Source organism: Drosophila persimilis, unplaced genomic scaffold (assembly GCF_003286085.1).
Source record: "Drosophila persimilis strain 14011-0111.01,24,50 unplaced genomic scaffold, DperRS2 tig00000868-arrow-arrow-pilon, whole genome shotgun sequence".
NCBI classification, from domain to species: Eukaryota; Metazoa; Arthropoda; class Insecta; order Diptera; family Drosophilidae; genus Drosophila; species Drosophila persimilis.
This window is the reverse complement of record NW_020825365.1, coordinates 359699-431787: the sequence shown is the minus strand read 5'-3', so window position 1 is coordinate 431787 and position 72089 is coordinate 359699. Positions and strand designations below refer to the sequence as shown.

The following is a 72089-nucleotide window of genomic DNA, read 5'->3' as shown; positions in this document are numbered from 1 at the left end:
CTTCACGATTTTCGCAAAAAAACATGATGTAACCATCATTAAATTTGCCAAAAAGCGGCCTCATTTTCGTAGTCCAGATTTTGATGCTGCTCGACAGTCGGGATCCTCGCGATCCTGGGAGTGTTGGTCCTCCACCGACCTGGCCCCATTTGTCTGAGATATAGCCTTCCGAAGATTGGCATATCAATAAAAAACTGGTTTCTTCGGCACGCTATATCTCTGCTATACGGCAGCCGATGGGGCCGCGGCATGTCTTTTCGTGATCGGCAGAGTCCTGCCAAACAACTGCAATCGTAAAAAAGGACATCCACTCCTTCACGATTTTCGCAGAAAAACATGATGTAACCATCATTAAATTTGCCAAAAAGCGGCCTCATTTTCGTAGTCCAGATTTTGATGCCGCTCGACAGTCGGGATCCTCGTGATCCTGGGAGTGTTGGTCCTCCACCGACCTGGCCCCATTTGTCTGAGATATAGCCTTCCGAAGATTGGCATATCAATAAAAAACTGGTTTCTTCGGCACGCTATATCTCTGCTATACGGCAGCCGATGGGGCCGCGGCATGTCTTTTCGTGATCGGCAGAGTCCTGCCAAACGACTGCAATCGTAAAAAAGGACATCCACTCCTTCACGATTTTCGCAGAAAAACATGATGTAACCATCATTAAATTTGCCAAAAAGCGGCCTCATTTTCGTAGTCCAGATTTTGATGCCGCTCGACAGTCGGGATCCTCGTGATCCTGGGAGTGTTGGTCCTTCACCGACCTGGCCCTATTTTTCTGAGATATAGCCTTCCGAAGATTGGCATATCATTAAAATACTGGTTTCTTCGGCACGCTACATCTCTGCTATACGGCAGCCGATGGGGATGCGGCATGTCTTTTTGTGATCGGCAGAGTCCTGCCAATCGACTATAATCGGAAGAAAGGACATAAACTTCTTCACGATTTTCGCAAAAAAACATGATGTAACCATCATTAAATTTGCCAAAAGCGGCCTCATTTTCGTAGTCCAGATTTTGATGCCGCTCGACAGTCGGGATCCTCGCGATCCTGGGAGTGTTGGTCCTCCACCGACCTGGCCCCATTTGTCTGAGATATACCCTTCGGAAGATTGGCATATCATTAAACTACTGGTTTCTTCGGCACGCTATATCTCTGCTATACGGCAGCCGATTGGGGCCGCAGCATGTCTTTTCGTGATCGGCAGAGTCCTGCCAATCGACTGCAATCGTAAAAAAGAACATCCACTCCTTCACGAGTTTCGCAGAAAAACATGATGTAACCATCATTAAATTTGCCAAAAAGCGGCCTCATTTTCGTAGTCCAGATTTTGATGCCGCTCGACAGTCGGGATCCTCGCGATCCTGGGAGTGTTGGTCCTTCACCGACCTGGCCCCATTTTTCTGAGATATAGCCTTCGGAAGATTGGCATATCATTAAAATACTCGTTTCTTCGGCACGCTATATCTCTGCTATACGGCAGCCGATTGGGGCCGCAGCATGTCTTTTCGTGATCGGCAGAGTCCTGCCAATCGACTATAATCGGAAGAAAGGACATAAACTTCTTCACGATTTTCGCAAAAAAACATGATGTAACCATCATTAAATTTGCCAAAAAGCGGCCTCATTTTCGTAGTCCAGATTTTGATGCTGCTCGACAGTCGGGATCCTCGCGATCCTGGGAGTGTTGGTCCTCCACCGACCTGGCCCCATTTGTCTGAGATATAGCCTTCCGAAGATTGGCATATCAATAAAAATCTGGTTTCTTCGGCACGCTATATCTCTGCTATACGGCAGCCGATGGGGCCGCGGCATGTCTTTTCGTGATCGGCAGAGTCCTGCCAAACGACTGCAATCGTAAAAATGGACATCCACTCCTTCACGATTTTCGCAGAAAAACATGATGATGTAACCATCATTACATTTCCCAAAAACCGGCCTCATTTTCGTAGTCGAGATTTTGATGCCGCTCGACAGTCGGGATCCTCGTGATCCTGGGAGTGTTGGTCCTTCACCGATCTGGCCTTATTTTTCTGAGATATAGCCTTCCGAAGATTGGCATATCATTAAAATACTGGTTTCTTCGGCACGCTATATCTCTGCTATACGGCAGCCGATGGGGCCGCGGCATGTCTTTTTGTGATCGGCAGAGTCCTGCCAATCGACTATAATCGGAAGAAAGGACATAAACTTCTTCACGATTTTCGCAAAAAAACATGATGTAACCATCATTAAATTTGCCAAAAAGCGGCCTCATTTTCGTAGTCGAGATTTTGATGCCGCTCGACAGTCGCGATCCTCGTGATCCTGCGAGTGTTGGTCCTTCACCGACCTGGCCCTATTTTTCTGGGATATAGCCTTCCGAAGATTGGCATATCATTAAAATACTGGTTTCTTCGACACGCTATATCTCTGCTATACGGCAGCCGATGGGGCCGCAGCATGTCTTTTCGTGATCGGCAGTGTCCTGCCAATCGACTACAATCGGAAGAAAGGACATAAACTTCTTCACGATTTTCGCAGAAAAACATGATGTAAGCATCATTACATTTCCCACAAACCGGCCTCATTTTCTTAGTCGAGATTTTGATGCCGCTCGACAGTCGGGATCCTCGCGATCCTGGGAGTGTTGGTCCTTCACCGACCTGGCCCTATTTTTCAGAGATATAGCCTTCCGAAGATTGGCATATCATTAAAATACTGGTTTCTTCGGCACGCTATATCTCTGCTATACGGCAGCCGATGGGGCCGCAGCATGTCTTTTCGTGATCGGCAGTGTCCTGCCAATCGACTACAATCGGAAGAAAGGACATAAACTTCTTCACGATTTTCGCAAAAAAACATGATGTAACCATCATTAAATTTGCCAAAAAGCGGCCTCATTTTCGTAGTCCAGATTTTGATGCCGCTCGACAGTCGGGATCCTCGTGATCCTGGGAGTGTTGGTCCTTCACCGACCTGGCCCTATTTTTCTGAGATATAGCCTTCCGAAGATTGGCATATCATTAAAATACTGGTTCCTTCGGCGTGCTATATCTCTGCTATACGGCAGCCGATGGGGCCGCGGCATGTCTTTTCGTGATCGGCAGAGTCCTGCCAAACGACTGCAATCGTAAAAAAGAACATCCACTCCTTCACGATTTTCGCAGAAAAACATGATGTAACCATCATTAAATTTGCCAAAAAGCGGCCTAATTTTCGTAGTCGATATTTTGATGCCGCTCGACAGTCGGGATCGCCGCGATTCTGGGAGTGTTGGTCCTTCACCGACCTGGCCCTATTTTTCTGAGATATAGCCTTCCGAAAGTTGGCATATCATTAAAATACTGGTTTCTTCGGCACGCTATATCTCTGCTATACGGCAGCCGATGGGGCCGCGGCATGTCTTTTCGTGATCGGCAGAGTCCTGCCAAGCGACTACAATCGTAAAAAAGAACATCCACTCCTTCACGATTTTCGCAGAAAAACATGATGTAACCATCATTACATTTCCCACAAACCGGCCTCATTTTCGTAGTCGAGATTTTGATGCCGCTCGACAGTCGGGATCCTCGCGATCCTGGGAGTGTTGGTCCTTCCCCGACCTGGCCCTATTTTTCAGAGATATAGCCTTCCGAAGATTGGCATATCATTAAAATACTGGTTTCTTCGGCACGCTACATCTCTGCTATACGGCAGCCGATGGGGATGCGTCATGTCATTTTGTGATCGGCAGAGTCCTGCCAATCGACAGCAATCGTAAAAAATTACATCCACTCCTTCACGATTTTCGCAGAAAAACATGATGTAACCATCATTAAATTTGCCAAAAAGCGGCCTCATTTTCGTAGTCGAGATTTTGATGCCGCTCGACAGTCGGGATCCTCGTGATCCTGGGAGTGTTGGTCCTTCACCGACCTGGCCCTATTTTTCTGAGATATAGCCTTCCGAAGATTGGCATATCATTAAAATACTGGTTTCTTCGGCACGCTACATCTCTGCTATACGGCAGCCGATGGGGATGCGGCATGTCTTTTTGTGATCGGCAGAGTCCTGCCAATCGACAGCAATCGTAAAAAATTACATCCACTCCTTCACGATTTTCGCAGAAAAACATGATGTAACCATCATTAAATTTGCCAAAAAGCGGCCTCATTTTCGTAGTCGAGATTTTGATGCCGCTCGACAGTCGGGATCCTCGTGATCCTGGGAGTGTTGGTCCTTCACCGACCTGGCCCTATTTTTCTGAGATATAGCCTTCGGAAGATTGGCATATCATTAAACTACTGGTTTCTTCGGCACGCTATATCTCTTCTATACGGCAGCCGATGGGGCCGCAGCATGTCTTTTCGTGATCGGCAGAGTCCTGCCAATCGACTGCAATCGGAAAAAAGGACATCCACTTCTTCACGATTTTTGCAACAAAACATGATGTAACCATCATTAAATTTGCCAAAAAGCGGCCTCATTTTCGTAGTCGAGATTTTGATGCCGCTCGAAAGTCGGGATCCTCGTGATACTGGGAGTGTTGCTCCTTCACCGACCTGGCCCTATTTTTCTGAGATATAGCCTTCGGAAGATTGGCATATCATTAAAATACTGGTTTCTTCGGCACGCTATATCTCTGCTATACGGCAGCCGATGGGGCCCGGCATGTCTTTTCGTGATCGGCAGAGTCCTGCCAATCGACTGCAATCGGAAGAAAGGACATCCACTTCTTCACGATTTTCGCAGAAAAACATGATGTAACCATCATTAAATTTGCCAAAAAGCGGTCTCATTTTCGTAGTCGAGATTTTGATGCCGCTCGACAGTCGGGATCCTCGCGATCCTGGAAGTGTTGGTCCTTCACCGACCTGGCCCTATTTTTCTGAGATATAGCCTTCCGAAGATTGGCATATCATTAAAATACTGGTTTCTTCGGCACGCTATATCTCTGCTATACGGCAGCCGATGGGGCCGCGGCATGTCTTTTCCTGATCGGCAGAGTCCTGCCAAACGACTGCAATCGTAAAAAACAACATCCACTCCTTCACGAGTTTCGCAGAAAAACATGATGTAACCATCATTACATTTCCCAAAAATCGGTCTCATTTTCGTAGTCGAGATTTTGATGCCGCTCGACAGTCGGGATCCTCGCGATCCTGGGAGTGTTGGTCCTTCACCGACCTGGCCCTATTTTTCTGAGATATAGCCTTCTGAAGATTGGCATATCATTAAACTACTGGTTTCTTCGGCACGCTATATCTCTGCTATACGGCAGCCGATTGGGGCCGCAGCATGTCTTTTCGTGATCGGCAGAGTCCTGCCAATCGACTGCAATCGGAAGAAAGGACATCCCTTCTTCACGATTTTCGCAAAAAAACATGATGTAACCATCATTAAATTTGCCAAAAAGCGGTCTCATTTTCGTAGTCGAGATTTTGATGCCGCTCGACAGTCGGGATCCTCGCGATCCTGGAAGTGTTGGTCCTTCACCGACCTGGCCCTATTTTTCTGAGATATAGCCTTCTGAAGATTGGCATATCATTAAACTACTGGTTTCTTCGGCACGCTATATCTCTGCTATACGGCAGCCGATTGGGGCCGCAGCATGTCTTTTCGTGATCGGCAGAGTCCTGCCAATCGACTGCAATCGTAAAAAACAACATCCACTCCTTCACGAGTTTCGCAGAAAAACATGATGTAACCATCATTACATTTCCCAAAAATCGGTCTCATTTTCGTAGTCGAGATTTTGATGCCGCTCGACAGTCGGGATCCTCGCGATCCTGGGAGTGTTGCTCCTTCACCGACCTGGCCCTATTTTTCTGAGATATAGCCTTCTGAAGATTGGCATATCATTAAACTACTGGTTTCTTCGGCACGCTATATCTCTGCTATACGGCAGCCGATTGGGGCCGCAGCATGTCTTTTCGTGATCGGCAGAGTCCTGCCAATCGACTGCAATCGGAAGAAAGGACATCCCTTCTTCACGATTTTCGCAAAAAAACATGATGTAACCATCATTAAATTTGCCAAAAAGCGGTCTCATTTTCGTAGTCGAGATTTTGATGCCGCTCGACAGTCGGGATCCTCGCGATCCTGGAAGTGTTGGTCCTTCACCGACCTGGCCCTATTTTTCTGAGATATAGCCTTCCGAAGATTGGCATATCATTAAAATACTGGTTTCTTCGGCACGCTATATCTCTGCTATACGGCAGCCGATGGGGCCGCGGCATGTCTTTTCCTGATCGGCAGAGTCCTGCCAAACGACTGCAATCGTAAAAAACAACATCCACTCCTTCACGAGTTTCGCAGAAAAACATGATGTAACCATCATTACATTTCCCAAAAATCGGTCTCATTTTCGTAGTCGAGATTTTGATGCCGCTCGACAGTCGGGATCCTCGCGATCCTGGGAGTGTTGCTCCTTCACCGACCTGGCCCTATTTTTCTGAGATATAGCCTTCCGAAGATTGGCATATCAATAAAATACTGGTTTCTTCGGCACGCTACATCTCTGCTATACGGCAGCCGATGGGGATGCGGCATGTCTTTTCGTGATCGGCAGAGTCCTGCCAATCGACTGCAATCGTAAAAAAGGACATCCACTTCTTCACGATTTTCGCAGAAAAACATGATGTAACCATCATTACATTTCCCAAAAATCGGCCTCATTTTCGTAGTCGAGATTTTGATGCCGCTCGACAGTCGGGATCCTCGCGATCCTGGGAGTGTTGCTCCTTCACCGACCTGGCCCTATTTTTCTGAGATATAGCCTTCTGAAGATTGGCATATCATTAAACTACTGGTTTCTTCGGCACGCTATATCTCTGCTATACGGCAGCCGATTGGGGCCGCAGCATGTCTTTTCGTGATCGGCAGAGTCCTGCCAATCGATTGCAATCGGAAGAAAGGACATCCCTTCTTCACGATTTTCGCAAAAAAACATGATGTAACCATCATTAAATTTGCCAAAAAGCGGTCTCATTTTCGTAGTCGAGATTTTGATGCCGCTCGACAGTCGGGATCCTCGTGATCCTGGGAGTGTTGGTCCTTCACCGACCTGGCCCTATTTTTCTGAGATATAGCCTTCTGAATATTGGCATATCATTAAACTACTGGTTTCTTCGGCACGCTATATCTCTGCTATACGGCAGCCGATTGGGGCCGCAGCATGTCTTTTCGTGATCGGCAGAGTCCTGCCAATCGACTGCAATCGGAAGAAAGGACATCCCTTCTTCACGATTTTCGCAAAAAAACATGATGTAACCATCATTAAATTTGCCAAAAAGCGGTCTCATTTTCGTAGTCGAGATTTTGATGCCGCTCGACAGTCGGGATCCTCGCGATCCTGGAAGTGTTGGTCCTTCACCGACCTGGCCCTATTTTTCTGAGATATAGCCTTCCGAAGATTGGCATATCATTAAAATACTGGTTTCTTCGGCACGCTATATCTCTGCTATACGGCAGCCGATGGGGCCGCGGCATGTCTTTTCCTGATCGGCAGAGTCCTGCCAAACGACTGCAATCGTAAAAAACAACATCCACTCCTTCACGAGTTTCGCAGAAAATCATGATGTAACCATCATTACATTTCCCAAAAATCGGTCTCATTTTCGTAGTCGAGATTTTGATGCCGCTCGACAGTCGGGATCCTCGCGATCCTGGGAGTGTTGCTCCTTCACCGACCTGGCCCTATTTTTCTGAGATATAGCCTTCCGAAGATTGGCATATCAATAAAATACTGGTTTCTTCGGCACGCTACATCTCTGCTATACGGCAGCCGATGGGGATGCGGCATGTCTTTTCGTGATCGGCAGAGTCCTGCCAATCGACTGCAATCGTAAAAAAGGACATCCACTTCTTCACGATTTTCGCAGAAAAACATGATGTAACCATCATTACATTTCCCAAAAATCGGCCTCATTTTCGTAGTCGAGATTTTGATGCCGCTCGACAGTCGGGATCCTCGCGATCCTGGGAGTGTTGCTCCTTCACCGACCTGGCCCTATTTTTCTGAGATATAGCCTTCGGAAGATTGGCATATCATTAAAATACCGGTTTCTTCGGCACGCTATATCTCTGCTATACGGCAGCCGATGGGGCCCGGCATGTCTTTTCGTGATCGGCAGAGTCCTGCCAATCGACTGCAATCGGAAGAAAGGACATCCACTTCTTCACGATTTTCGCTAAAAAACATGATGTAACCATCATTAAATTAGCCAAAAAGCGGCCTCATTTTCGTAGTCGAGATTTTGATGCCGCTCGACAGTCGGGATCCTCGCCATCCTGGAAGTGTTGGTCCTTCACCGACCTGGCCCTATTTTTCTGAGATATAGCCTTCCGAAGATTGGCATATCATTAAAATACTGGTTTCTTCGGCACGCTATATCTCTGCTATACGGCAGCCGATGGGGCCCGGCATGTCTTTTCGTGATCGGCAGAGTCCTGCCAATCGACTGCAATCGGAAGAAAGGACATCCACTTCTTCACGATTTTCGCAAAAAAACATGATGTAACCATCATTAAATTAGCTAAAAAGTGGCCTCATTTTCGTAGTCGAGATTTTGATGCCGCTCGACAGTCGGGATTCTCGCGATCCTGGGAGTGTTGCTCCTTCACCGACCTGGCCCTATTTTTCTGAGATATAGCCTTCCGAAGATTGGCATATCATTAAAATACTGGTTTCTTCGGCACGCTATATCTCTGCTATACGGCAGCCGATGGGGCCCGGCATGTCTTTTCGTGATCGGCAGAGTCCTGCCAATCGACTGCAATCGTAAAAAAGGACATCCACTTCTTCACGATTTTCGCAGAAAAACATGATGTAACCATCATTACATTTCCCAAAAATCGGCCTCATTTTCGTAGTCGAGATTTTGATGCCGCTCGACAGTCGGGATCCTCGCGATCCTGGGAGTGTTGGTCCTTCACCGACCTGGCCCTATTTTTCAGAGATATAGCCTTCCGAGGATTGGCATATCAAAAAATACTGGTTTCTTCGGCACGCTATATCTCTGCTATACGGCAGCCGATTGGGGATGCAGCATGTCTTTTCGTGATCGGCAGAGTCCTGCTAATCGACTGCAATCGTAAAAAAGGACATCCACTCCTTCACGATTTTCGCAGAAAAACATGATGTAACCATCATTAAATTTGCCAAAAAGCGGCCTAATTTTCGTAGTCGAGATTTTGATGCCGCTCGACAGTCGGGATCCTCGCGATCCTGGAAGTGTTGGTCCTTCACCGACCTGGCAGTATTTTTCTGAGATATAGCCTTCGGAAGATTGGCATATCATTAAACTACTGGTTTCTTCGGCACGCTATATCTCTGCTATACGGCAGCCGATGGGGCCCGGCATGTCTTTTCGTGATCGGCAGAGTCCTGCCAATCGACTGCAATCGTAAAAAAGGACATCCACTTCTTCACGATTTTCGCAGAAAAACATGATGTAACCATCATTACATTTCCCAAAAATCGGCCTCATTTTCGTAGTCGAGATTTTGATGCCGCTCGACAGTCGGGATCCTCGCGATCCTGGGAGTGTTGGTCCTTCACCGACCTGGCCCTATTTTTCAGAGATATAGCCTTCCGAGGATTGGCATATCAAAAAATACTGGTTTCTTCGGCACGCTATATCTCTGCTATACGGCAGCCGATTGGGGATGCAGCATGTCTTTTCCTGATCGGCAGAGTCCTGCCAAACGACTGCAATCGTAAAAAACAACATCCACTCCTTCACGAGTTTCGCAGAAAAACATGATGTAACCATCATTACATTTCCCAAAAATCGGTCTCATTTTCGTAGTCGAGATTTTGATGCCGCTCGACAGTCGGGATCCTCGCGATCCTGGGAGTGTTGCTCCTTCACCGACCTGGCCCTATTTTTCTGAGATATAGCCTTCCGAAGATTGGCATATCAATAAAATACTGGTTTCTTCGGCACGCTACATCTCTGCTATACGGCAGCCGATGGGGATGCGGCATGTCTTTTCGTGATCGGCAGAGTCCTGCCAATCGACTGCAATCGTAAAAAAGGACATCCACTTCTTCACGATTTTCGCAGAAAAACATGATGTAACCATCATTACATTTCCCAAAAATCGGCCTCATTTTCGTAGTCGAGATTTTGATGCCGCTCGACAGTCGGGATCCTCGCGATCCTGGGAGTGTTGCTCCTTCACCGACCTGGCCCTATTTTTCTGAGATATAGCCTTCGGAAGATTGGCATATCATTAAAATACTGGTTTCTTCGGCACGCTATATCTCTGCTATACGGCAGCCGATGGGGCCCGGCATGTCTTTTCGTGATCGGCAGAGTCCTGCTAATCGACTGCAATCGTAAAAAAGGACATCCACTCCTTCACGATTTTCGCAGAAAAACATGATGTAACCATCACAAAATTTGCCAAAAAGCGGCCTCATTGTCGTAGTCGAGATTTTGATGCCGCTCGACAGTCGGGATCCTCGCGATCCTGGGAGTGTTGGTCCTTCACCGACCTGGCCCTATTTTTCTGAGATATAGCCTTCGGAAGATTGGCATATCAATAAAATACTGGTTTCTTCGGCACGCTACATCTCTGCTATACGGCAGCCGATGGGGATGCAGCATGTCTTTTCGTGATCGGCAGAGTCCTGCTAATCGACTGCAATCGTAAAAAAGGACATCCACTCCTTCACGATTTTCGCAGAAAAACATGATGTAACCATCATTAAATTTGCCAAAAAGCGGCCTAATTTTCGTAGTCGAGATTTTGATGCCGCTCGACAGTCGGGATCCTCGCGATCCTGGAAGTGTTGGTCCTTCACCGACCTGGCAGTATTTTTCTGAGATATAGCCTTCGGAAGATTGGCATATCATTAAACTACTGGTTTCTTCGGCACGCTATATCTCTGCTATACGGCAGCCGATTGGGGCCGCAGCATGTCTTTTCGTGATCGGCAGAGTCCTGCCAATCGACTGCAATCGGAAAAAAGGACATCCATTTCTTCATGATTTTCGCACAAAAACATGATGTAACCATCATTAAATTTGCCAAAAAGCGGCCTCATTTTCGTAGTCGAGATTTTGATGCCGCTCGACAGTCGGGATCCTCGCGATCCTGGGAGTGTTGGTCCTTCACCGACCTGGCCCCATTTTTCTGAGATATAGCCTTCGGAAGATTGGCATATCATTAAAATACTGGTTTCTTCGGCACGCTATAGCTCTGCTATACGGCAGCCGATGGGGCCGCGGCATGGGTTTTCGTGATAGGGAGAGTCCTGCCAATCGACTGCAGGTTGAGACTTGTTTTTGTACAACAATAAAAATTTGTTTTACAACAATTAACAGCATCAACTTTTGTTGTTTTCTCCGTTATTTGAGGTACGATCGGGACGTGCGACGTCTTCCTGGGCTTGGAATAGCTTCCTTGCGATAATGCATTCATTATCAAGGACCAAGGATAAAGGATATTTTCTCTGGACATATATATCTTGTTTTCTCCCTTATTTGTGGCCTAATCGGGAGGTGTCATGGCTCGGCATCGTCTGAAAAATTTCCTTGATCCTTCGGTGAGGACTAAAACAACCTAAACCATACATATTTAGTTTTCTCGGCTATTTGTATGCCGATATGGGCGTGCGATGACTTCCTGTGATCGACATGACGTCCCTGATTTAATGAAGTAATTACCAAGTATCAAGGACCTTTCCCCATTCAAAAATTGTGTTTTTTTTCCCTGCTATTTGTAATTGGAATAGTTTCCCCGATACAGAATACAACAAGGATGATTTTTCAATAGTTTTATTCATCAAAACTTAGCTAGGTACAAGTAAATAAACAAGTGGAAAACATTTATATTTACTATCTAAATGTATAGGCTTGTCTATCCCTAAACCTAGGTTAGGTTAGGTTAAGGCGGTAGCCGGGAGGGGGGGGATAAGAGCCTCCCGCCCCCAAGCTCACTTGGACCTATAAAAGGTCCGTTGTGTTGCCGCATGGGCATGTGCGAGAGAGCATACTACTGCAGGTTAAGGGCAGTCTCATCCGGTGGCTTGGATGTATTTGGACAAGGTCCCTGGTTTGATTACGGACAGGTCCGAAATGTCCGTGAGGAAAGCGGCCCCGAGAATACGAAGACGACGATTTCCAAGGGCTGGGCAGTGGCAGAAGAAGTGGGGGACTGATTCCTCCTCCTCCTCGTCGCGACAACTCCTGCAGAAGTGGTTATGAGGGATTGACAGTCTAGAGGCGTGAGTGCCGATCTGCCAGTGTCCCGTAATGGCTCTAGTAACTGCAGAGCACTGTGCTCTGCTGAGTTTATACAGCTCGGCTGAGCGCTTCTTCGATTCATTTGAGTCATTCCCCTCGATGTCCCTGTGGCCGGGGACCCATATAAGGAAGGGATCTAACTGCTCTGCGATCTCGTGCAGAGACCTGCGGCAGTCATTTACAGTCGCTGAGCTCGACGATATTGAGCCTAGAGCTTTGATAGCTGCTTGGCTGTCCGAGAAGACGCACACTAAGTGCGTATCTTTGGAGTTTGGAGTAGTTTGGAGACGATGGAAATGGCCTCCTTGATGGCTTCAACCTCCGCTTGGAACACACTACAGTGATCCGGGAGCCTGAAGCAATGACTGATGTTCAGCTCGCTGCAGTAGACTCCGCCTCCCACGCGGCCGTCTAGCTTTGAGCCATTAGTGTAGAAGTGGACCGTTTTTGCAGGTCCTGGTTCGCCCATCTCCCAGTCCTCCCTAGATGGGATTGATACCTGGAAGGGCGTCGAGAGGTGATCACTGGGGATACAGTAATCTGTCCTCCCTGGTAATTGCGGTAGTCTCATCAGGATTCCCGAGTGCCCAACCGCGGATGCTTTCCACAGTCTGGCTTCTCTCATTCTGAGGGCGGAAAGTGTTGCCACCTTCTTTCCCATGAGATCCACAGGGAGGAGGTCCAGCACAGTATCCAGGGCTTCCCCTGGAGTAGTGCGTAGCCCGCCAGTTATGCATTGCTCTGCCATGCGTTGAACTCTGCTGAGTTTATTGCGGCATGTCCTTCTGTCCAAGGCTGGCCACCTAAACCTAACAACAACGAGATCTATTTAGAGTTCTTGGTTGCCATAGTCAAAGTCCTTGTTGGCGAGCTTATTCCGCTCGGATCTTGCAAGGGGTGGGATGGGACTCGGTCTGTCGCGAATACGCCTCGCTGATGCTTGGCTAGGACTCAGTCCAAAGGTGAAAGAAGATACATTTTAAAATATGTCCACTAGTTTATAATAATTCACTTACGCGTTTTGTAGCTCATCCTGGCATCCAGAAAGCTCGCAGATTTCGCCTCGTGCAGCTATCCTCTAGGATGGATGGACAATTGCTGCTCGGATCTTTATCTATAAACTCTTAGTGGTTAGCATCGATTGCCCTGACCTGCTTAGTAGGATGGGCTTGAGTACGTCTGCAAGGAGCTCAAGTACCCATACACCCACTCATCTTCACCGGACCAACTATGGCAATAATGAGCCAATCTGTTGGGATCTTCGCCAGCACAATGCGTTGCCAGCAGGGTGCAATTTGACTTTTGCCAGGGGAAAGGAGCCTTCAGACGGTTGATTATAGATTTTTTCCTATTTTAAGTATGATTTAGTAATTCTTTGTTTTTTTTTATTATTTAAGATAGAAATAAGTTAGTTAAGGCTTATTTTGATTTCGTTGTCGAATAATAAAATAAATAAATAAATACTAAAATGTTTGATTGGGAAAAATACTCTGGATCCTTGATAAGGTACCATGTACCCGACACATCTCGATCACAGGAAGCCGTCACACTGATCGGGCATTGGCCGACTTTTTCATATTTTCTTTGGCTATAGCTCGACCGATCTGGGCGCGGACTGTCTTTTCGTGATCGGCAGAGTCCTGCCAATCGACTGCAATCGGATAAAAGGACATCCATTTCTTCATGATTTCGTAGTCGAGATTTTGATGCCGCTCGACAGTCGGGATCCTCGCGATCCTGGGATTGTTGGTCCTTCACCGACCTGGCGCTATTTTTCTGAGATATATCCGAAGATTGGCATATCATTACAATACTGGTTTCTTCGGCACGCTATATCTCTGCTATACGGCAGCCGATTGGGGCGCAGCATGTCTCTTCGTGATCGGCAGAGTCCTGCAAATCGACTGCAATCGGGGAAAAAGATATCCATTTCTTCGCGACTTCGCAAAAAATCATGATTTGCCATTAAATTTGCTAAAAATCGGCCTCATTTTCGTGGTCGAGATTTTGATGCCGCTCGACAGTCGGGATCCTCGTGATCCTAGGAGTGTTGGTCCTTCACCGACCTGGCGCTATTTTTCTGAGATATAGCCTTCCGAAGATTGGCATATCATTAAAATACTGGTTTCTTCGGCACGCTATATCTCTGCTATACGGCAGCCGATGGGGCCGCGGCAAGTCTTTTCGTGATCGGCAGAGTCCTGCCAATCGACTGCAATCGTCAAAAAGGATAACCATCATTAAATTTTGCCAAAAAGCGGCCTCATTTTCGTAGTCGAGATTTTGATGCCGCTCGACAGTCGGGATCCTCGCGATCCTGGGAGTGTTGGTCCTTCACCGATCTGGCCCTATTTTTCTGAGATATAGCCTTCGGAAGATTGGCATATCATTAAAATACTGGTTCCTCCTGCACGCTATATCTCTGCTATACGGCAGCCGATGGGGCCGCGGCATGTCTTTTCGTGATCGGCAGAGTCCTGCCAATCGACTGCAATCGGAAGAAAGGACATCCACTTCTTCACGATTTTCGCAAAATAACATGATGTAACCATCAATAAATTTGCCAAAAAGCGGCCTCATTTTCGTAGTCGAGATTTTGATGCCGCTCGACAGTCGGGATCCTCGTGATCCTAGGAGTGTTGGTCCTTCACCGACCTGGCCCTAATTTTCTGAGATATAGCCTTCGGAAGATTGGCATATCATTAAAATACTGGTTCCTTCTGCACGCTATATCTCTGCTATACGGCAGCCAATGGGGCCGCGGCAAGTCTTTTCGTGATCGGCAGAGTCCTGCCAATCGACTGCAATCGTCAAAAAGGATAACCATCATTAAATTTTGCCAAAAAGCGGCCTCATTTTCGTAGTCGAGATTTTGATGCCGCTCGACAGTCGGGATCCTCGCGATCCTGGGAGTGTTGGTCCTTCACCGAACTGGCCCTAATTTTCTGAGATATAGCCTTCGGAAGATTGGCATATCATTAAAATACTGGTTCCTTCTGCACGCTATATCTCTGCTATACGGCAGCCAATGGGGCCGCAGCATGTCTTTCCGTGATCGGTAGAGTCCTGCCGGTCCTTCACCGATCTGGCCCTATTATTCTGAGATATAGCCTTCCGAAGATTGGCATATCATTAAAATACTGGTTCCTTCTGCACGCTATATCTCTGCTATACGGCAGCCGATGGGGCCGCGGCATGGCTTTTCGTGATCGGCAGAATCCTACCAATCGACTGCAGGTTGGGGCTTGTTGTTGTACAACAACAAAAATTTGTTGTACAACTATTAACAGCAACAACTTTTGTTGTTTTCTCCGTTATTCGAGGCACGTTCAGGACGTGCGACGTCGTCCTGGGTTTGGAATAGTTTCCTTGAGATAATGCATTCCTTATCAAGGACCAAGGATCAAGGATATTTTCTCCAGAGCGACCGGCTTAAAAAGTGGGTGCACGGGCCATCTGATTTAAAGAGGGAAAATCACCAGAGCGGCGCAGAACACAGAAAAGTGAAGGTTGAATCCTTGTTCTGTTTTTACGGTATTTAATATAATACCATAAAATACACATACATATGTTCATAATAGTACATAATATGTAGTATTTATGTTTATTCCACTAAATTATATACATATATATATACATATAAATTTAATTTTCTTTCTACTTTCATACGTTTTCTTTCTATTTTCATACAAATTTGTATTTATTGTTTTTTTTTCTCTTGTGTTTCCGTCTCACTCGAAAATATGTTTTGCCGCTCTCTTTCTCTGTTCCGGTTGCGAGTGTGTGCCTGATCGGTATATATCTCCATCTCGCTCGAGATGTATGTATTGCCCTTTCGCTCGAATTCGTGTTTCCGGTTTAGCTTGGTTGCTGTAATGGTTCCGTTCCCTGATTTTCTGTAAGCATCTTGCAGATGTCAATAGGCAGCAGGCCTCGGATAGGCCGGCCTGGGGTTTGGTAAGATTACAACAATTATATTTATTACTTATTTATTATTTATTTTGACATGGTTCGTTTGTGGTGGAGAAAAGGAAATAATGGGATATTCAGTAAACGTCTTGGATTAATTTGAAATAAGATTTTTTACTGTTCGGCTTTTTTTTAGTATCTTTTCCCATTTGAAACCTGACTTCATGGCGTAAGTGGTCGACTATTTGCTTATATACATATTTATAGGGTATTGAATTAGAACTATCCGTGTCAAAGCCGTTTCCCTTGGCAGATTTGTCCTTTTTGACCATGGTTTGGCTTGCCGGCCGCATGGGTGGTTCATTGGCTAGTTTTTAGTCCTTGCTTTTGTTTTATTTGACTAAAACAAGGTTTAAACAAAATAGTTTAACAAAAAAAAACAGTCGCATGATGCGTGTATAGGCTTTTGTATACCCGAGTCTTTCCGCTCCTTCTTCATCCTGCTCGGTGCGCAAGAATATCCGAGGCAGGCAAATCGTCTGTACCATGGCACACTGAAAGTCTCCTGGCAGCTTGCAGCAGTCGGCCTCATCGTGAACATTCTCACAGTTGTCACAGGTGGTACCATCGCAGATCAGAGCCTTGTCGAAGCACCCGCCGGACTGGCAGCTGAACTGACAGTCATATGGGACATCCCACTTCATCCGACTTGTCCGGGCAGTCAGACTTGTACTTATTCATGTCACCATTCCCCGTCACTGGGGCCGTGCACGTGAAATGATCTGGCCCACAGTCCGGACAAACGCCGTAGTTCTCCTGGTCCTCTAGTAGCATCAGATGCATGGGGCACGAGCAGACGTCGCGCGTGCTGCGTGTCACACCCCTCTGGCTATGCAGTTTTGGAAACAATTTGGGCAACTGTGCCGTGTGATTGTGCAGCACTTGCGCATCCGGTGTCCACACGGCCCGGATGTCGGTGAACTGCGACAGACGATGCAGCTCCACGGAATAACGTCGTTGACAGTGATCCGTTCCACTCCGGTCTTGTCCTCCAGCCAGTACAAAATCTCCCTAAGGTGGCAATGGTGCGAGGTTTTTCCGAGTCCCCGGTATCGTTGACGCCTACGAATTCAGCCAGGAAGCTAAAAGAGGCAACGTTTTAGGAACACAATTGTGCGAATGGTCATGTTAATGCTGTTGGAGTAGGAGCAGGTCCATAGCAACAGATCATAGTCCACGGCGCGGATATTCGGGTTCGTGTGTCGTGTTCGGTAGCAGTCGGCCGAAGCTGTTCCTCTGGCTGAAGATGATGTAGTTCTTGCAGGAGACCCCGTCCTCGGCCAACTGGTAGTGGGTGGGGCACAAGTCATGCCCCGTCTGCCGGGTTAGGCCAGGTACAGGTGGGAGCAGCCCCCGTTGTTGACCTTGTACTCGGTCAAGATGAGGCCAATGTGCTCGTGGCGCGAGAACAGCAGGAAGGCGGCAGGCAACACGCAGGGGGTCGCGGGACCGGTACAGGTAGAGGTGGAGCAGGCCCCATTCCCCACGGCACACGAACCAGACGCCAGAATCCTGAAGACGCCGGTGTTCCACCCAAACCCCCAGTCCAGGGTCTGTTCTTCTTCCTTTTTCAATTGTTTTTCAATGAAATTTCTCTTCTGGGGGGCAGAGGCTGGGAGTAGTGGGCCACACAAAGGGCGTCGCTGGTCGTTTCGGTATCGCAACTGCGGACTCTGTGGCTCGACTTTACCTGTAAATGCGAAGAATGTGGAAAGCACGGAATAGTCGTGGAACAGCGGACAGGGAGTGACCTGTGACATCAGGACTTACTGTCATTTGAAGCCACTGTAGGCAGACGCACAAGGCACTTTTGCTCATGCAACAGTAGCATATACAAACGAGTACCGTTCCAATTGCTCAATTTCTTTATTCCGTTGAATAATGCTGCCTAACTAAAACCATTAGCTCTGCCCACATAATTTTATACGATTGATGAATCAATTTTCTACTTGATTGGCTTAATTTAAATAATTGCTTTTACTGGATTTCTATATAACGTTGAAAATGAAATTTAATAGATTGATGAAATCGACAAAATATACCAATATATCGATGGTTTGACAGTGTTTTGTGAAAGGAAAATCCCACGAAACGGATATCGATAGTTGCACAGCTGTTTTTTGGTGTAGAATGTAAATAAGAATGTATATAGACATTTTTTTGAAGTGGCGCTGCCAACGGTCAAGGCACATGTAGTTGCTTCATAACAGAATGAATTTAGAACATTTTCGTGTTTAAATATTTTAAAAAAATATTTCAATACCCACTACTTGCCTAAAAATGAGAATTTGAGAATAGAAAATTGATTGGATTGTTAGAATAAATTAGATGTTCGTAAAGAATCGTGATGGAAATGCACAGAGATTACCTACTCAGCGGTTGGGGGTGCTTATAATATTTATATCAATCTTATCAATAAAAGCTGCCAGTACCTGAAATTATCAATTAAACCTTCCTGATAGCCCATGAAGGTTGTGGGCACATTTTTGTGACAACAGTTGCCGCGTTAAGAGTTTTTCGGGTAATTTTGGATGGGAGGGAATTTTCTTTAAGTCAAGAGCCCGGTCGAGATGGGGAAGGGAAGAAATGTTATCAAGCAGCTGACAGCGTTGTTAACGGAATTTGTAGCTATGAACATGAATGAAAGTAAGACAAGAAAAAACGCGCTCAACGTGAGAGAGAACCGGACATACACACTCTCTCTCTTGGGTTTCGTCTCTCTCTCCTGCTTTGCTCCCACACTCCTGCGCAGCAGCAGCTAACGGTTCCACAAGAAAAAAGACATGAAAATCGAAATCGATAAGCCACGGACCGCAGGCACGTACCAGAGAAAAAGCCGTAATTTTCGTGAAAAGCAACCAGAGAAACCAGAAAAATCCAGAAACTGTTGACCAAAAGAACAATCTTCACGGGCAATGTCCAAGAAAAGTGTTAGCATTGAGTTTTTCAATTAAAATTGTAGTTTGAAATAGTTTGCCACCGTCTGAGTGCCAGAGAAATCGATACATCCAGTACGGGGTGCTGCTGCTCCGCTGAAAAATTACCATCAAACTGTAGAGAATTTTGCTTTTGAGAAAAAACTTGCAACCTTCAGCCACAATATTTTTGTTACATAAACCTTATCCAGTAATAGCTTGAACCTGACACATCATTCCGCCCATTTTTTTTTTTTTGCAGCTGCTGCTTGTGGTAACGTAGTGAACAAGAATTGGCTTGGTAAGAGCGTAAAGAGAGAGCGTAGCACTCTACTATTCAATAACATAGTAGCCATAGTAGACAAAGCCTCAAAATGCAGCCACCGCCGCGAAAGGTAAAGCCTCTCTCTCTCTCGGATAACATTCATTCCATAGAGAAGTATTCCCCAGACACTAAATTCTTATGTCCAACAGGGTAACTATGTGAAATTCTTGAAGAATCTGCATACGGAGCAGGTGGCCAAGTTGCAGCTGAAAAACCAGCATGAGTGCGACCTGCTAGAGGACATACGACAGTTCACCATCAAGCGATCGGCCATCGAGAAGTCGTATAGTGAGGCCCTCCTGAAGATCTCGTCGCAGTATCTCAACAAGAAGATACCCAACATTCCTGACATCAAGATGGAGGGCATGGAAGAGCGTTGGTGAGCGTTGATGACACTTTTAAAGAATTAACGGATAAATCCCTATAACTGCCACATTGCCTTCCCTCAGGAACATGTGGAGTGTGTGGCGCACAGTTCTCGAGGAGAATGAGAAGCTGGCCCGTGCCCGCCTGGCCGCCATCGAGGTGTTCCAGCAGCAAATCGCCGACGAAGCCAAGGTCCTCAGGGACTACAAATTGGCTATTGCCAAGAGATCGCTTTCAGGCATCGTCAACGTGCAGAAGGAACTCCATTTGAGTGTGGGCGATGTGGACAAGACAAAGAAGTCGTATTTTGATGAGGAGCACTGTGCCCACGATGTGCGCGACAAAGCTCGCGACATCGAGGAGAAGCTGAAGAAGAAAAAAGGCTCCTTTTTCCAGTCGATCACATCGCTGCAGAAGAACAGCGCACGGGTCACCTCGCGGAAAGAGCTGCTCGAAGAGAAGTCGAGTGGAGCTCGAAACGATTACATACTCAGCCTGGCCGCCGCCAATGCTCATCAGAATCGTTACTTTACAGTCGATCTGCAGACCACGATGACCACCATGGAGAACTATGTGTTCGAGCGAGTGGCCGAGTACCTAATGCTAATGGGGTAAGACCTACCTCTACCTCTAGAGTTTACCGCAGTTTTCCTATTGATTCCTCTTCTAGACGCACAGAGCTGCTGACCTGCTCGGCCACGCAGAACAGTTTCGGGAAGATTCGCGATCAGGCCCAGCAGCTGACGCGGGAATACAATCTGCAGTGCTGCTATCTGTTCTATCCGGTGCTTAAGCAGCATATCCAGTATGATTTTGAGGCTTGTGACAACGATCCGGTGAGAAAGGTGACCACAGAGCATGATTCGGCCACGGAGACGCTCACCAAGGAGGCCAAGAACTTGGCGGGACGGGTGGTTAAGGAGAACGCCTCCATAAGGGAGAACGCCAAGAAGCTGGCCCTCTGTCAGTCGCTGAGGGACTCGGGACAGCGATCCGATCCCAACGATCCTAATGGTCCCGATCTGGACACCAAGATCGAGGAGTTCCGTGATCAGATACGCCGCTCCGAGACCGAGAAGGCCAAGGCCGAGGCCTGTCTGCAGTGCCTGCGCGACGGCGGCATCAATGTGGACGAGTGGGTGCAGGAGGCAGAGATTATGGGCGTGCAGGAGCTAACGCGCTCGGCCAGCTCCATATCGATGCGCACCGATGCCTCGGGCCAGGGCGAGAATCCTAGCTCAGATTCCTTCTACGACAGCGACAAAGAGGAGGCGGCCGGCGGTGCCTCGGCGTTTGCTCAGACAAAGCCCAAGGCTGAGACGCAGCTCTCTAGGGATCGCACATTCAGCGACAGCGATGATGAGCCCGAGGAGCGTGCGGCAACTGGATCTTCTGCAGCAGCTGCTGCTGCCGCAGCTCCTACCTCCGCAATGGCAGCCAGTGGTAGAGCTGGAGCGTGGGACGATCCAACCGAGGTGAATTGGGGAGGCGAGGAGGAGGAGGACAAGGACGAACCGATTGTACCCGAGCCCAAAGAAGCAATCTTCAAGTGCACCGCACTCTACAGCTACACGGTGAGTGGTGGATCCTCTCTGCGGGATTGATATTAATGTTTCGTATCGACATTGAAGGGGCAAAATCCCGATGAGCTGACAATTGTCGAGAACGAGCAGCTCGAGGTGGTCGGCGAGGGTGACGGCGATGGGTGGCTGCGGGCCCGCAACTATCGGGGAGAGGAGGGCTATGTGCCGCACAATTATCTGGACATTGACCAGGAGACGGCTGGCGGCGCTTTTAATGGTACTGGTTCCGCCAATCAATTGCGCTCTCAAATCTCATTCTCATCTGTCGATTACACCGTTGACAACGAAGATCAAACGGTGGACTCGATGCAATCCCCCGACCAGGTATCGGTCATAATGGCCCCCCAGAAGCAGCTCAAGTCCGACGTCGAATGGTGCATTGCGCTCTACGACTACGATGCCACCGCCGAGGATGAGCTCACCTTCGAGGAGGGCGACAAGATCAAGATCGTCACCAAGACGGCCCACGGCGTTGACGATGGCTGGTGGGAGGGCGAGCTAGATGGAAAGTTTGGCAACTTTCCTTCCCTGGTCGTCGAGGAGTGCGACGAAATGGGCGAACCGCTGAGCGAGGGCGGCGACGAATCACCACCCCCAATGGCAGCCCCGAACTTTGCCCTGCCCCCGGCACCAGCACTACCCCCAGAGTATGCCCACGAGCTGGAATTGGAGCTTACAGAGGATATGTTTGGCTCGCAGGATACGGCAGGTGAGTGAATGGAAGTGAATTGCTGATCTTTAGACTCAAGTGAATGGTTTTTCAGATGAAGATAGCGGCTATATACCCAACGGTGCGGCTGTTCCGAGTATGCCTCCGCCAGGTAAATGTCCACATACCAGTACTGCCCCCCCGTCAGCACCTACTCTTTGGTTTCACCTCTGTCTTTATCTATTTCTATATCTATATAAATATGTATATCTATCACTCGATCTCCGATTCCTTTAGTACCAAAAGCAATTGTATAATTTTCCATTTTCCACCGATAAACAAAAAAAAGAATACCTATCGAAAAGTACTGTTATACCTGCTTCTATATTCTCTAGAGGTAAAACTTAATCTCCTCTCCAAAACTGCAGCTCGTCTAAATACTAATACTACTACTAATACTATCACAACATAAAACAAATAACCATCCACCCAACCACCACCACAATTACTGTAACTACTCTCCACTCTCTACACTCTTCGTTAATGTGTCTCTGTCTTTAAAAATTGAAAAACAAAACGTGTCTCCCCAGCCAGTCCCCAGACGAAAGCCATCCGAAGAATTATTATACCCTACGATTTTTTACAGTGTTCTCTCTACTCTTCTTAGGCTGCTCTGCTTATCCAACGTGTGTCGTGTCAGTGTATCGATGTTTCTTGTCCTGTTATCGATTACAATTGTCGATTTATTTCTTTTTGCAGCTTCTCTTTTTTTTCTATAATCTATTATCAATATATTTTTGAGTGTATATGGCACTGATTTTTTATTGAAAGCTTACGATTGATTTCAATAATTATCATTTTTGTGTTTTTTTTCATTGCTGTGTGTTTTCTGCATCGGTTGTTGTTATTTCTCTCCGTGTAATTGCGTGTCTTTCTGTCATTTAAGGCCAGAACCAAAGCCAAACCACTGCCAAGAAGGGTAATTTAACGATTATGCTCTTTTAACAACATATCTACATATATATCTCTACTACCCAAAAACGTTTCTCTTACTACAATATCTCTTAATTCAGTATCTTGAATTTAATGTAGGGGAAATCTTTACCTTTTCCATTGTTTTTGAGAGCATGTAAAAGAAATCTCTTGAAATTTTTCCCCACTTGGTAGCTTCTATATTCTCGTGTTCTCCTTGAGGCTGTCCACGTAAATTTGTACTTAAATATCAGTCCAAAAAAAATATCTGTAAGCTATAAGATCCTGTGACAACCTTCTTATGTATATAAAGAAAACTGATTTGCTGATAACCTAGTTTTCTTATCACCTTCCCGCATGTTTGTGTGCCCCCGAAACAAAACAAAAAAAAAAAAATTCCCCCGAGTATATATTGAATATACAAATTTACCCTTCTTCTATATATCGTACGTATACGATTATTGCTTTTCTATTGCTAATTAGTTTACTTAGTTTCCTTTTTGTCATTTCCTTGTCGTGTATCTAGATAGTTCTTGTTCCAAGACTGCCTTGAAATGATTCTTAACTGATTGATTTCTATGTATATCTCTCACCGCTCCATATATATATATATATATATAAATATATATATACCATATATATATATACATACATATTTTTTATCAAGAAATAAGATTGATTAAACCAGAAATACGAATCTTGACTAAGCAATCAATATATTTTGTCATTTTTTTCTAACGCCTACTCAGTACTCATCCAAGAGCCTGGCATGGAGGTAAACTATCCATTAAACCATTTACCCATCCAATCTGATCGAAATATAGCGCGGCCATACTGAAATGTTTATTCTGTTGTGTGTTCTAGGACGATCTCAGTGATGATGGGCAGCCACCGCCATCTTTGCCGCCGCCCCAGCTGCAAAAGGCTGCTGGCAAATCAGAGCCTGGCGCTGGTGGCGCCACAGCGAACACGTTGAACTTAGGTATGGCACAAATAATTGTTACCGCTGCAACCCCCATGGTTGAAGACGGTGCCGATAAATCTTTCCCACCAGTAGGAGAGAGCGAAAGAGAGCAGCAGCAGCATGTGAAGAAGCAGGACGAGTCTAAGCAGGAACAGCCGGTGGCGGATAAAAAGCCAGAGATATCGCCAAAGCCATTGGTCAAAGTATCGCCATCGCCACAGAAACAGCCGCCATCCAATGCGGCCCAGTCGTCAATGACGGCTGCAAAAGAAGGTAACACTAGAGTGCGACCGGTGGTAAGCATTACACTGACCGAGTATCCATCCTGTGATCCAGAGGACCAACAGTCCTTCTCGGAGGGCACCGACTCGGCCTCGGGCAACAATGTCCCCATTCTGCAGGAGGTCGAGGATCCATTCAACGAGAAGTCAAAAACCGACTCGGCTGGAGATGGAATTGGATTTGAGGCTAACTTTGAGGCCAATTTTGATGCCAACTTTGATGATGCCTTCGCTGGAACCACAGGCGGAGGAGGTGGGGGCGGTGGGGGTGGAGGCGAACAGTCCAGCGATTTGGATGTGAACGGAGAGCCGGGCGATGAAGAGGAGCAGGGTCACTGCGAGGGCGTTTCAGCAGCTGGAGCCGGAACCGGAGCTGGAGCAGCCGGAGCCGCAGCCGAAGAGGACATTGAGGCGCCCAAGCAGGTGGTCGGCGGGCGAGCTAGCATACCCGAGGAATTGGACTCAAATCAATTGGCACGTTTGCAAAATCTGAAAGAGTCCAACGCTTAGATCGTCGGCGCTCCGGTCTCTTCCTCTTGGTCGGCTACTTCAATGTTGTTTCTCTTGTTCTTTTAGGCACACGATCATGAGCATGATATATACTATATAGACTATAGCGACGGACAGTTGTAGAGCGGATCCAAGCGGAACACCAACTCCAGACACAGCCACTTTGAATGCATAATAGGCTCACACACAAAACCAAACACCAACCACCCACAACCAACCTACATCCAGATACAGACTTAGACGGACTTCAATCTAGCAGTTTAACGATCGGGAAACGGGAATAAACCAAAGTCGGCAGCCTATCCATCAAAATTCCAATAGAATCACAACAGAAACCCAATTTGTTGCTGGTTTATTTACGTTTCTCGAGCCACATACAACGACACAACAGCAGGTCTTCAGATAACTCATATGAAATATACTTATACGATAGAAGTTAAAGATCCTCTTACCACCCCTCGCATCACGTACAGCGCTCAAATTGTGTACATCCATTCAAAAATACTTCTGACTGCCTCCGGGGTTATAGTTACACAACAACTGGGCCTTCATTAACAAAAACATAAAAAGAAACCACCATACGTTATACATTATATATATATAAATATAAACTATATAAATATATAATTAATTATTCTAGTTTGTAAAGTGTTATACTCTCAGACACGTATGGAATATATATAAATATTGTAAACGCGTTTATGTAGCACTCAGACACAGAAACGGTCTTCGAATATCAGCATCCTCAACTAATCGAGCAATAATATGTATTGTATATATATCTAAGTCCAGTATTTTAGCAGTCTTACGATAAACATTGTGCTTGATCCGAACCGTATTGTATTGTATTAGCCAAGTTAACAGCATTAAAACCAAACAACAAACAGCCAAGAAGAGTTCTACCAAGTCAATTCAGTTGTTCTGTTTGATCTAACTACTCGTACACGTAGGAGTTCTGCACAACCAAAAAGGAAACAGATCCCCAAATATTGTTGCAATTGTATGCAAAACTATAGCCTTATTAGCTAAAATTGTTTTCCGTGTCTAGTGAAATGAACTAAGTTAATGTTTTGGAAGCCAGAAACTGTTGGTGAAACTGAAGAGAATCTAGTGAAATGCCTACTCAATCAGAGACTTTGTTTGCGAATACTCGAATACTCAATGCATAACTCGATCGGATGACGAATTCTTATACACATACATACATACATACATATGTATGTATTCAACGATACGATATTACCATAACACAGTTTAAACTAAAGAAAACAAAAAATGGGCTTGAATATGCCGCAAAATGTATTGTAAGTAATTCCTGAGTTCAACAAAACAACCCTCTGTTCGAAACCACTAACAAAAATAAACAAATTTCCACTTTCAAGCAAGCGAAAAATAAATGTGTTTTAATTGAATCCCTTTTAAAGCTTTCAAATCCTTTGAATATGAAAAATAAATAAACACATGTCTATTGATTTTTTTTGTAATTTTTTTTTTTTACATATCTTTATTTATATTCACTTCATTGCAATATTATAATATTTTTCTTCTTGGTTTGCATTTTGTCCACTTGGATGTTTTTTTTTTAGTTTTAGTATTTAACTTAATAATATAGGTTCCATTCTTGGGTTTTTTGTTTTTATCATTTACTTTCTGGTAACATTCATCTCTTGTTATTTTCTGGTTTCATTTTCATGTGTGTTTATTTTTAAGTGGTTTTTGTTTTTATTTTCATGCTATAGATAATTATTTATTTTTTATTTCACTTCAGTTTTGCTTTATTTTTTTTTAATTTAAATTTTGTTTTATTCATTTTATATAACGAAATTAACACAGTCAAAATTTGTGATCAGTGATCAATCATTACATACGCATTTACGCATTACGTTTTAAATTATTTCTCCTTCTCAAACATATTACTGTTACATATGTATATGGTAGCTATATATGTGTGTGTGGGGTGTGGTGGTGGTGGGAGGGGTGGAGGGGTATTTGATGAGTTGAGCAAACCGAAATGTTTGGGGTCTGATGGTGGTGGTCAGGGTAATAGTAATAACAAATAATTGACAGCAGAGCAGACTTGTAGCGAAGGGAAGGGTGGGGAAGGAAAGGGATGGAGGCAGGGAGGAAGATTGGAAGATTATTGCAGGCTGGCTGAGTGTTAATCATAAAAAATGTTCTTTTATTGCAGTTAGGAACTCTTGATGGACGGATAAAACCAAAAATTATATAGATACATTTCGTTGAACTCCTTAAAACAGCGACCTTTTGGCTGCATGACGATGGTATCGTATGATTAGAATTGAGAGCTTTGAGGTTGATTGACAGACAAATCATATACACATAGATATTGTTTATTAGCCAGTGTCTGCGGGGTAGTTGTGGAGGGGAGGTAGTGGAGGGGTGTTGGTGTAAGGAGCTGGGGTGTATCTAATCTTAAAATGTAATAACAAATTTGTTCGCATGTTTTACTTTGCTTGAGCAAAAGGTGAAGCCTGTCAACAGAGAGTGCTTTTTATTCGGGGATTCTAAGAGTAATGTAATTCTTTATAATAATGATGCAACAAATTATAAATTATGCAACGTACAACCATAAGTGTATATGTGTGTCAGTGTGTGTCACTGTTGGTAAAGTATTTTCATTGCACTAGTGTTGCCTAACAAGGTATGGCTCATGGCTCATGGCTCAATCGCAATTTAATCCGTTTATCCTGTGATGTGGACTATAGACTATTTCTCCATCATAATATTCACTTGCATTAACTCGGAATTCATTTAAAAAATGCCATTTTGTTTTAGTTTCTGGTGCACTATGCAGGAATGCAGGGTTCTGTTAGCTATTCTGTATATTGTATCTCTTTCAGTTTCCATTAGCTGTTTCTGTATCTTTTATCTGAATCTTGTAATTGTATCTTTTATCTGTATCATGTATTTGTATCTTTTATCTGTATCTGTGTGTTCTGTGTGTGGTTCAACTTAAGCACTAAGGTTCTCAACTTGTTCATTTTCTTATCTAGATACTTTAGAATTTCCCGTTTTGTTTTTACGTTTGTTTGTTTGTTTTTGAGACCATCATATACATATATAATATATCATTAAATATACATCATACATACGCAATTATTACATCGTGTCACGTACATATATATATGTATATATCCCTTTCTCATATATATATAGGTTAGGTATCTATTTATATTTTTGTTGGTTGCTTTATAAAACGTTGGTGTAGGTGCCGCCGTCTAAACAGCGACACCAAAAATGCTTCAAACATTTTCATTGTGTGTATAATTTAACATTTTACATATCGTTCATCGTTTTTGATGTCTTTGCCTTTTTGTCCTAAATGCTTTTGCATACACGATTACGACGGTACATATACATATGTACGTATGCATCATCTTCAACTTCCTCTTCACCTCCACGTCTTTCATAATCATTGAATAATGTTTCATAAAAAAGTTCCGACTATGGCCAACTAAATTGCTTATCATCTCTGTCTGGTTTGGTTTCCCACAAATTATATCCGTAAACTAAGTGTAGAGTAAAAAATTCCATATGAAAAATTAAACGTATCAATTTGCCATTAAGTTAGTTGTACCTTAAAATTTTTCTCAACTATTTTTGCCTCTTGCAATTGTTACAACTAAAATGGTTTTTGTTTTTCTCATTAATTTACGTTCTTTGGAAATACGCTCCGAAACCGTTGAGCAGCTATTTGTTGTTGTTCTCGTTTTTGTTTATTTTTTTGCATTTTCATCAAAAATTGATTCGACGTTTTATATAGGGGATACTCGTACTGATACTCGCTTGCATTATAGTCTGTATATCATATCATATCGTTACAATATGACTCTCGCTTTTATAAACATTTTGATTTCTGTCTTTCCGTAACATAATTGATTCCTGACACTTGTATAGCTACAAAATATATAGGTGTATATATATATATATATGAGTGTTTTCTCTATATATATATGGATTTATTTATCTGTTTCTTTCTTTAATGTTCATTTATCACCGATTTCATGATTCCAAGTGTCGGGGATGTTGTAATTATTCGGGAATTCTTTGGTTTGGGAATGGTAGATCAATTGCAGTTCTGCTTCAAATCCTTTTCTCATTAAAAAACGTTAACCAGTTAATCAATTAATTACTTCAAACATTAAACATCTGGCTTTTAATTTGCTCAATTTCTTTCTTTAGTTAGATATTTTCGGGGAATACGGATACCCATAAGCCATAGATACATACATACATATGTAGGTCTGCTTTCGGAAATGCTTTCGAAATATATGTAAACTGTATGATTATCCATTGTTATTATTGAGAAACAGACAGACTAAAAGCAATCTCTGATGATTTCTCAGATATGGCTGAAGGGTATCGAATAGTCGATTTCTCGACTCGTTCTCTCTTTCGGATAAACATGTATGTGTATTACGCGTGTGTGTGTGTGTCTGTGTCTGTCTAGATCTTTAATAAAGTAATTTTCCTTGGGCTCTCTTCTGTCTGTTGTCTGGCTGAATTCTTGGTTAGGTATTCCTCAAGTGGGTTCAAGGGTCATCTCCATCTCCATTTATATTTTCATACTGCTCCTCATCCTCCAGTGTTAATGTTTAGGGTTCCATAGCTGGTTTCCATTCATAAGTACTTTTTGTCGTATATACAGTTATTTGGTTTTTTTTGGATTAGGGGTTTACATATCAAAAAACTCGTGCTACATATATGTATGTAGGTGCCTAAATACGATTTTTGTATACATAAATATACATATGTATGTATATTCCATATTTTTGTGTATACTTATGCCATACTCTATATACATGTACATAGATCTGTGTGTCTGTGTGTGTCTGATTGTGTTTTTGTGTGTGTGTGTTGGAGTGTTACTATCATACTTTGACCATATTATGGTGTATACCTAATTCCTAGCATTAAGTTTAGCTAAACTGTACAAAATTCTTTAGCCTTACGACCTGCTCTTCATCCATTTACTAATCATAAACACTAAATTAAAATTCATTGATGATATTTTGGTATGATTCACTTGCGCGTATTTATATATTTCTCCTCCTTCTCTCCTGGTGTGCTAAAGTTTATTTTTTAGTTTCTTGTATGCTCTTCACATATTTTGTTTTGTTTGTTTTAAAGTTAAACTCACTTGCCTTTAATTTATGTGTTAATTAACTTAACTTTTGGTTTCTTGTTCTTATGTTTCTGTGATTCATCGAGGAACTTGAGCGAAAATTCATACATCTTTATTTATATATTTTTGTGTGTGTATATGTTCATTAGGCTAACTTAAGACGGTGCATCGTAAGTATCATTTTGTATGTTAATCGCTTTATTGACTGCTTGAACGTATCCGAGTTAATCGCTTAACTAGATTTAATTACATTAACTAAGTTTTTATTCAATTGCGAAGTTTTGCTCCTACTTTGCTTTTGATGAGTATGTAACGAGTACCTAGCCTGCTCCTTTTTCCTTCACACGAGTTCGAGTACATTGCTATATACAAATTGGAAATCAATTTACGGGTATCTCCCCTCCCACCCCTGTTGTTTGTTGTTGTTTTTCTTAGCAACTATTTGTTTGACCTATATACTAATTTTCTTAGGCAGTTTCATTCATTCATTACTTGTGTACATATTTCTATGCTCTATGTATAATATTCTGTATTTTGTATATCCTTTAAATTTACTTGTATTTTTAAATTTTTTTTTTATTGGATTTTCACTTAGACCTTATATTGATTTCTTATGGTGCCGCAAAGTTGTCTTCGAAAAGTTTTTGAGTTCTTGATTCTTGTGTGGAGCATCATTTTTCTGAGTGAGTGAGTGGAGTGGAGCGTTTGAGTGAGTGCAATTTGAATAATTTGTTTGTTCGTTAGTTTAAAGTTGTTATCAAAAATTTGTTGGTGTAACTAAAATGAAACATTATCGTTCCTATTATTATTATTATTTAGCTATTTCAATTGCACTAACTATTTGTATGACTTATCCACGATGCTTGCTTTCTTGCTTGCTTGTTTATAAAAGGTGCGCTCCAAAGTAATTCGTGGTATTTCTTGGTTTTCCCATTTATTATTTTGGTGTGCAAATGATTAAAACTCTCTTTCTTTCCTATTCGACGACTATATTCGACTGGTTTTATGTGTGTGTGTTTGTCTCTGTGTGTGTGTGAGTGTTATATGTAAAGTTAACTTAATCAAAAAGATTTGCTAAATTGATTCTCAATTATCGAAATTTGTTCATCGCCTTACTTTTTGATTTCTAATAAATTTGGCCATTTCACTTGGAAGCGCTAAGTCAGTTCTGAATAAACAAATCAATCAAACCAACTGAATGGGAAATCAAACTTTCGATTTACTAAATTTTGGGCTTAGTTTTGGTTTGGTTTCATTTGTGGTTCTGGTTCTGGTTTTCCTATGTGTTCGATTCGGAGAGCGTGCTTCTGAAGCTGGGGGGACTTAAATTAGAGGAAGACTCTCTGGGTGTTTTGCTTTTGAAGTGGGAAGCAAAAGGTGTTTCGGTTCTTAAACTTAAGCTCAAAACTCCGCAAAGATAATGGAAATCATTCATTCTAGTATGGTCTACAACGTTAGTTTCAGTTAATTCTTCTATTATGTATATGTATTGTGTGTTGTTTAACTTTGTGGTCTTTGAAATCAACTTTTCGACTGCGCTAGTATTGTAGTATAGTAGTATTTATTAGTTTTCGCTTTCTCATTCTCATTCTCTTGCTCACTCTCATTCTCGAACCCATTCGATTCCACTTTCCCTTTCCGTGTCCTTTAATGTCTATATTGCGTATGATTTTTTGATCGTTATATATGTGATTTTTTTTATGGCTTTTTAATCCTTTTCAACATGTTCGCTTATACCTTTCGTTATATAATTTTCACTACAATTTGCTAATCCTGTTGCTTTTGATTATTCTTCATTCATTTATATTCATTTTTTCATTTGCCTTGTTACTGCTAATGTTATCCTTATGTTTTCTCTTTGTGTAAATCTATTTAACAATATTCTTTGCTTTCGACCTTGTAATATGTGTGTGTGTGTCCTTTTTTTCATTAGTATTAAACAAAAACTTGTTGCATTTCTTCGTCTCCTCATATCGCCTAGTTAAAATTAGTTTTGTTTCCGCTTCTTAATTAATTTTTTTTTTGCTTGTTTTCTGTTTCTTTTTTTCTTTGCGTTTTCTTCTTATTTTTTGTGTGGTTTTTCAGCGCAATGCATAGTTTGACTCTCTCGTGCGCTGTTCACTCCTCTTTCTGGCGATCCGATGGGGTCCTGGACCACCCTCGACGCGAATGGTTTGACGACGACGACGACGATGACGACGACGACGAGGCACTCTCTACTCCTCGCCGAGCAGCACCAGATCATCGGCGACCACGTCGCTCACATGCAGGTAGATTATCCAGTACATCAGGTTGAAGCAGACGAAGCACACCGGAAACACAATGCGCGAGTACTTGTCAATATCCGAGGGCGTGATGCCCAGCAGTTTGTTGATGTCCTGTGGGGATGGAGGGAAGTTAGGGGTCCAAGGAATAGTGGAATAGGAGAATCGGCAGAAAGGTTAAATCGATTAATATATGCTTAGGTTAGAGAAAACTTAGTTAATTATCGCCGCATCATGTACGATCTTTACCTTTACCTTTTTTACTTTGCCGGGATGCAATAAGTGGGCTGGGACCGCTGCTTCGGGATCGCCACCGCCATCTGGCGGTCCGCCACCTCCGCCGCCACCACCACCACCACCGCCGCCGGGTCCACCTCCGGACGCCGGTCCTGGTCCGTGGGGTTGGGGACCTCCTCGACCACCGTTCACTGTATTCTCCAGGGTCCCGCCCTTGGAGTGGGCCTTCGGGTCGTGGACCTTGAATCTCACCTCCTGGAACAAGGGTCCCACTATCGAGCAACCGCGCGTACCAACGTTTTGTTGGATATTGGAAAAGCCGATTGGGCGGTTACTCACTGTTTGTTTGGGAGCATGCGGATGACCATGGCTGTGGGCATGGTGACCATGCCCATGCCCATGCTCAGGACCCATGCCCATGCCGACGTTAACGCCAACGCCGACACCGACGCCACCACCGACGCCGCCTCCACCGGCGTTAGCGCCACCGCCGCCTCCTCCACCCATCCCCATGGAGGCATTCGGATTTGGATTGGCCTGTTGCTGGGCCCCGTCGAGCTGTTGCTTTTTCTGCTCGGCTATCTTTTGGATCGCCATAAATCTTTGTTTTCGCATTTGAATTCGTTTTGCCATGTAGCCGACGGTGGCGTATTCTATTGATTGCGATATACGATAACGATAACGATTTGATTTTGTTTGATTTTGGTTTGATAATTGTAATCGAATTGGTAAGGCATTTGGAATTTGAATAATCGATAGTTTTGTTGATAGTTTTTCGATAGATGAGCGGTTGCGTACAGGTGGGTGGGGTAGATTTTGATATTGATATTGATTTTGATATTGATGCGGATGCAGTTGAAGAATTTTGAGGCAAGTCGAGTTCGAGTTTGAGTTCCATATGATGTTTCGGATGATATTTTGTTGGTTGTAGTAGCAGAAGTACGAGTATATATTGTATATATATATTTTGATAATTTGGTGCGGGGTTTTTTGTTTTTGCATATTTATCGGATGGATACAAGGAAAGACAAATAGAAAAACAAAAGAAATTTAAATTTAATAAGGAATTTGGCATTCAATTTCAGTTCAGTATTGCCCAACGTCTTAAACGGTGAGTGGCGGCGAGAGATATGTAGATAGAATTTTTGGGTGGGATATAGGCCGGGCTTATAGTAGGTGACTAAGTAATACTTAGAGCCATTTCGAACGAATATAGACTTTGTTGTTCAGTGTTTTTATTGTTTGTTACGTGAAATCAAAAATTGAAGTAAATTTTTTTTAGGTATTTTCTTTTTTTAGCCAGGCAAAGGAAAATTCGAATAAAGCAAGTCTTGGGTAGAGTGTGTGTGTGTGTGAGTGGGTGTGTGAGAGAGTTAGCTATAAATTTCTAGATAGAGAGAGAAGGAGATATAGACAGAGCAATTGAAGTGTGTGTGTGTCTGCGAGTGAGTGAGTGGGTGAGTGAGTGGGTGAGTGAGCGAGTGAGTTAGGGAGTGAGTGAGTGAGTTAGTGAGTGAGTGAGTGAGAGTGTTGTTTCCTGTCGTTGTTGTGAAATGAGTGGAAAAAGTCATTTGTAAGCCAAACGATTTATGTACACATTTATTTCTGCAGTTGAGACCATCATTCAAGAAAAATGTTCATGTGCGTGCCTCAAATGCAAATTCATTGAACAGAGTCGCCCGTTATAAAGGACACAAAAATTTCCAGCATTTTGTGTTCTGCCTTCGTAATTGCTGTTGCTTCCGATGTTATTTTTCTTGTTGCTGTTCCTTTTGTTATCCTTGAAAATGTTTTGCTTTCTGCATGCGCTGTTACTGTTTCTGATTCAGATTCGTATTTCAATATCGAATTGGTTGAGCGGGATTTGTGGGGGATTGGGTTGGTGTAAGTACAAAGGGGCAGGGGTATTACGAGATTAAGTCCAAAAGAATCGCATACCCGTTATCAATATCAATGGGTAGGTCAATACATACGCTAAGCGCATACACACCTACGTACAGTTTCGTGAATGCATATGAATGGGCAGGAAGTAACGAGTAACGAGTAAGTAACTAGTAACGAATTTACTTACCCCAACGAGTCGCGGCAACCAATTGCTGCAAAAGGCAATAAAACAAAACAGAAAGCTGACTACAAAATCATATCTTACCTAACCCCAAAAAATTGGCATTAACAAATCTGGCTGGATCTAGTAGCCATCATGTCTGGGTCACCCATTTAAGTGACCCAAACTTGAGGGCTCCAAATCGCATATATCATTCGGAAAGTTTTGAGGTTTGCGTGGCTGGCTGGATGGCTTTTCTTTTCGATATATTTTTGTTCGGTGTGTTCGTCGATGTCTGAGGTTTTCCAGGGCTGCGTCTTCTGGCTGTTGATCGACGACTTGTTGAACCATATTTACAGTGTACTGTGTCTGTTTTATCTTTTTTCGTATGTTGTTTTTGATTCAATTCAATCGCGAGTCAAGCCAGGTGTGGCGCAGGGCATGCTGGTTTTCGTTTCGTTTCGTATCGTTTTTTTATGCGCTCCCTTCATATTATGGTTAATTTTATTGATGGTAATTTTAGGTGATTTATATATGTTCGAGCAATCGTACCCGGGCTCTAGATGGTTTGGTTGGTGCGTTGTTTTTTAGGTTTTTGTACATTTTTGTTTTGTTTTTTTTCGGTTTGCGATTTAGCAGTTTTGCATTTTGGCATTTGCATTTGCGTTATGGCGGAAGCTGGGCGTATATTGATATCTGGGTACCATTTCAGGTTAGTAGTGGGTTCGCTCAAGTGTGTGAGATTTTTGAACACCACAACTCAACCTGAGTCGGCGCTATGCTATATACATTGCATATATATATAGTATATATTGAAAGGCTAATATGGCTGAATGAATCGGGTTTGATTTTTGGTATTGATTTTGGTTTTGATTTGGATATAGGTTTTCTTTTTTTGAGCTGAAGCATGCTTCGATTCTATGTGCAATGTGCAAAACATTTGTGGATTTTTTGAATTTTCTTTTCGTTTTGTTTGGAGAGTGTGGAGGCTGAGGGTAGGGGAACGGTGGGAAATTTTCGTGCCTTTATTCTTGGTACTGAGGCGCGTATCTATGAATTTGCATACATTTTCTTTAGATGATAGTTTTTCTTTGTATAGAGAAAATTAACAATAACATACAAATACGAAAAAAGAGATTTGTTTCTTTGCTTTTCTTTTCTTTTCTGCTTATTTTTTGTTCTTTCTTTCTTGCTGTTGTTGTTGCTGTTTGTTGTAGTAGTTGTTGTTGTAGTTGTGGGTGTAAGTTGTTGCTTGAGAATTGTTTTTTTTTAAATTGTTAGATAGTTAGAGAAAAAGTTAAAGTTAGCTTTTTTTGATGGGGTCAGCACCGAAGCTTGAGATATTTACTTGGAATCACACATAATTTGGATGGCATTTAAATGGCAGTATTGTTTCGAATCTATAATTAATTATATCAAACTTTTGCCTGGTGCCAGACCCATTACAGTGCCTTTCAGTGCAGTGCATTTCAGCATCCTTATAGATAGACTTTCTCGTAAGCCTGTTGGCTCCATAATAATGTGAAATATGTATGTAGGTATTTTTAAATTGTAAAAGTTAGAAAATAAACTACTGTGGAGAGGCAAAACCACGCTGCGTTGTTTTTCGGTACAACCAATGGGTTTATAGATATGTAGAGAAATAGATAATTATGTATGTATTTTAAGAAAATTTCTTAAGACGCAGCTCGTTTTGCAGAGGAAATAAATTCGTGTGTGTTGGATGTTTCTGTATGTTGTATCTTGTATCTTGGCTGCACAACGCTAAGCGTGGCAAGGAAAGCTGGCAAAAGTGTGATTAAAAGTATACTCAAATCGGGCATATATGACATATGTCATCCCGTATTTAAATCATACGGAAACGGAAATAATCAAAAGTAAAAACCACAGAGAGTACATACATACATAAATATAGCATATGTATATGTATGTGTATGTGCATGTGTCTCTCTGTGTGTGGTGTGGCTGTGTGGGTGAGAGAGATAGATAGATAGAGAGAGTGTTATGGGGAAATAGTTTTTCTAGTTGGTTCTTTTACTGAATGGGTTTTTGGAGTTAGTTTTTGGTTTGGTTTGGTTTAGTTTGGATTGTTGGTAGTTGCTTTTTGATTACCCAGTAGACTTGCAAAGACCATAACGAAGCATGTTCCCAGATAGACGTCAATCGATTTGACGTACGAAATCTTTGGCAGCGCTGCATTTGTTGACGACATCAAAGTGGTCATTGTCAACACGGTTGTCACACCGAGCGCCACACGCGCCGGCGTTGCATTGCGATTGAGCCAAAATGATACCCATGATATAATAACGATCAGTCCAGAGGGTATGTAGATTTGTATAAGGTAGTAGCCCATCGAGCGCACGAACTGAATTTCGCAGGCTAAACGCGAATAGTTTCCTGCCCGCGCCAATGATTCAATGATTTCGATGATTCAATTTTTTCAATTATTCAATTAATCGCATTATAAACCATATTCATATTCAATCGATTTGCATTATTTTAATAAGTTAATTTTTGTTAGTTTTTGTTTTGGTTTTATGTTTTTTTTTGCGGAAAGAGGGAGAGACAGAAAGAGAGATCGAGAAAGATATAAAAGATGTTATTAGTATGTATTTCTTTGAGATCCATTTTGTTTGCAAATATCAAGGAACAAAAAATGTTAGTATTCTTCACCAAAAAAGAAAACCATAGAACGAAATCATAGTTCAAGCTTCAAATGAAAAGAAAAAAAACTCCAACCGAGATGAAAGTCAAATGAAGAGAATTAAGTATGAGCGCTTTTTCATGAGAAATAATTATTGGCTGGTAATCCTTTCTGGAAATACGGTTAGATTTCGATCTAGGCGACAACACATCGCTTCATTAATCAGGCAGGCAATACTTCAATATACAGATCAGATATATTATGTATATACTTAACTATGGGTTATTAACGAAATGGCAAAATTTTCAATGCAAAGCTAAGGTCAAGAACTAAACTAGAAAAAATATTCTAGGCATTCAAAAGGCAGTTCTACCCTAGCAGATTATTTATTAAAAAAAATCGCGTTAAAAGAGAGATATTAACTGTATCTAGTGTTAGGGAAATTGATTTCTTGAATCCCAAGATAAATGAAAGGAATATTAAAGAATTGATTGGTTCTTTAAGTTCTGCAAGGATATCAGAACTTCGACTAGACCGAAACTGCTTTAAATCTTTCTTAATAAAACATAGAGAGAGCGAGCGAGTTTAAGATTTTAGTGACTTGCATTAGACGAACAAAAACAGACTTTAAATTCTGCAAGGAAAAGGATAAATGAAACCAAAAGAAAAGTAGGAGTAATGAGTAGGAGGCATCTAGATCTAGATCTAGTCTAAGACCCAAGTTAGGAGCATTTCGCACTCGAATTGCCTGCAACTTGTTGCTGTTTGTCTTTAGATAATTGTATTTATTTTTTTTGTTAAGATTTGGTAAAGGAAACTTTATAAGATGAGAGCATGCTTGGGAGGGCGTTTTTGTATTTTCGATATATAGATATTTTTGAGATTTTTGAGATAAGGTTTGATGAACTTTATATATATTTTTTCTGGTTGCGCTTGTTTTCGCTAATTTTGTATTTCTATCGTTTGTAGCATAATATTTTTTTTTTTTTGATTTTGGATTTTCATATTAATGCTTTTTGTTGTTGTTGATTTACAATACAGAATGTTGTTTGTTGGTGTCGATTGTTATTGTAATTTGTAATTGTAGATTTTGTTTGGCTATGCTAATAAGTTTCGGTAGCGTTTTTAATTACTGTTAAGATACTTTTGTAGATAGCTGTTGTAGTTTTTTTTTTTTTTTGCTTGTAGTAAGAACTAATTCCGTGAATAGTTAATAAAATTAATGTGGCTGTGTGTGTGGGTGTGTAGGTGTGTTCCTTTTAGAGCATGAGAGTGTGTTTGTGGCAGCTTAAAAAATGTTTAATGTCAGGCATAAATCAAAAGCATGATTTACTAAGGAAAAGCCATATTCAGTTAAGCTTTGCTAAGTATATCGAATACTTATTGTACTGTAAGATATTTTTAGATATTTTTACTCTTTGCTTATTCGGTTTTTTATGATACAAAAGGTGACTAAAGGGGAGATTAATCGTACGTTCATTTTTTCTTTTTGAATTCGGTTGTGATTTGGTTTAATTTTAAGTAGATTTCTTTTGTTGGCATTACCAATGTTTCGATTGCTGTTTTTGATTTCTGTGGTTTCTAATCGTAGTTCGCTGCAAAGTATGAACTCATGAGCGTTAAAATTAAGGCGGAAATAACTGAGAGTTTTTAAAGGAAAAAGTAAAGCGGTAAAGGAAAATCAATTTGATGAACGAACTGAATCGGAAAAATTGTTGCTAGCTTGTAACATGCGTTGATTTTGCGTTAAAACTTTAAAGAGTATGTCTTCCTGTGGGGATACGAGTTGGACGAGTACGAGTACGAGTGGGAAAAGCTCTAAGACGCGTCTTAGTCTATCATTAGATCAGGCTGTCTAGAGTCTAGGCTATGAAGTGGGCTAATGTTAAATGCACTTGTTAATATTTTTGTTGTTAATATGTACTTAATTTTTTTTTTACTTTATTTGTACGAGTACGAGTATGCTATGAAATAGATTAGTTGATGAAACAAACTCTAGCTATATGGAAATAGAAATTATGTAAAAATCTTAGGATGCTTAACATGCATTTTCTTTACTGTTTTCCTAGGACTCTCGTCCTGGCTGAAGCACACTCTTCCTGACGCTTGAAAAGCGACGGGCTGGTGCTTGTGCTTGAGCCAGGATTTCGGTTCCCTCCTTTTTTACTTTGTTATAGCCCAAGTCTTTTACGGCACGCCCTGTTTTGGATTGTTTTGGATTGATTTGAATGATTGAATTTTGGAGTACTTTATACAAAATGCTGCTTCGAAATTAGTTTGAATCGAGAAAGGAAAAACCAAAACGAGTTAAGCCAACAAATCGAACTGAAGAGCCTGAAGAGTATTGAATTGAATTGAATCGAAAACGTAAAATCAAAACGAGATATATATTTATATATTGTATAGTATATATATTTATATTTATATAGTAGATAAGTCATCATCATCATCATCGGTATTATCGTAAATATATATATATATATATTGATGTATGTATATGTAGGTAAAAGTAAATTTTTGAAAGATAAATCGGTAACCGTCTACAGGTACCTGTGGTAAGACTGATTTCCATAGCTCTTTGACGATGGCCCAAGACCTTAAATTGGGGCAGCGATACCTCACTCGAGACACCGACCGAGTTGGGGCCCTCGTTCCATTTATATCGTATGTCACGCATCGTGTAGCCGACTATATATTGTGTATATAGTAAGGTTTTTGTTGTATCGTTGTTGGTTGTTTTAGTGTTTAAAAGTTGCATTTTTGTACAGTTTTGGTGTTGGTTTTTGTTGGGTATTTCGTTTGGGCGAGTTTATTTAATTGTACAGTTGTTGTTGTTGTTGAGGCATAGTTCGGTGGTGAGGTTGTCGTTGTTGTTGTTGTTGTTGTTGTTGACGAAAAATATGCACAAAACAAAAAATACATTTCGTGAGACTATTAATAGATTCTCTTCGATCATAAGAAAAATTTTCTAAAAAAATTCAATAATATCTTTAGCTGGTTTTTCTTCAGTTTTTTTCTTCTTATTTTGGTTGAACAATTTTTTTTTGTGTTGTTGGTTAATTAATAGTCTCATTCAGAACTTGTTGCTTGAAGTGTTTTTCAAAAATATATTTTTTGATTTATATCGAGAAGAAGTTCTAAGAATATAATATAAATTGTTCATATATTACAATTGCACTAGGACTAAAAATGCATTAGGTTTTAATTCGGATCGGTTTCGGTTTTATTGGCAAAGCGTTACTAGAATAAAAGTTAGATGAGCATTTAGTAGGCACACTCCCTGGATTGACTTACAGCTACTGTTTGTTCTTATTGGCAGTAGTAATTATGATTGTATTAGATTGCTTAAAGCTATGGTACTTAGATTAATATCTATATAGCTGTTGTTGTTCTTGTTGTTTTTTTTGTTGTTTCTTGGTGGCAGAAATGGGTGCTCTTGTGTCTTCTGTTTGGTTAAAGGCATTTTACATTGTTCTTTCGCATTTCTTAATAAGATTTCTTAGATTTTTATTAGCGTTGTAGCTGGTTTAAGCCTACCCAAGCAAACGAAACTCGACTCTTTTGCGACTCGAAAATAACTGAAACTGAAACAGAAACAGGAACTGAAAATCAAACATCTTTTTGGCCTAACTTACGCCTCACTACGTCTCTAACTGCAGTTAACTGCAGGGCTGATCTGTTAATCGGTTGGAACAGAACAGAAGGCAAAACGAAAGTATAAGTCATAACAGAGGTTAGTAGAGGACACTTTAAACACAATATATATGTATATATGCATGTATATATGGGGGTAAGTACTTAAATGGGTTTTAGTTGGGGTTAAGTTGGGGTTTTTTTTTTGGTTAGTAGCACACGTTACAGTTAGCACTCGATAAAGATATACTGATAAATATATATTGTATATTGGTGATGAAAGAAGAACAAGAAGAAGTAGAAGTAGAGGAAGGCAGAGGAAACACAAAAAAATCAGTTGGTTCAGGTTGGCTGGTTTATTGGTTGGTTGGTTAGGAAGTGCGTGTTTTGGTATTTTGGTAGACGGATATGCGCTAACAACCCTTTTCGAAAAACACAAACTCAAAATACGAATACGGAAATCCATTACGAAAACGCAAAACGGTTACATAAGTTCATTGAAAAATGCTTGTCAAAAACAAAGGAAATGTTAATGTGATTATTATTATTTGTTTTTTATGTATTTATATATATATAATTATATATATATATATATATGTATATATAATTATATAGATATTATTATTATTTTTTTTTTGGAAATTGTACGCTTTTTTTTATGGTTTTTTGTAATGTATGGGGTACCTGTGGTTAGGTTTATTTCGGTCGCCCTCTGCCTGTGTCCCAAGACACGGAACTGCGGTAGTTCGACCTCACTGCTCATGCCAACACTACTCAGTCCATCTCTCCAGAAATATCGGATATCTCGCATCGTGTAACCGACTTCATCGTGTTGAAGATCGTTCGTTGATATTGTAGATGTTGTTGTAGTAGTAGTTGTTGTTGTTGTTGCAAAAATGGGGGGCAGTAGTTAATTAATTTTTGTTTCTGTTTTGTTGGGTTTTTTGGTGTTGGATTTTTTCTTGTTACTTGTTGGTTTGGGTGGGTGGGGGCTTTTACACAAGAAACTCAATGTTATAGGGTTATATGAACGAATATATACATAAACTCTTAAGTCTAGGATAACTATTAGTCTGTGTGCTTGAGTGTGACTTCTTAATGCCCAGATTTTCGGGGCCGAGTTTTGACAAATAGACGAGTAATTATGATATGGCATATATATATATATATACATATATACATATTATATATATATATATAATACATATGTTTTTAGATGTTAAGCAAAAGCGTGCTGTGTATGGGAGTTTGATTTATAGCTAAGGATAGTATTCTATAACTTAACTAACTTAACATGGGGCATGGGGGAATATTAGAGAGGGAGTATCAAAAAGAGTGTCACATTTGGAGTCATCAGATCATTGATCATTGATCATTGATCATCAGATCATCGATTAACGCGAGGGAGCCTTCTACGGTTGCTGTAAGTAAGAGAAGGCGACCGAAAACCAACCAATCTTCTCCATGAATTCATTCTGGGCTATGAAACCGGATCTATGAAGCTGTGATCATGATGCATTATAGATACTGATTGATTGATTGATTGCTGTTGGGTTAAATCATTCGGGTAGATGCAGATGCAGATGAAACTCGGTATACATCTCACATGGCGACTGTGCAACATATTGATTTGATTTTTGTTTGTTTTATGGGTGGGTTCAAGAGACAAACATAAGAATAACTATAAATGTCTGAGGTGGGACTTGATCTGTTTTGAATACTTTGATGAGCAGAACTAAATGTGTTGCGGTTGGGGGCGTGGGCAATTAATTTTGGTTGAACAAAATATGCACAACGAACTGAAAATTTGTATTCGAAAGCAAAAACAAAATTTTCGAGAGCTAGATCCTCACTTGACTGAACCGAAAAGCCACAGAAACAGAAGGTGCTTAATTCTATCTAAGCTATGCCTAAGGACTCGTAAATTTCTCGTTAATTGTATACAATTCGATATCCTGAAACATAACTGCTAATGTGCTCCACAATTGTCATCAAAGGCGGAATAATTCATTTTGCATCGTTCCAGTAGAGATTCGTGTGTGTGGCGTGTGTATTGAGGCACTTAAAATGTACTTGCTTGCATTTAAATTGTTTCGGTTCGGATATAGATATAGATTTGGATTCTTTGTCATACATAATTATGCTTTTTTTTTAAATTTTCTGCCCACACTGAACAAACAGCGCACGGACTTTGCTTGAGAGCTGATTTTATGCGAGTGGCCAGAGTTCAGTGCGGATGGATGGATGGAATGGAAGGTACAAAGGTGTACTGGACAGCACAGGCTATTCGGCTATTCGTGCGAGAATTAAGCAACACTGGGCTCACCCACAACTCGCTCTGGTCTCTGGTCACTGGACCGAGCCTCGCTGACTAGGCTTCACATTCTGAATGAGTTCTTGGGTTTTTTATTTTTAGTTATCTTTTTTCACAGGATTCATTGAATTCATTAACAATTTTCACAATCGAAATATTTAAATTTGAACTTCAACAATAGTTTCCATTTCAATTGGCATTACTATTTTGCTTGGCTTTTCTTTTTGTATTGTTTTTTTTTTTACATTTACTTGGCTATTATAAGTTTGGAATGTATGTATGTAATTTAGATGAAAGTACTTACAGCTTTCTATTTCAATGTGGCACAGCTGCCGGTCCATTGGGAAATATTGCAGGTTCATCGGACACGATGCGGTGATAGTCAATCTGGAGAAAAACATTGGCATTTGGTTCCATATGGAGGAGAGAGAGTACTCGATTAGTAGGGCTTTCAACGGTTCAATGGTGAACATCAACAAACAAACGAGCAGAGGGTTCAAAGAAATTACATTCTATTACGATTATATACACACAACATTTACGGGCGGGTGGGAGGTTGGTGAGGGGGGCGGTCCAAGGGGGTTACAAGGGGTTTAATGGGGTTATTTGGTTTCTTGGTGGTTTCTTTCTGGGGGTAAAGTTCAAGTCATTACATACAGAGCGAGTTCAATTGGATATGAGCTATTTGTAAGATATATATATTTTCTGCTGCTGTTTGGTAAGTGAGAGATACTTTTAGTGGCAGTTTAGTTGTAGATAGTGAGGCGATTGGCTCTTACGCAGGGTAATTATTATCATGAATTGGCTTTGGCTTACTTTAGTTGGGATTCGATTTTTTGATGATGTTGTTTTTAGTTGTTCTTATTGTTGTTGTTGTATTAGTTAGTTGTAGTTGCTTACGGCTACGGAAAATTATACTATACTCATACTTATTTCATTGCCTTTGGGCTACGACTATGGCTGTGGCTGCTCAGCGTTTTGTGGCGATTTTGGACAGATTCTTGTTTAAAGGTAGTAGAAAATAGTGCGCCCAGTAGCCTAGCTAGCTATCAACTAGCTACTGCGGCCAGTCAAACCTTTTTGTGGTGTCAGATACACCCATTTTTCAGGTACCCTTTTGTTTCATGCTATTCCAGATGGTACATGTATATTGTATGTTCGGCGATTTTTTCTTTTTTGACTTCCCATTTTTAATACTTGTAGCTATAGAAGTAGTGATTTGGGGGGAAATAGGCGTTTGGCGTGGCGTTTGTGAATGCGTTTGTATAATTCATGGGCCGCACAGTTGGGGGATGACGAAATGATTGATACGAGCAGTATACATAACTATGGAGTTCATCAAGAGTAAGTGTGACATAAATTATGGAAATTAAACGGAAATTTTAAGTTTATTTTGCGCCAATCATCAATAAAGTAGATCTCAATATCGAAACCAAATATGAACACAGAATTCTTGTAGCCAGAGTATACTCGTATTAAGTTCTTCCCAAAGATCGATAGATAGAATCGCTACAATTGATACCATACCATTCGATAGTACACATAAAATCGCACATAAATTTGCACCTCTAACCGATGACTCGCATGAAATGTACAAATGCAATTTCCTCGCATCGCATCGCTTTTTATTCAAATAAATACATATCTTTCTCAGCTGCATCGCTCGTAATTTGCCAACTTTCTTTCACTTTCACTTGCCAATTGAACTCACTTGAATTGTTTTGATTAATTAAACGCTTAATCGCTTGGAGGAAAACTTTTTTTCGTTCTGTAGAAATTTGTCATTTTCGGTTTTGATTTAGTAAATTACAACATCGATTTATACACACACAGAAAAAAATGTTACAAAGTTGCAAAAAGGGGTTAAAAAACATAAATGATAATTGAAACAAATCAAAACCGTTTTTTTTTGGAAAGGGATAGTACGAGTAGTTAGTAATTTGATTTGAAGTACGAGTATTTGCTGTTTTTGTTGTATTTTTTTGTTTGGTTTTTGAGTTTAGTTTTGGTTGTTTTGGGTGGGTTGTAAAATACTTAAATACACATACACATATACAGACAATTAAAAATGGTAATGTTTTGCTTTTTCAGTTAGAGCTTAGAGATTGGGAGTTTCAATAGTTGCAGTAGTAGTTGAGTTATTGATTTTTACCTAATACTTCTTGTTATCGATCCAGAATGATGCACACGTATGAATTCATTACTGGTTGTTGCAATGTGAAAATATGATTGTTTTTCATTTACAAAAAAGGTGTCAGGTACCCAAATATTCTTAATGAACTCTGATCCAACCGACAGTGTCTCTACACCAGGTCGTTTTCTATACGCTAAACGAGGATCGGTCCAAAATTGACGAAAGTAAAAATCCAATGTGAAGTCCTATTCAAATTCACAATTCGATTCAATTCGGATTCGATATATGTACGGGGGGAAAGGTAGCAAAAAGAGATTGAGAGGTTTATTATATTAGTAAAAAATTGACAGTGAGCACTTAGTAGTAGTATTTACGAGTATGTTGTACTAAATCACTAAAAGACTAGGAACTAAAGCTTTGTGTATTTTTTTATAATAAATTTATTTTGATCAACTAAAAAAAATTCATACAGAGACAGATAGACAGAGAGAGAGAGATAGAAATTAGCTTTGAGAATTTTTAGAACTAGAAGGAAGAGTTTTTGTTTTTTTTTTGGTCAAACAGTAAATACACTTAACAAACACACAAAGAAAAGCAAGGAATTTGCGGCAAATGGAAACCAAGGAAAATTTTTAGCGTGCACAAATTTTTCACTTTATACAACGGGAAAACCGGTTTCTGGATGGGCTTTTTTGGGTGGTTGGGTTGTTGGGTGGTCTGGTCTTTATACAGCATGCAAAAATATTGAAACATTTGAAACTTTTCACAGCGTTTTTTGGCTTGGGATATTCAAAACAAAAGAGGAACCAAGTCAAATCAAATCAAATGAAAATTAAATAAAATAATAGTTGATGGCATTATTTGTATATACAGTAGCAATAAAGAAGGAAGAAGGTACGGTAGGCTAAGCAATAAGTAGTACGTAAACCTCTCACAAATATTCATATGGATTCGTTGCTGTGATGTGAAGTAGCTTGGCTTTTCTGACTACTATTGAAGGGGGGCTAAGGTACGAGTATAACTACATCTATGGCAAAAAGGCGTAGGTATGGGGGTTCGCTTTATACAAGAGTATAGTTGGCTTATTCTGCCTGTCCTGCTGCAGTGCCTCGAAGCTGAAGCGTTCTAGGTTTTAGGCACGAAAGCATTTGGCCTGCTTTGTGTGGATTGGATTGGTTTGGTTTTCGGTTTGGTTTTCAATTGGATTGGATTCGGTGGTGGAATTGTAAAACGACAAACAAACTTGGCTTTTGTGTACTCTGTTTGTATCTGTGTGTGTGTGTGTGTGTGTGTGTGTGTGTGTGCAGACATGAGTGGGTGTGTGTAAGAGGTCATAAGGGGCAAAGACAACTACTCGAGTTGTTTCTCTCAGTCTTGCATATCATTACGAGTACAGATACGGGTACGTGTACGGGTACGAGTGCGGCCATCTTGAAGCGCGTCACGTTGTTACTCTGTGACGTGGGCATACAAGAAGCCGACAAGGAACCAAAAAATTACACGGAAAACCATGTAAATGTAAATGTTAAAGGTAAATGCAAATGTAAATGTAATAACAATAGTTGTAGTTGTAGCTGTAGCAGGTAATAACATTTGTAAGTAGTTATAAATATTTATAGAGCCCACACACTACCTGCTTTTCGGGTACTTTTTGGCAGTACTTTAACGCACGCTGAGCTTTTACGAGTGTGTCTAAATGGCATATGTATATGTACATACATGTATGTACAGTGTTCACCTATGTATGTATTTATATATGGGTGAGTACGACTATTGTATATTATTTATGATTCGAAAATTGCACACGGTTCTCGTGAGTTGGCTTCAATCTTCCATTTGGTGTTGTGTATCTTTTTGGGTGAGATCAAGTTCAAGCTAGCAGATTTGGTTTCCACTCGGTTCAGGCGCGCCAAAAAAAAACAATAGATTCAAATTAAAAGTCAAACTTAAGTCTCAGCTAAATCAAAAAACTGAAAATGAAACTCCATGTGGATTCTGCAATTTCCTCAAGTTTCTACACGATTGGGTTGTCATCCGCAACAAGAAGGGTTTTGTCTGTAAGGGTTCTCCGGGGGTTTTTTTTCGAGAGGGAGTCAACTTGCTTTTATTTTCGGCATAACACACACGTAAAATCAACTCTAACTACAGATATTTATGTGAATGTTCTGCAGGGGTACGGTTACGGGTACGGTTACGGGTACGGTTACGGTATATATATACGAGAGGAATGGGGAACGTGCCTACAATGGCATCACAATTAACCCCAAAACGTGAGCGGGTCTAAATCGAGTTGTTTGCTTTCTTATATATATGTATATATTTTGCACACCATTTACAATTTACATATGTATATATTTGTATGTATACAGTATATGTAGGTTAGGTAGGTTATGGTGTTTATTTTTGTTTGTACCCTTGCAAAACAGTATTATGATTTTGCTCAGTTATTTCGCAACACAAAGCTGGCAGAACTTTTTTGGCTCCATAAAGTGTATATAGTTTTTCGACCAGACTTCTGACTATCTTTCCGCAGATGTTGCGATCTGCAAAAGTATCAAAAGTTTCAGTCCCTGAGGGCAGGCAGCCTGCAGCCAGGATGGATTTTGTTGTATTTTTTTTTTCTTTGCTTCTGTTGGTTGTAGCCAAAAGTCATGTTCGGTGTTGACTGTTGTGCCTTTGTCATTTTGATTTTTACTGCCTCCCTGTATTGGACTCGGTTCGATAGGATTGGATGGGTTTTTCTTATGTAAATTTGTCTGCGTTTGCAGTGTATCTGTATCTGTAGAGGTATGTGTGTGTATCTGTGTTGTTGTTCTTGTTTCGGTTTGGCATTGGCTCAGTTTATTTTCGAATTATTTTCATTAGCAGCGGAGAACATAGTTTTATTTTCTTACTGTCACACACACAAAGAGAGAGAGAGAGTAAGAATGAGAAAAAAAAAATTTGTGCAAATCAAAAGTTGTGATGTGAGAAAATGATTAGGAATGAAAGTGTTTTTTCAGTTGCCGTTGCTGTTATCGTTGTTAATGTGTTTTGTGCATACATATACATATACAAATGTATATGTCGTATTAGTATACGTTCGTGTTCCGGTTCGTGTTTAAGTTCATTTTGGGAATGTTATTTTCGCATAAATTGATTGCCAAAGCCAAAACGGCAGGTGCAGGTGTCGGTTCATTTGAATTTTATTAACGAACGGCAGGTGGGTGATTCTGTGTGTGTGTGGGTATATGTGTGTGTTGCAGCCGTGTCATTGCGCCTAGCTGTATGCAAAGGTGCAGTAGATTTTGGTGTACTGCTGCTGTGTGGGTGTTTGTGTGTATCCGTGTTTGGAGCTCTTCTTAAGTGCTTTGCAACGCTCTCATTGCAATATAGCAATATTTAGTTATAATATAATAATGGAATTCTCTGAATTGGCCAATTAAGATGTGTGGGTCGTCTGATGCTCTCTATTTATCGCACTCATGGCTGGCCGAGTTCATGTGAAATTACGATTATGAGTATTGTGATGGATAATTGTTGTTAGCTTCCTTTTCATGGATTATTCACGAATATGCTCGAACAGTTCAAAGCCCCGGGGGTTGTTTCAATTACTTAAGATAGTCATGGTAATGATTTGGAAAAGCTTAGAAACATTTAAATCGTTCAACCAATAGAATCGTGCGACAATGCAGTAAATTTTCAATTTTGTATATAGGAAATTAAGTAGAACAAATCCTAAAAGGAAGTCCCAAGAGATTCAATAAAAAAATGTCCAATTGATTCCAAATTGAGGGAGATCTTTGCTTTTTCCACAAAAAGTGTAAGATAAAGACGAAAATAAAGAGGCATGGAAACAGTTAGACATTTTATAAATTCCAATTAATTCTTTGTGGTCATAAAATAAAAAAAATTGAAAACAAAATTAAGACATAATTTTGCTGCCTTTAAAGCTGTTTCTGGGCAAATAATGAAACATTAAATTGGGCGAAACGGAAACACAGAAACAGGCATATACGAGTCCGCTTGTACATGTACATATGTATGTATTTCTTAATTTTGTATCTATTTGTTGCTATGGCCAATATAGCTTTTGACTAATACATCGACACCGAGCTTGATTATGAATACTAGTATAGTAGTACGAGTATATTTGATGTGGATTATGATGTGATATTCATTCATATTCATTTTGTTAACAAACGAGCATGCGCGCAGACTCTGCCAGTGGGACTGCTGTGATTAATTTGGCTTAATTTTGCAATTGATCAGATCACAACGAATACAATTAGGTAGCAAAATGTATATAATATATAGATACAGATATATATATATATTGTATATGAATATGGCATAAATATCTCTCGTTTCTCTCTTGGAGCTTAACGTTGTGTCTGTGTCTGTATGTAGGTGGGGATGTGGTTGTTGTTATGGTTGTTATGGTTGTGGTCACGGTTGGATGAATGAACCTTAGCCATGTGCTGGATGAGACGGTAAATAAAGATTTATACAGCAATTAGATTGATTGATTTTCTTCCAACTTGCATGGCTTTTCTTTTATGGTGAAAGAAGTCATCGATGGGTGGATGTGATGCAGTAAAGACAAAGGAAAGCAAAATAATTGAAAATCAATGAAAATTTCAAAGCAGCAAAGATGTGATAGATAGAGATATAGAGATGAATCAGCACAACCAAATGCCAAATATTGTATTCTCTTTGCAACAAAAACATTGAAATGTGCACAGTTACAGTTTTTTTTTGATTTCGATTTCCATATTTATGTATGTATTTTTGTTGGCTTTTTGTCGTTGCTTTAGAAGCAATTGGTTGTTGTGTAACACAAATGAAATATGGTTCAAATATCAGTAACAAACATTGCGAAAATCTTGACATCAAAACAATAAAACACAAAAAACGTATATGCAACATTTCGATTTTGATATTTTCATACTTTTGGCAAAACATACGAGTATTGCAACCAACAATTGAATTATTTCACACAACACATAATTTTCAGTACTTTGTGGATATGTATAGAGAGTATTCAATATACTGTATAGAGAAGGGTTATTTGCAGTTTGCTTTTGGAATCAGAATGGAACGAAACGAAAGAGCGCGGTCATAATTTAAATGAATTTGAATCGAAGGTAATTTAAATTGAAATTGGTATGAATTTGTATGTCTGTTGCCAATTAGCGAAATTAAAATGATGTATATGTTTAGTTGTATATGGAGAACAAATAATAGGACGCAAAATGAGCTTAAAGCAACATAGAGACAAAGAGACAGGAGGCAGAGAGAGAGAGTGGTAGAGAAACATTTAGCAAGATAGAATGAGATATTTTAGAGACAGAGAGAGAAAGAGATAGAGCGAGCGGGAGATAGTTATAGGTATCAGGTAGAGACTGAGAGAAATTAGGAAGTATACGAGTAGTTTTATGAATTCTTTTTGTTTTTTGCTTTTTGTAAAACAAATGAAAGAAAAACGTTTGGTTTTTTCGTTTGTTTCTTGTTGTTGTTGTATTGTATGGTTGTTTGTTTTTTGTTGTGGTATATATTTTTGACGTATGTACCATGAGAACTTCCGAAACCGAACTGATACTGAGGACGTACATTGTGACGCCAACCTCCACAGGGGGACCTGCAACATATACACACACACGGATTGATGGAATTTTTAGTTTGCATATTTTTAATTTTTGGTTAATGATGTCGTTGGTTGTTACAGTAGTTCTTGTAGTTGTAGTTGTTCATGTTATAATTGACTCAAAGACCCAAAAAATATATATACATATACATATGTGGAAAAGTAGAACAATGCACTCAGAGTATACACAACACATCACACTGATGGCTCATACTGTGTGCTCCCATTATTCGTTGCCGACTTTCGAGCGTTCGCTGCCAGAGAATGGGCAATTCGAGGGCTTCTTTTCGTTCTACGAGATACGTTGGGTGCCGTTTAATTTCCATTAGCAAAATGAAATATATTTAAAGTACAGTTGACATTTAGCTTGCCAAGCGGTGCGCTATGCTTTTATAATATTTATTGCTATTAAAAACTAAATTTGTGCTTCTATTTTTGGCTTGTTTCACAGCACGCGCCGAATGAAAACCAAATCAGTTAACTATTCTGATTGCAAAGGAAATAATATATTACCAAAACTAACAATTATTGCAAATGTTTACTTATATTTTGATAGCGGTTTAACACACCATTTTGTTTGTCTTGTTTTTGGATTGCTTTGCTTTAATAAGTACAATAAGTAGTATGTAGTTTCGTGTTGATGGGAATTGCGAATTTTGGCAGCAGCTATGGAAGGATATTGATCTGGAGGATTTTTTGTATGAGAGTTATTTGGGCCTATTAAAAGATGAGGACAAAACAATATGCATGAAGTGAGAGGCAGAGATTTGCTGCGGATTGTAGTCTTCGTTTCGATAGGTACACAGAATGGTGAGGAAAGGAGAGGGGAGAGTGGAGAGGGGAATGTGGATGGCTGGTTGTTGTTTCTGTTTATGTTACTGTGGCTGTTTTTTGTGGGGCCGTGTTTGTGTGGGTGTGTGTGTGTGTGTGTTGGGTAATTTTGCTGTTCTTGGCCAATTAGACATACACAAACACACACAGAGGTAAAAGTAACGAGGTGAGAATAGAAGGAGCAAAAGCTCTTTGGCTGAGAGCTGAAGAAGTTGAAACATAAAAAGCTTTTGCCAATCGGATAGGGAGAGAGAGACGACATTTAGTTTACGATGTGTTGGCGATGCTGAACAGCCGCTGGGGGGTGGTGAGGGCTGCAGTAGAGAGTTTTGAGTAGAGGGAGTCAGGACAAACGACGCGTTGCCCTTTGCTTGGGAGTGCATTTGAATGGCTCTGGGTTTTATGTATGGCACTGCCTAAATCGACTCACAGACCGAAGACCTACTATAACACACAACTGGGGCCAAAGTTTTGAGAAATTGCTAGAGAAACCACTAAAAGTCCAGAACAAAATATTTGAAAGAGTTGGAGAGATTTAGTACTATAAAAGAATAGAACAGAACAGAAAAGAATAAAAAGGAACATAATTCGAACGCGTGGATGTATAATAAGAATTCGCAAATAACACTTTCAAATTATCTATTTTGGTCAACGGTTAGAAATAATATCTCGGAAATAATATATATACATATATATATATGAATGAATATATACATATATATGTATGTATATATATGAATGTATATAAATATTTTATGTGTGTGTGAAGGAAGGGGGGGAGAGAGATTTCATACAAAGCAAAACAGTTGAAAGAAACAGTTTATAGAACTATACAAATCAAGAGATGTGTGTGAGAAGGTGTCAAACTAATGCACTGTGTCGAAACAAAACTAAACGAATAGAGGAAAACTTAAAAAAAAACTCCAACAACAAAGACCACAGGGAGAGAAAGAAATACAGTATAGATAGGATAGATTGATAGACAAATACAGAGAGAGAGAGAGAGAGAGACAGAGAGATAGAGAGTATGCGAGAGAGATAGAGCGCTTAACGATAATAGAAAGGTACAAGGTTCATTTAGTTTGTACCATTTTCACTTCTGAGAGCGAGCTGATCGATAGCACATACATGGTGACTCCGACTTCGACAGGAGGTCCTGCAAACACGTATGTTTTAGTAGGTAATACAGTAAACAGTGGTATGACTTGGTTACATATCTATGTACGGTACGGGCCAGGGTTATGGTATTGTTCGTATGTATATAAAAAGTTAGATGCATATTGAGTTCTAGTGCTCTGTTAAGATGCTGCGCCTCAACGTCCCCCCTAAAATGTGAATGTTCATTCGCGGGCTGTGATATTTCGATTGCCCCCCATTTGCGTTTCGTTCAAGTCGTGTTTCGGTTGGTTTCAGGTTTCTTTTCGAATTTGCTGGGTCTCTAGATTGGGCTAGATTGGTCTACTTACCACCATAATTGGGTCTTACTCTTTTGTCGTAGCTAACACTAAAGGAGTCGAGTATAGCGGATATGTTTACGTCACCCAGCATGCTGCCACCGCCAGTTCTGTAAAGAGAGAATGCAAAGAGATAGTGATTATTCATTATTTTATTAGTCTCCAGCTGATTCAAAAATAAACAATGAAAGCCATTTGTCAGCCAGTGGCAGTGGCAGGGGTCCCTCGATGGAATATGAATCTATAAAATTTGGATTTATATTTTGAACTATTTGTTTGGCGCATTTGTTGCCGGTGCGGCAGTGTGCGCAGTGTCCTGTATTTCATGTGTGCCCTGTCTGTCTGTGAGTGTGTGTCTGTGTATGTGTGGCAAGGACTTTGAGCGTTTCCTGGAAAAATGAACTGACAGCAGAAGCGTCTACACAGACATTGCGCTCGGCGGTCGTTGCAGGTTAAGTGCGCTGCCTCTGCTTCTGCCACGGCCTCTTCTCGTCTATCACTCTTTCAATGTGTATGTGCGCTTCTGTTCGTGTGTGGGTGTGTGCTACTTTCGCTTTATGCGGCATCAAGTGCGCCCACACACGAATATAGTATACGTGTGTGTGAATATGTAATATTTATTGCATGCGCCTGGCACTGAAGGCAGAAACATACATAAACATATACATACATATACGTACACGTGCATATATGTACATATAAACACGGGACCCAGACCCAGACCAAGTCCCAGGCACAAGCACAAGCCCCGCCAGTCACCAGGCACCAGTTACCAGGCCGAGGCACTTCAATGCCTGTTTATTTGCGTCTATTCTACGCTAAACTGTGCTATTAAAGCGCGTTTGTTGTTAGTTCAACTCTGGCCAGGGCAGGCTAGGGCAGGATAGGGCAGGCCAGGCCATTGGGTGTATTCGGGTGTAACCACGGGTCCTAGCTCCAGCTCGACCCAAGTCTCAGACCTGATGCGATGTGTGTTCAGTGTGTTTCAGTGTACACGTCTGCGTAAGTGGTATGCGGTGGTATATGGTATGTGTATGCGTATGGCTTGTGAGCAAAATCACAATTTAATAAAAGTTGCGCCTGCAAATAAACACACACTCCTCACAAAATGAGCTGCGACCGAAGTTTTGTCTCTTTGATCGCGCGTGCGCGTCCTCGAACATCAAGCCTTGAATAACGAATAACGAACCACAAAACATCGAGCTCCGGTATTTTGTCTCTTTAGCGGGAATGCTTGGTTTGTTCTTGCTTGTTTATTTGTATCGGAAATACATGTATCTTTGTGGCACTTTGTGAATGGGTGGGTATTTATGAATTTTGTACAATTTGCACCACGTCGATTTTTATGGCTCTGATTTATTGATTTGATTTTAATTTTGTGGTATGCTTTAATTTTTTGGTAATCAAGTCTGGGCGTGCCATATTCCTGCTACTCAACTCTCTCCCCTTTTTGGAAGGGGAGTGGCCACCTACCCTCTCTCTCTCTCTCTCTCTGTTCATGAGTGCGTTTTTGTTTTTCGCTCTTGGTTCGCTTGAGCTTTAACCCAAGTCGGTTGCGGGGCTATTGTATATACGAAGCGTTGGCATCAAAGCGAAAGCCGACGGCACAAATGGCAGCCTATTTATAAATGTGTATGAAAATACTTGCAGAGTGAAAAGTGCCTTACCCCGTCACCCCAGACACACCCTCGCCCCTGTTCCACCGTGTTGCTGGGGCACGGCCTGACAACAGTTGATATGCGGTTTTACTTATCGGGCCTTTGGCCCGATGTTGATAATGAAAAACTTTTGATTGCTATTTCATTTGAGTTTTAGATTAGATGTGTGAGTTCTATTCTCTGTCTGTGAGTGTGTGTTAGTGTGTGTGTGTGCCAGTAAAATGCTGCGTATGCGCAATGTTTGCTGCTGTTCATTTTGGGTTACGCTCTAGTAACACTTTACGAGTCCTTCCAACCCCACCCCACCTTCCCCTCACTAGCCATTAAAGTTTAATTTATGCACTGCCGCTACTTTTGCTGGCAGGTGCTGTCAATAAGTTTTTGACAGCTTGCAATAAAAATTACTTGAAGGACGCGCCAAAAACTTTTCGATTGCGTCGCCGCTCCATTTCTCCCTTTGCCGTAGCCGTTGTCGTTGCCGTCGGTCCCCGGGCGGAACGTGGCGTATACGTAATATGCAAATGTGGCATGCCACTGCCTTGCCTTTTCTTGGCTAAGTGAAACTAATATTATGCCCAACGTATTGTCAAATAATTTATGCAGACGCACACTCATGAGAGACAGAGAGAGAGAGAGAGTTTGCTGTGTGTGGGTGTGTGTGCTTGTCGTTAAGTGCACTACAAAATATGAATAGGTCGTACTTGAGGCGTCAAATATTTGCCTATTGATCGAGGCAAACCACAAAATTACAGCGAAGAGAAAAGAAGAGTTTTCCCCTGCTCCACACTGCAGCTGAATCTGCAGAAGTACTTTACTTGGGGCACACTACTATCACTAAGTATACATTTGAGAAACATGCAATTAGCTGCGCGTACGTAAGTGGGTACAAGTTTCTTTTGCTGCTGCTTCTCGCTTCTCGCCCAAGAGCAACAACTGGCAGAAGAACAAGAGCAAGAAGCAGAAGAATAACCGTAACTGTAACTGTAACAAAAACCTAAAATGCAAAGTCATGCGCACGACAGCCAAGCCAAAAACGTGTCGCCTCAAGTGCCACGCCATCTTATCGCTGCCCACAGTTTGTTGCCTTATCTTGAGGCAGTGCACGTTTACGGCTCTTCGAATGTGTGTGGGTATGTGGGTGTGGCTGGTCAGTGTATGTGTGTGTGTGCTGCGAGAGTAAAACTGTAAGAAATATTGTCGTTATTGTTTGTTGTCGTTCCCACTGCCGCTGTGTTGTCGTTTTTAGTGGCACTTTGAGTGCCAGCCATTACGTATACGCTGCGTTGGACACGCGCCATTGCATAAATTCAAGTGAAACGTTAAAACAAAGCGGAAATGCGAGAGAGAACTACTAGCAAATATTATCTTTCTTTTAGCGTTTTCTTTATCCTCATCTCCGCTGGCTGACTGGCCTCCTGCCTGCCTCCTGCCTGCCTCGTACTGTCTCCCATCTCCGTTTGCCACTTCCCACTTCCCCATGTCCATGTCAGGGCAAGATTCTTGGCAAACGCCAACGCAGAGATAAGCAAAAGTTGGTTTAGGCCTTTCCACTGCGCAGTAAAATACTCTGCAGATGCGAGTGTCCTGTCTTCTGGATTCGCCCGGACCTGCCTCCTGTACTTCCTGCTGCTGCTGCTCGGGGGCGAGTGTGAGTAAGCGTTTTTTAATAAAGTGATAACTTGCTGCCTGACAGCCGCCTGACAGTCGCTAAGAACAAACACATCCGCCTTATAAGGCAGTAGCAAGAGTCCAGCCGCAGTCCAACAATCCAGCAGCCCAGAAGCCCAGTAGACCGTCGGTTACCAGCGCCCAGGATACACAGGAAAGCCTGTGCTTGGACAGGGAAACACATTAACTATTTTCTGCTAGTTGTTGACAAGGTTGGACCACGCCCAGTGGAAACACAAACAAAAGCTGTCACAGATTAAATCTTAAAGCTATTTTACAGGCAAACCTGACGCTTCAGTTTAAGCCTTTGGCCATTCAATTGCTTTGAGAATTTGCAATCTGCTCTGTCTTGAGGATCGTTTTGGCCTTTTGATTAAATTAAACTCAATCCGATTCCAAATAGGGCAGAATTGAGAGAAGGAAGAGAATAATTGGCTGAGGGTATGTGGCAAGGTAAATGCATATAAAATTGAATTGCATTGCTGAAGTCCTTGACATTTAGCAAAATGAACAGAAATCGGCAGGCGATGTTGATGCCCAAGGCAAGGGTATCTTTCGCCTCCAGTCAGGCCAATAAAAATAGTTGCTCGGTTCTGGGTAAATGTGAAAAAAATTAGACCTGCCTTGTCCGGGGCTTTATTAAATATTTTAAAAGCTGATGGCGGCATGTGGAATGGCGATTGGCAAAATGGCAACGGCTGGGAAAACACAATCTCACACATACACAGCTACGTAAGGATACCAGGCCTCAGGGTACGGCGCGAATGAGAAGAGATGCTCCTCCGACCCGGACGGCTTGTAGATATTTTCAATCATACTCAAAATGTGAAGGAACAACAATTTACGCTCAATGACACTCGACGGCGAGCTGTTGACGCTGCCTGCCTACGAGTGATGCAGCTGCCACACACATACACACAGTCATAGCCACACAGCAATACACACAGCCATACACACACAAGCGTGTAGAAATAGTAAGGCAGCTGGGGCTGGGGTTAAGGCTAGGACTGGCTGGACCCCGGCTGGGCCGGGAAGGATGACAGGCAGTCTCCTGGTTGGACGCGAGCCCGGGTGGTCTTTGCTTTTGTCGCTGCCACTTTGGCATTATCTGCTATCAATAAATTCCAAGTGAAGTGGGCACTTGTGTGGCAAGTGGAGCACAACGGCGCACACAGCAGGCGGCGCTGGCGGTGGCGACGTCAGGCAGGCAGGCTCGTGGCCGGGCGTGGCACAGCATCCTCCTGAGCTTTTGCCTTACAGGAAGTGGCAGCGTGTAAAGTGAGCAAACTGTGTCGCTCTGGCCTTTAACCTTTTTGGCGGATAGTGGGATGGGGAGATGGGATGCGGAATGGGAATAGGGATGGGGCCAGAATTGGGGAGACCTGGAACTTTGACTCGGCAATGCTGTCATTTTGTGTTGCATACTCGTACTTTGTGGCGGCGCCTGTGCAATGTTGCATGAAAAAGTAGCGTAAACTTTTGCTCGAGCTGCTATGCTTTTGCCGTTTCCCTTTGCCCCTTTCCCCTTTTGCCATTGCTTCTGCCTCTGCCTAGTGCCTTTTGGCCCAAATAAACAAAAAAACTGTTTGCGCCTCAGAATCGGTCTCGACTTTTGCCGACTTTTGCCACGACATTTTCGATTTTGGACTTCCTGTTACGCTATACTCTCCGATCCGGCTCCGGCTACAGCTCCGGCTTTTGCTCAGCAACAGCAACAGCCACAAGGCACCAGGCCCCAGGCATCATGCCACGTCGCGTGTATCTCCGTGTCCTCGTCTACGTCCTCGTCCGCGTCCCGGCACGCGATCGTGTAATCCCATAAACGTGCATTTGTACTTGAGAACGATGTCGCTGTCGTTGTCGTTGTTGTTGCTCTGGTCGCAGTGGAAGTCAGAGTCGGATTTGGACTCGGTTTCAGAGTCGCAGTCATCCTAGCCCCCTTTGGATTTGCCTAATTTGCCTGGTTGCCATGTTATGCAAATGCTTGTGGCTCTGTGTGGTTCTGTGTGGCGCCTAAATATTTACTAATGAGTGCTAACCCCAAAAAGGAACAAAAAGTAACCGACCAGAGACCCACAGCTAGCAGCAACCAGAGCCCTGGCTCTGCATAATTTGTGTGATTAAGTTGACAGAACGCGACGGCTGCGGCAGTGGCAGTGGCAACAGCAACAGCAACTGTGACGTTGACAACTAATGCCACAAATGCGGCAATTTCTTTGCGTTGTCCGAATGTGTTGTCCGCGGTTGTGGTCTGCCATTGCCATCCCCTAGGATGACAGAAGGGTGTGTCTTTCTCTCACTCTTTCTCGCTCTGTGTGTGTGTGTGTTTGTATACACGTGTGTGGGATTGACAAGTGCCAATCAGTTGGGCAGTCCCTGGCTCTGAACCTAGACGAATCCTTGTACAATTGTTTCCAAAAACAAACATAGCCACTGGCCACACTCAGAGTTGGGTGTCCGCTATTTGTCTGTCTGCTGTCGAGTGTCCCAGTGTCCGCTGACGGGTGAGTAATTACAAGACCATCGAGTGGCAGTGGTCATTTTTCAGTCCCTGCTGCCATTTTAATGACTGCCTCATGCAAATGTGACAATGACGATGTAGATATGGCGCTGGATCCAGCACCGACCCCAGCACCAGCTCCAACTTGGCCTAATAAATGGGCTGCACTTATTCAAATTGTCAGAGAGCTACAGTTCAACGTTTATTTAGGACCAGGTCAAAACAGGCTGTCATACTGGCTAATTAGCGCTCGACAAAGTTTTGAGCGCATTTTGCAGCAAAATGATTTGAATAATCATAAATTACCATGAATTATGGCTCCTGTGGGGGTCGCAAACACCTCAAATACACACACAAACACACATTGCGCACACACAGCGCACAGGCACGCACCTGTCGGCCTGACGCTCGTCCAAGGTTGTGGGGCGGACCGGTACCGGGAGCGGGGCCGGGGCCGTGGCCAATGCAGCAAAGTGCCAGCCCCAAAGCAAATTTATTGTTATAATAACTGGCCAACTGTATGTAGTTTTTCATTGTTCAGGGAGAGAGAGTGGGTTTTCGGTAGGAGGAAATGGTATGGCCTAGGAGTGGTGTTGTGTTTCTGGGTGACCGTGCTAGCCATTATTTTGGGCCATTATTTAATGCGAATTATACGCAGTGTACGGCCCTCTATGATGTTATTAACCTAATTGATAGTTGTAAATGTCACTAATTGAGTAAATGTCCCAAACATTGGCCACTCATGAGTGGCATAATCACTGGTCAAAATGAATAAAAAGGAGTGTGTACTCACGCCGCCTGCACTGTGTGGATCCGTCTGTGGCCCGTTTCCTGTGCGATCAGCGCCATATTGATGGCCAGCCAGATGGTCAGCAGTGGGGTGCGGGGCAGAGGCGCCATCCTGGCCAATTTGTCCATTCTTGAATCACTCATGGTGCTGTTGCTGTTAATGCGTTGGTACGGTGTTTTGGTTGGGTTTTTGGTTTAATTTTGGAAGTTGAAAGTTCTGGGTGTTTTTTTGTTTTTATATTAAGAGAAGGATTAGCTGTGCTGGATTTTTGCTTATTTAAAATGGCTGCGCTTGCTTCTCGTAGTTTTGCATTTAAAAATTGAAGTATTTGTTCATTTAGTTGCGTATAAAGTAAGTTGTTGTTGTTGTAGTTGTTGTTGCTGTTTGTTTTTTTTTTTAAATTTGTTATTTGTTGTTGCTGTAGTTGCAGTTATTAGTCAAGGTTTTAGTTGCTCTTTTAGTTTACTTGCTAGCTGGTTCCACCTTTCCTTTTTTGGTTTTGTTTTTTTGTTTGGTTGTCGCTGGCTCCTTGCTTGCTGCTTGCCCCTTCGTTTTGGCTTTCCGCTCCTTGAAGTCTCTCAGTCAGTGAGTTAGTTGGTTGTTTAGGCAGCGAGGCATTCAGTCAGTACTTCAGTGCATGTGTATGGGTTAGAGTGGTGTGTGTGTGCGCGTGTGTGTCTTTCTATCTCAATCTTCGGTTCTGGCGCTATTTTCGGGGGTCGGAAATCGAGTCACAGCACAGTCCGGACAATCAGCAGCGGATCACTATGGTCGTTGCTTCTTCTTCTTCTGAGCCACATTAAGTGTTGTTGTTGTTGTTGTGGCTGTTATTGTGGCTGTTGTTGTTTTTGCTTCTCCTGCCTTTGCTTTGCTGCCTCTTGATTCTCTGTGTCTCTTTCTTTTCTGCTCGTAATCAGGTTACTTCCTGCTTTTCCTGCAGCCACCGCTTTGAGTTTCTTTTCGGTTTTCCTTTTGCCTCCTGCTTTATTTACTTTTAATTACTTCTATCCTGACGAGATTCCATCAGCCCATTCTCGTATATGTGTGTGTGAGTGCGCGCTTGGGAGTCGAAGAGTGAGTGCGACTGTGTGTGGGTGAGAGCTTTGCAAATTCCTTGAAATTGAGCCTTTCGTTGCCTTTCCTGCCTGATGTCCTGTGGGGAATCTGTCTGGGGGTTGGGGCTTGGGGCTTGGGCTCGGGCGTGGGCTCGGGTGAGTGTCAGTGTGTGTGTTAGTCGAGATCCAGCAGCATGTACATTATGATATCCCTCAACGTATCGCTCTGTTTCGCTCCTGTGGTTCCTCCAGCACCCCACTGCGGCAGCCCACTCTATGCGCTCATTAATAATTACAAAATATCCACACTGTTCATGTTTCCGTTCCCCTCCTCTTTTTCGTTCTTCTCTCTCTGTTTTTCAGATTCTATTTGCGGTTAGCTGCTACCACTAATTTGGTAATAGTATCAGTTTCAGTTTCCGTCAGCATCAGTTTGTTCTGATTCCGATGGCCAGTTCCGTTGTGGTTTCAGCTGCAGTTTCAGTGCCAGTTTTTTTGTTTCTAAGTTCGTCATCCAAGCGGAGGCTCCACTTCATCGCTTGCTCAAGTACGGTGCTCCTGGTATTCCTGGTGTTCCGGGTGTTTCTACTATTTGAGATGATGTTGCGGTTCCTGTGGCGGTTCTTGTTCTTTGCGGAGTGCCTGCAACCTGCTCGTCTCGATGCTTGCCGTTGGTGTTGTAGTTGCAGGCGACTTGGCTCATTTTATTTGTGTCGATTGGTGTAGTTGCCTTTCGCTTTAACTTTTGGCATTGTTTGTTTTTTGTTAAGTTGCTAACTCGGTTGCGTCTATCGTCTGGGGGCTAGGGGACATAATTTCTAGATATATTTTATAGTCTTATCTTTCTTTTGCTTAGCGTCAACACTGCAAAGTTCAGGGAAAAGATATGAAAAATCAGTTTAATTGTTGAAAAGTTGTTTCTAGTTGTGATTTGGTCAAAGGAATCGGAATCGGATAGGCATAGTTTTATATTTGAGCCATTTTTTTGGTGTGCTTATAAATACTTTCGATGTAATAATTTATTATATTTCTTTTTTGAAGATATTTTCGAGAAATTATTGGGTTGGGTTGATTCACTTTTTGATCCTAGAACTTATGAATTTTGTTTGAAACATAATTTGTTCCTAAACATAGACTTGAATCATCATTTCTTGTAGTTTTTCACTGTCTTTGCACTTAACCAATTTTTGAAATCTTTATTGTAATTTTTGAAGCGTTTTTCATTGTTTTATAAAGAAATCAATGCACAAAAAAAAAATTTGAAAAAAATGAAGACTCAAACTAATTTATACACGCATACATAAACACAAACTCGGATCCACACACACAGCCACGCATACACACATCCACAGGGACCCCTGCACATGCACACATACACATCAGAGGCCGAGGCAGAGGCAGACACTTTTGTATAGATTTTGTTGAGTTGCCGTTTCTTGGGAAGTTTTTCAGCTCTGGCCTGCCGTTTTCGTCCGTCACATTTTCTCAGCTGAGCGTTTGAAAACCGTTTGGCAGGCCAGGCAGTTGGCTAGCAGTCTGTTGGCCAGCTAGGAGCCAAAGCCGAGCGTGCCAGGCTTTGCAGACACACAGAGAGAGAGAGAAAGCAAGCAAGCGTCGGGCCAAAAATAGCCCGAGCCACAGGCAGGGCCTGAAAGTATGCTACACGGTCTGCAAAGCACGGTTTCGTCTCTCTTTGGCTCGTCTCTCTCGTGATTGTGCTCTCTTTCCCTGTTTGTGTGTGTGTGTGTATGTGTGTGTGTGTGTGTGTGTGTCTGCCTGTATGTGTCGGTTAGCACCTTTTGTGTGCTCTGGTGTTGCCTTCTTGTTATCCTTTTTGGCATTTTGCAGAAATGTCACCGTGCACTCTCCGAACTGGCAACCCCGGCAGTTACACTCTGTTTAGCATAAACGCTTGCTACTTGCCTCCCAACTCGGCCTCTCATTTCCTCCTCTCCTCCTGTTCCTCTTCTATCGTATATCGTCTATACTCTGCCCTCCTCTCCCTGCTTTCACCCATATGCATACGTATATATGATATGCATGTATATATATGTATATGTATATGTATGTGTATATGTATATGTATATGTATATGTATATGTATATGTATATGTATATGTATATGTATATGTATATGTATATGTATATGTATATGTATATGTATATGTATATGTATATGTATATGTATATGTATATGTATATGTATATGTATATGTATATGTATATGTATATATATATGTATATATATATCATCTAGCTGTGTCTGCGTGTGTGTGTGTTAGTTTGCTTTTGCATTGGTTTTTGTTTTTATAAATTTTTTCGCATGTGATTTGTATGCCAGTTTTTGCTAGGCTTTTCTTTGGGTTTTCCCCACATTCAAGGGGCTTTTTATTCTTTAGCAAATTTCTCGCGCCTCACATTGTGAGGCATATTCGCACATATCTCGTTAATTGGTAAGCACGCGTTTTTCCTCTGACTATGTGTGTGTATGGTGTTTGTTTTTTTCGGTCGAGCATTTTCTTGTGCCTTTGCTGTGATTGCTTTTTGCGGCAAACCACAAAAAAAGCAAGGCTTTTTCAAGGCAACGACGTATGTAGCTGAGGGCTGAGGCATTGTTTCAACTTGACAAAGAAAAGCCAGCTGAGGCTCGGGTCGGGTTTTGTATGTAAATTCCACATACGTTATGCATATGTGAAGGCTGCTTTCACCGGCTCTCTCTTTCGCCCTCTCTCTGTGTGTGTGTGTGTGTGTGTGTTTGTGCATATTTCATATTCAATGATAAGAGTTTGACATTAATTAAAATGGTAAGAGTTGCGTGTGTGCGCTCACATTCGACATTTTACATTACATTTCACTTGCAGCTTGGCCTGCTCAGGCCTTCCACTCACACAGAGTCCTGATTGGTCTTTGGCTTACGGTTTTTTAAACGGCTTTTGTTTGGCTTTCAAACATTTTTCATGTTGTAAACGACGACAGCTATTAATGAGCATTCCGCTTGCCTGCTGCTTGCCTGCTGCTTGCCTGATGGTACCGTGCGGTACCCAACCCACCAGATAACAGGACCCTTAGATATGCAGTCTTTGACTTCAACTTGCATATTTAATGCGTTCGCAACTTTCTAATTACTTAATCAGATTTTAGAGGCAGAATTTTCATTTCCATGGGCAGTGTTGACTCTTTTCCGAACCCCCACTGTTTCTCGTAGGAGCATGGCAGTTTGCAAGTCCTGAATATCAGTGGAGGACAGGACGCTCTCTCCCTCTCGCAGTTCGTTAACCCAAAAAGCAACTCAATAAATGTGAAATTTTAGCTTTCATCAGAAGTTGCTTGAGTGCTCCTAAAACGATGCTTTTGCTACTCATAAAACTCAACGAAATTGAGTAAAATGAATGTGTTTGTTTTGGGGGGAGAAGAGAAAGGGAGAGAGTGAGAGAGAGGCAGAAAGGCGAGCCGGATTTCATAGTCAACTGTCATTCAAATGTTCATGTGGCCAATGGGCTGTGGGCTGGCGGCTGGAATCGGCTAAGACTTTAAGCCATTAACCTCGTGGCCGCCCGTCATCATCATCATGGGCAGGGCACCAGCAGCCAGCAGCTAGCAGCCAGCAGCTAGCAGCCGTCAGCTCTCTCGTGGTCCCTCTCTGCACTCCCATACAGCCTCTCATAGCATAGCATCTCTCTCCCGCTGTCACCCTGTTGATGTGTGGCTGGGCACGTTTTTGGCAATTAAAAGCATATGCGGGCTAGGCCACCGCCATCGCCACAGCCTCCTCCTGCTCCTGCTCCTCGGGGCTAATCAACGAGGCCGCCCCAACAATTTGCTTGAAAATTAAACAAAGCAAACGGCGTGCAAAGAGCCGGAAGGCAGGGGGCAGGAGCCAGGCAGCCGGGGAGCAGCTGCCAGCCAAGACGATGGAAGCGCACGAAGACGAGTGTCTAGCGCAAGCAAATAAATAAATATGTATGTATATGTGTACACAGGCGCACATATAGATATAAATGTAGAAAATTCGCTCACACATACATACATAGATACCACACGTTGCAGCAGCAGCAGCAGGAACAGACTCCTTTTTGCCGTTGCCTTTTATATTTATTTACTGCTATTTTTTTTCTTTTGCATTTGCTTTTGTGTCTGTATGGGTTTGGTTCAGGGTGTGTGTGTGTGCCAAGCAAACTCGGCCAAATTTGAGTGTGCCAGGCGGGATTTTGGTATGTATGTATATGTATATGTATATGTATATGTATATGTATATGTATATGTATATGTATATGTATATGTATATGTGTAAGGGGTTCTTCTGTGGCCCATGTCCTGTGTGCGTACGTGCGTGTTGGTGGAATAAGTTTCTGGATTTTATTTTGCAGCAACAGACCGCCAGACAGCCTGCTTTTCCTCTTCCTTCCTCTCTCTCTTTCTCTTACCCTATCTCTCTCTCTCTCTCTCTTGTGGCACTACTTTACTTAATTATAATTTTCATAATTTATCCGCTGCACAACATTTAAATATATCCAGTCCGTTGCCTTCTCTCCTTCTGCTTTGATTTTTCGCGTACTCTCACACTCACACCAAAAAACGCACACACACACACAGAGGCCGAGAGCAGCGGGGCGTACAGCTTTCCTCTCCTCTCTCTACACCCCACAAAATAGTATGCACAATCCTGGAGCAGTTACGCCTTTTTTTCCATTCGCGAAACTCTTTGGCAAAAACAAACAAAAAAAAAACACAAATATTCCCAAAATCGCATTTGGCGGGGCTGAGTACAGATTGCGATTTTTTGTGCTGGAACTTAATTGTAGAATTTTGATCGGATTTGATTTTAATTTTGCAATACCAACAAAAAAAAGGTGGAAAATGTATCTAGGCCTCGCTGTGAACCAATTTTATCCGCTCGGCGTTAACGACGACAGCGTCTCGACTCGACTCAACTCAACTCGACCCGCTCATGGACTCAGCTCGGGCGTGTTTGATTTTTTAGTGGAGACCCGAGAACCAGAGACCGACTAGCACAGTGCCACTTACATCACGAAGCCGCGAAAATTCTGGGTGCGACCAGGACACGAGCGCACTCGAGCCCGAGCCAGACACCGGGCCCGAGCCCGAGCCCGAGCCCGAGACGTCCTTACGGCTCTCGGGCGCTCGAGTGTGGCCATCGTTTGTGTAGAGCTTTTCTCTGTATTGATGGCGGGAGGAGAGACGGGCATCACAGTTGCACAGTTGTTGTAGGTCTCAGTTGGTTGCTCCACCGCTACCTACCACAGCTACTCCACTCCTTCTGTATTGTTGTTGGTGCAGGCTTTAAGCACACGCAAAGCAACGCAACTGTTTCGCTGCTGTGCCGCTGGGTGTGTGTGCGCTTTGTGCACAACCGGGAATCGTTTTGCCTTCCACTGCCAACTTTCTCGCACACAAATCAACATAAATCAGCTAAATCGTCAGGATACAAGCACACCAGCAGCAGCATCAGTAGCAGCACGCATACACATCATACCATGCTCAGTGGCATGGCAGGGATGGGTGGCAGAAGCACTGTATTAGCAGCAACATACGAGGGCCGCTGCAGCTGTTGCTGCAGCTGCAATTTCAGTTGCTTCTTGTTGTTGATAGCAGGGCAGAGTGTATGACTGGTTGGTTGGTCGGGTGGTGGGGTGGTTGGTGGTTGGTGAGGCTTTGCATAGAGTGCATAGAGGGGTCTGCGTTGCATGTATGCGTAGTGCAGTTGATGCTGTGCAAAGCAAATCTGTTTACCCCTGACTGAGCATATTATGGCCGAGTAAACCTCATTTTATTCAGTTGATATTGAACTTTATGTTTGGCACATACATATAAGCCACACACAGCACACATAAAGATATTTGCATTATTGCACTCAGGAAATACTAGGAGGTTTTGTTGTTGATTAACTTCATTAGCCCCACAGCGCACATCGGCAAAGATTTGAACTGAAGCGCATCCCATCGGCCATCGCAATGTATCTGTCATAAGCAGTAATGGCTTTTAAAATATATATCGCCAGCCATTAAATAACTTTTCCGCATACAGGACACAGAGTACGGCACACACAGCCACAGACTGAGGCAGAGAGACAGACAGAAAGAGAGTTAGCACAAAAAACTGGATGTCAAATGAACATCCAGGCGGCCATTTTGTGGCCACAGGACCTACGATGTGGGAATCTGAAGCTCCGACCGGAGAGAGAGATAGAGTCCATTTCCCATCCTTTTGGTTGGCGATGTCAACCAAGTCTTTGACTTTCCGATGCGCACTGCTGATTCTTTTTAATAAGCATACATTTTGGCACGTAAAGCAATATGGATAAGCCGCAGACACACACACACACACACACACACACATCGTCAGTCATAACCAGGCTAACGCCTAACGCCCCTCCCCCACAGCGCCCCTTGCCGACCTCCGTCTAACCTCTCCCATCGCTCGTACAAGGGCGCAAATTGATTGAGTCTGCCGTTGTCATTTGTCGCTGTGGCGTGGTCCCCCGAAAATTTATGAAAATGAGATGCCACGCAGCGCTTTTCCGCTCTTCCGCTTTTCCGCCTTTCCGCTTTTGGCACGTGTGTGTATGTGGAAATCTGCTCTTGCTTGCTGTTGTATGCTCCTTTGTCTGTGTGTGTGTGCGTGTGAGGCAGGCTGCGTCAAATTAATGAAACACATGCAGAGTCGCATAATTTGTCATTTCGACAAATTTTTAAATTATTTAAACTGAAATCATAACGTCTTGCAGGCACACAAAATGTTCGCTGCGATTTATTCCTCGACTTTCGACGGGGAATGTACATAAATGCTGACTGCTGAATGCTGAATGGTGAATGGTTAACGAATGGTAATGTGAGTGTCAATGTGAGTGCGACTGTGAATGTGACAGGAATGGATGGTGTTTTAAAGACGCCGCATGAAAATGTCAAAGCCAAAAAAAAAAAGAATGGCACCCAAGGCACAGCACACACACAATTTCCATTTCGGATTTTGGCGGCGGCTCATCTCTCTGTGCCTCTGTGTGTGTTCGTGTGTTATTCCATTCTTCGTCTGGGAGCTGTATGCATTATGCACACCCTGCAAAGAGTAGGAGTATTCGTACCTCCGAAATGTTAGTACTGAATCCAATAGCAAGGGATATCCCGCTGGCTGGGCTCCCGTTAACATTGTTGCTTGTTTCCATTTGGTCTTGTGCGCCCCGGAAAATGTTGGCTTTTGGACAAGAGCAAAAACGCCAGAATGGCAGAGCCGAGCAGAGCAGAGTAAAGCTTGGTTGCTTGGCTTAATAGAAACGTAACTGCGTACAATTGCTGGCTGCCATCTAATGGCACACACACACCCATGCATGTTGCTGACAAAATGACAAAAAAGGAAAGAAAGAAGAAAATGCTGCCTGATCTCATTTGAATGCGCCTCGAATACTCGAAGAGCGCGTTAGTTGCTGTGCGCTTCCCCCCCCCATTTTGCGATTTGTTTCTTTTTCTTTTGCCGCTGCCTCTGCTGGCATTTGTTTTCATTCGCAGCTATATTTTGCGCTGTTTTGCATATTTAAGTCATAATCTGTTGTATCGACGCTGCAGAGTCTGAAACGGGGAGCTAAATTATAGCTCTGGTGGTCTGGTGGCCTTTGCCGTTTCCCCCCGAAAATTGTTTCTTTCTGGCTGTGATGTTTATGCCGATGGAGGCCCCCCCCCCCTAAATATGGCATACTAATTGAGCAGATCAAGATGTACGAGGACGGGAAAGGGTACAAGTTTGCCACGCTAACAGATATTAAATATTTCCCCAACCCCTTGACAATATTATTCCTAATTGGGTATCATTCCATATATAGTATATATGTACATATGTAAATATCTCTTTTGAGAAGGGTGGAGTATAGCGTTCCTTTTGTTGAATCTTAATCATTAAGAGAGTGAGCGAGTGCGTTTCTTTTCTGCTTTTCTTTTTTTAATACATTTTATTTGACTTTCTCCGGTTTTTTTTTGTCGGAAGGGCAGTGTGCGCGCACTCTCTTGTCGTGCCGTCCCGTGCCATTCTGTTTCGCTTGGCTCTGCCCTGTTCTTTTTTTGGGTCACTTATGCAAACAAAGTTATTAATTACACTTGCTGCTAGTTGGGGCGGCAGCTGCTGTTGCTGGACCAGCCCAGGACCTGGCCCAAGGACAAATTAAGTGGTCACCAGTGCAGAGTGGCATGAAAAGTGGAAAAAAACGTTGAGAATACTGGCCAAAAATGGCAGCGACCGTAGCCATTGGCCATCGACAAATAAAACGTAATGCCCAGTCACAAAATTTGACCTAAAAAGATAAATACTTTTGCAAAAGTTTCGGCTTTGGTTATTCTTGGTTGCTTTTGTTGCCGATTGGCGTGCCACGCGTTGCGTATACGTATACACGTATACGTACACTCCGCCTAGTTTAATTTCTGTTGTGTTGTGTTGTAATGTGGCTTGCTGCTCTTCTTTTTTGTTTGTTGTTTATTGTTGCCACCAATTTATGTACCTAAATTGCCTTGGAGCAGAACATTTTACATGGCCATAAATCGCAGACAAAAGCGAAACGAGCAGAGCCACAAAATGCGCTAAAAATATAAATGTAAATAAATAATTTGGACTGCGTCATGTCGGAAATTTTAAGCACATAATTAACCGCTTATTTAACCCTTTTGCTGGCCTCACTGCTGGGTGCTCCTCCTGCTCCTGGTGTGCCAGATTACTCTGCATGGAAAAGCTGCTGGAAGCTGCTGGGGCAAAGACTGTTTCTGTTACTGTTACTGGGACTAAGAGAGTAAGCGGGTAAGGGAGGCAGGCGGAGAGAAGGCCACATGAGAAGCGCTGCAAATTCATTAAAGTTGTCTATGCTCGGGGCGTTTGCAGAACGACAATCGGGGCCAGCCCCGCAACAATGCCCTGACTGGGCCAGTAGGGGCAATGACGACAACGACAATGTTCGAAACAAAAGCGAAACAAAAACACCAACAGCAATGGTAACATCCCTGCGGAAGGGGTAGGGATTGCGGTGGTGGCAAGGGTGTGGGGGGGGGGGGGGGGGTCCTCTGGTCATATTTCCATTTGTAAAATAGCAGGAGCGAGGTCTAGAGCTGCGACAGGACACAGTTAGTCCCCTCAAACAGTGGAGGACTGATCGGAATACAAAATGCCAGGAAACAATTTATTTCACCCAAAACGCAAGCGACTTTTTTTGGGGTAATACATATTTTCGCATTTGTTTCCAGAATGTCGTTTGCGTTTGAGTTTTTTCAGAAACAAACGAAATATAATTGAAAAATGTACATGGGATGTGTTGTGTTCCACTGTGCAGCATAAACAATAAATGCGTCCCTCTCTCTCTATCTATCTTTATGCATGTGAGTCCCAACATTCTGCATGGGAAGCATAGAAAGTCGTTGAGTGGGATGGTTTTTGCCTCCTATTTTCCATTTACCCCACCCCTTTTTTCACCTAGATATCCAACATGTGCTGCATATCGCTGTTGTGCCATTTTTTAATGTGGCATACACCTAACTCCGACTGAGGCAGTGCCTAGTGCCCAGTGCCCCTTACCATTCCCTTACCAATTCCCAGCAACGTCATCAGCATCGTGATCATCATTATTGTCATCAGGAGAGCATGGCCAGTGCCAGTGCCAGCTGCCGCCGCCTCTTGATGGGTGGGTGTGGCAAGGACATGAACGCCTTTGCGCGCACTTAGCAGCTGGACATAGTGAAAAATGCATGTGCCCAAAGCGAGCGAAAAAAAGCAACAAAAACAACAACATCGAGTGGGAACGTTCTGAGTTGCTGCGGCGACCGCAACTGTACATTTATACCCGATACTTCGTCAGTATGGCTCTCCTCCGGCAGACGCCGCTAATATTAAATGACACGTCTTAGCGTGTCGTCGGACGTTGCGTAGCCACTGCAAATTGATTTGTTCCTTTTGGCTATAAAAATATCCGATCTGATCTAGATTTTCTCGAATCTTCAATATTGTGGATGTCACAGATTTTCGTCTTTTTTTGGGGCGGAAGATGGTGGGGCAAAACTTTGAAACAAAGTTGTCAAGGTCCAAGCTCTAGCCTTTATAGTCTCTGAGATCTTGGAACTCACATTTTGCAATAGGCAAAGCCGACCATGAAACCTGTGTGTTAGAAGGAGACAGAGGGAGAGACGATGAAATTGTTTTCTTGATTCTGGCTATAATAATTATACGATCTGGTTCAGATTTTTTATTTTAGAAGATATAGTCATCCTCTACGGTTCTGCGTTTTCTGTTTTCTCGTGTCTTTGAAATTGTGGATGCCACAGATTTTCACCCTTTGTGTGGGCGGAAGTGGGCGGGGCGAAGTTTTGAAATATAATTGTAACAGTGACATATCACAGAAGTTCGGATATAAAATGTCTTTGCTCTAGCTCTTATAGTCTTTGAGCACTAGGCGCTCATAGGGACAGACAGATGGACAGACAGACATGGCTCAATCGACTCGGCTATTGATGCTGATCAAGAATATACATACATATATACTTTATACATTTTTTGCACATCCATATTCACCACAAATCTAATATACCCCTATACTCATTATGAGTATCGGGTATGAAAACTAAGGGAAAATGGATAACAAAAAAATTAAAAAAATACGCAGAGAATAGCGAAACACGAAATGTAGACGACAACACTTTTATACCCGATACTCAAAATGAGTATTGGGGTATATTAGATTTGTGGTGAAAACGGATGTGTGTAACGTCCAGAAGGAATCGTTTCCGACCCCATAAAGTATATATATTCTTGATCAGCATCAATAGCCGAGTCCATTGAGCCCTGTCTGTCTGTCCGTCTGTCCGTCCCTATCAGCGCCTATCAATTTCAAAGATACGAGAAAACAGAAAACGCCGAATCGTAAAAGATGATATCTTCTAGAATGCAAAATCTGGACCAGATCGTATAATTATTATAGCCAGAATTAAGAAACAAATTTCATTCTTTCTCGCTCTGTCTCTCTCTAACACACAGGTTTCAAGGTCGGCTTTGCCTATTGCAAAATATGAGTTCAAGGATCTCAGAGACTATAAAAGCTGGAGCAACCAAATGACACAAACGACATGTTCAGACACGTTTTCTGTCTCTCCCGCACGCACATATTGTCGCTCAATGTAGCCATACTGACTATGTATGGGGTATAAGTGTAGAGTTGCGGTCGCAGCAGCAACTCACAACGTTCCCGCATCGTTTTTTTAGCTTTGTCAATGAGGCAAAAGATGGCTGCAGAAAAAGAGCGAAAAAAGAGCCAAATAGCAACAAAAAGAAAACTTATTTTACATTGGCACATTTTCTTTT

At 42.2% G+C, this 72089-nt stretch overlaps 2 protein-coding genes across 8 annotated transcripts; one reads left to right on the top strand and one right to left on the bottom strand.

Moving 5' to 3' along the window:
- The first annotated feature begins 18992 nt into the window (after nucleotides 1-18992).
- On the top strand, nucleotides 18993-26139 carry LOC6602709 (F-BAR and double SH3 domains protein 2). 7 transcript variants are annotated; one of them, XM_026993675.1, is made up of 14 exons: nucleotides 18994-19119; nucleotides 19367-19499; nucleotides 19579-19808; nucleotides 19879-20406; nucleotides 20466-21369; nucleotides 21427-21595; nucleotides 21668-22087; nucleotides 22143-22199; nucleotides 22974-23006; nucleotides 23749-23774; nucleotides 23864-23981; nucleotides 24054-24236; nucleotides 24300-24718; nucleotides 24821-26139. In XM_026993675.1, exons 2-14 carry the CDS (start codon nucleotides 19479-19481, stop codon nucleotides 24875-24877), a joined length of 3165 nt encoding a protein of 1054 aa, XP_026849476.1. In that variant the 5' UTR covers nucleotides 18994-19119; nucleotides 19367-19478; the 3' UTR covers nucleotides 24878-26139. The 7 variants fall into 7 exon arrangements, with proteins under 7 accessions (XP_026849477.1, XP_026849472.1, XP_026849474.1 ...); XM_026993676.1 differs by lacking the exon at nucleotides 19367-19499 and having other exon boundaries at nucleotides 18993-19119; XM_026993671.1 differs by lacking the exon at nucleotides 22974-23006 and having other exon boundaries at nucleotides 18993-19119; nucleotides 23864-24236.
- Nucleotides 26140-31477: 5338 nt separating this feature from the next.
- LOC6602732 (gamma-aminobutyric acid receptor subunit beta) lies at nucleotides 31478-62226 on the bottom strand. Its single transcript, XM_026993698.1, has 11 exons — nucleotides 62129-62226; nucleotides 59701-61616; nucleotides 53094-53191; nucleotides 52716-52783; nucleotides 45189-45415; nucleotides 43341-43423; nucleotides 39640-39777; nucleotides 36558-36842; nucleotides 32741-33054; nucleotides 32420-32656; nucleotides 31478-32278 (listed from the first exon to the last, which is right to left on the bottom strand). Exons 2-11 carry the CDS (start codon nucleotides 59838-59840, stop codon nucleotides 32117-32119), a joined length of 1752 nt encoding a protein of 583 aa, XP_026849499.1. The 5' UTR covers nucleotides 59841-61616; nucleotides 62129-62226; the 3' UTR covers nucleotides 31478-32116.
- Nucleotides 62227-72089: the final 9863 nt, after the last annotated feature.

What these genes read in the sequence shown, in the direction of transcription:
- LOC6602732 (XM_026993698.1), bottom strand. Translation starts at nt 59,840, where the DNA reads ATGAGTGATTCAAGAATGGACAAATTGGCCAGGATGGCGCCTCTGCCC. An exon ending in CCACATTGAAATAGAAAGCT is followed by an intron (nt 39,778 to 43,340) that starts GTAAGTACTTTC and finishes CACAATATATAG; the next exon opens with TCGGCTACACGATGCGTGAC. An exon ending in GGAAATCAGTCTTACCACAG is followed by an intron (nt 36,843 to 39,639) that starts GTACCTGTAGAC and finishes TGGCGCGGGCAG; the next exon opens with GAAACTATTCGCGTTTAGCC.
- LOC6602709 (XM_026993671.1), top strand. Translation starts at nt 19,479, where the DNA reads ATGCAGCCACCGCCGCGAAAG. An exon ending in CCGCACTCTACAGCTACACG is followed by an intron (nt 21,370 to 21,426) that starts GTGAGTGGTGGA and finishes TCGACATTGAAG; the next exon opens with GGGCAAAATCCCGATGAGCT. An exon ending in TCCAAGAGCCTGGCATGGAG is followed by an intron (nt 23,775 to 23,863) that starts GTAAACTATCCA and finishes TGTGTGTTCTAG; the next exon opens with GACGATCTCAGTGATGATGG.